General features: G+C 31.6%; 2 protein-coding genes across 3 annotated transcripts; one reads left to right on the top strand and one right to left on the bottom strand.

Annotated features, from left to right (window-relative positions):
• Positions 1–26,916: 26,916 nt before the first annotated feature.
• LOC139486279 (leucine-rich repeat-containing G-protein coupled receptor 4-like) lies at positions 26,917–46,497 on the bottom strand. 2 transcript variants are annotated; one of them, XM_071271087.1, is made up of 14 exons: positions 46,384–46,497; positions 41,054–41,239; positions 39,672–39,743; positions 38,563–38,634; positions 37,250–37,318; positions 36,099–36,170; positions 35,754–35,825; positions 33,669–33,740; positions 33,354–33,425; positions 31,139–31,210; positions 30,701–30,855; positions 29,605–29,772; positions 28,543–28,580; positions 26,917–27,477 (listed from the first exon to the last, which is right to left on the bottom strand). In XM_071271087.1, the coding sequence occupies exons 2-14, from the start codon at positions 41,212–41,214 to the stop codon at positions 27,466–27,468; spliced, it is 1,107 nt and encodes a 368-aa protein (XP_071127188.1). In that variant the 5' UTR covers positions 41,215–41,239; positions 46,384–46,497; the 3' UTR covers positions 26,917–27,465. The 2 variants fall into 2 exon arrangements, with proteins under 2 accessions (XP_071127188.1, XP_071127189.1); XM_071271088.1 differs by having other exon boundaries at positions 46,356–46,404.
• Positions 46,498–59,767: 13,270 nt separating this feature from the next.
• On the top strand, positions 59,768–61,302 carry LOC139484362 (uncharacterized). Its single transcript, XM_071268100.1, has 2 exons — positions 59,768–59,827; positions 60,547–61,302. The coding sequence occupies exons 1-2, from the start codon at positions 59,768–59,770 to the stop codon at positions 61,300–61,302; spliced, it is 816 nt and encodes a 271-aa protein (XP_071124201.1).
• Positions 61,303–72,089: the final 10,787 nt, after the last annotated feature.

Here is a 72,089-nt window from a genome sequence, read left to right as displayed (position 1 = left end):
TGTCATAGATTGAAAATAAACTGACAATTTCATGGCCAAAAAAGAAAAATATAAAGATAAACAGACAAATTATAGTACACAAGACACAACATAGAAAACTATAGACTAAAGACACGAACCCAACGAAAAACTGTGGGTGATTCAGGTGCTTCGGAAGGGTAAACAGATCCTGCTCCACATGTGGCTACCGTCTTGTTGCTGATGGTTATGAAAACCCGGTAAATAGTCTGATTCGGTAGGTCACATTCGTGAAAAGGGAAGGGGATTGTAGTTACGACACAAGGAACATATCCGATATCATCTGGGAAACGGTTATTCCATAACGGTCAACTAACTCCGTGATGTCATCCGTAAAATTTACGAAGGGATATTTCAACCTTACCATTTGGAACTAGCTTCCTTGTGAGCAACAACTCTCTATCAAGGAAATTATGATAAGATGGCTTCAAACCATTGATGGTGCACCCTTAGCAGTACAATTTGAAGTGACTGTTAATGATAAGCAGCATTATTAATTAATAAAGTTAGGTTTTAAAAATATTACCCAAGGGTATCACCAGCCCAGTAGTCAGCACTTCTGTGTTGACATGAATATCAATTATATGGTCATTTTATAAATTTCCTGTTTACAAAAGTATGAATGTTTTCGAAATACAAAGACTTTTGTTACCCAGGCATAGTTATCTTAAACGTATTTGGCAGCACTTCGGTGTTAACATGAATATCAATTATATGGTCATTTTATAAATTTCCTATTTACAAAAGTATGAATGTTTTCGAAATACAAAGACTTTTGTTACCCAGGCATAGTTATCTTAAACGTATTTGGCACAACTTTTTAGAATATTGGGTCCCTAATGCTCTTCAACTTTGTACTTGTTTGGCTTTATAACTATTTTGATCTGAGCATCACTGGTGAGTTTTATGTAGACGAAACGTGCGTCTGGCGTATAAAATTATAAGCTTGGTACCTTTGATAATTATTTACAGCACTTGGTCGATGTCACTGCTGGTGGACGTTTCGTCTACGAGGGTATCACCAGCCCAGTAGTCAGCACTTCGGTGTTGACACGAATATCAATTATACATGTATGGTTATTTTTATAAATATCCTGTTTACAAAAGTAGGATCTTTTTCGAAGTACTAAGGATTTTTTTTTATCTTTGTAACCGGAATTTGTCAGGAATAAAATCATATTTATCATATAGGTATGTACACTCTACATAGAGTTATAGAGTAAAAGAGTGTAATGGTGACCGACTTTGACTTTAATCTTTATTAACTAGAAATAGGAAGACGTGGTGTGAGTGCCAATGAGACAACTCTCAATCCAAATAACAATTTATAAAAGTAAACCATTATAAGTCAATGTACGGCCTTCAACACGGAGCCTTGGCTCACACCGAACAAAAAGCTATAACTAGGATTATTTATTTTCCTTGTGGAAGATCTGTACTTTTCTTATGTTACTCCGATTTTTTTTATCGATAAAAGCTCACTGACATGGTATATCGAATCTGATAGTGCACATAAACACCATAAATCAATGTAATAGTAAACAGTTATATCACATCACATTTCAGTTTACGGTTACCTCGAGATCTGAACATTTGAATGTTCATTCTTTGTAAAGACCCCAAATTTACACACAAATCCCGTCAACAATTGTTTAATCTCAGCTGTTAAAAAATGTTCTACATCTTACTTTATCAACATCATATAAAATCGAATTATACTGATAACATTTGAAAAACATTATGGCATTAAATTCATTTGCTTTAAATTAAATAAAACCACTTTTTCTTTTATGAAATCTGCAAGTCTGTTAATTATACTTGTGATATACTTAAACCCACTTGTTTTATTAAAAGTTATTAGTTAAGTATAATTATGTTCACTTTTATTTTGTTGATATGTCCTTTATTTGAGTTTAGTCATTTTAATTGATATTTTTTAGTGTGTCTTTCTATGTTGTGCTGTTATACTATTTTGCAGGGTAGAGTGAAGATTGGCGCCTATTTGTACGTTTGAACTCGCTGCACTTGGTTGCCCTTCTGCTATTTTTCGCCCCTCTTTTTTGCACATGTCCGAAGTCAGGAACCTGATGTTCAGTGGTTGTCGTTTGTTTATGTGGTTCATAAGTGTTTCTGGATTTACGTTTTTATACAGACTAGACAGTTGTGTTTACTGTTTGAATGGTTTCACTATACTAGTTGTCATTTATAGGGCCTTCTATAGCTTGCTGTTCGATGTGAGCCAAAGCTCCGTGTTAAAGGCCGTACTTCGACCTTTATCATGGTTAACTTTTACAAATTGTGACTTGGATAGAGATTTGTCTCATTGGCACTCCCACAACATTTTCTTATTTTGATTAGAAGAAGTGTGGTTAAACGATTAAATTAGATTGCAAATGTTTCCCTTGATGTCAACTATGAACTTTTCTGCAAAAAAAATAATCGTTTTCCTACAGGTTAAATTGCAGTCTTTCAAAGCCAGATTTGAAAACTGTTCCTATTTCATTTTACGAATAATGATGAATGGCCAAACGTTAAAAAGGCCCGTCAAATTCTGTTGACATGAACTATTCACGAGTCTCCTCACGGGTTTATTACTGATTATGTGATTACTTGGCCGTTTTTATAGTGATTTTTTTATTACAAATATTTCATGATTATTTGATTATTTAATATGAAACATTATCGCGTTAAATAGATTATCATTGGTCATCTCAACTCGAGTTCTTTTCTCACTTTAGCCGTCCTTTTGAATTTTCCTCGGAGTTAAAAATATTTTTGTAATTTTACTTTTTACTCCTATCAAAGATGTTGATACGTTGTATCAAGTGATTATGCATGAACTGCATACTATACTCTTATCTAACCCGAAGACATCTTAGAAATGTAAGAATTGCTCATATAAATTGTCTAACTCTGCTCTCGACCGAATGAGAATTGTTGAAATTTAAACATTTTTCTTAGGATACAGGATAGATAAGGATGTTACTGGAATAAAATAGGAAAATTCATTGAAAAATAAAAGCCGCAGTAAAGTAATACGTACCCCTTTTTAACAAGATAGGGTTAATTTCTTGTCATTGTTACAATATCACACCTTGTTCCACGTGCAGAAACCGCAATGATGCTTATAAAAACTACAAAAACTATCGGTTTAAATTTTAATTGGATGATCCCTCATTCGAGAAAAAAGGACGGGCAAACATTGGGGTAACAAGGCATTTCGCTACTTTAGAAATTTCAGGACCAAGGCACTACGGTACGTACCTATTGTTTCTATGCATTTGTTTTTCATTATGGTTTCAATGATTAAAAAAAAACAGGGACAATGCAAATAAAATCATCTTCAGCGATATTGATTGATTATGTTTGAAGATATACGCATTTATGTGTCAATCAAAAGGTATTTAATTTATAATTTATAATAATTTACGCATGTCATTTATTAGTTTATTATAGAAATTTTCGCACTGGAGATCTAAAGTGCACAGCTTGTGTTTGTAGATGATGTTTGATCAATCTTTAAGTTCAAATCTTTAAGACAAATGAATACATGTTAAGTTATTTCGCAACGCAGATCAAAAGTGCACATTTCGTGTTTGAAGATGATGAGCGTTTGATCTTTAAATGTCTAAAAGAAAGACAATGCCTGTAAATAGATTTTCGATTATTTACAAATGAATTGTCAAGCGACAAATAAAGTGCATGCTATAGTGAGTAAAATCTTGTATCGAATTTATTCTAAGACGGCCATGATACGGTTCTGAATAGCATTATTGAGAATATCTGAAAGCTGCAAAATAAACAATGTAGATATTTGTAATATGATTTGCCGTTTTGTGTCGATACTGTAATGTGGTTATCTGCATTAAAACATCTTTTTCATTTGCCTAATTGCCCTCATGCCGATTTCTGAAATGTGTTATTTTATTCTATAGATATAACTTAGCTCCTTTGAATGAGCATGAAGATCAATCTAATGCATTAATTGTAAACACAAATGTTGAAAAAATCTTTAATTACAAATATATCGTCAAATAATTTTGTTTGATATTACCCAAAAAGAAGTTTCAAAGAGGAGCGGAAGTTACCGTATGGACATTCAAACTCGTATTTCGAAACGAATAGGCATCAACTAAGCTAAAAAGCGAAAAAAACAAATAGACAAACAATAGTACACAAAACAAAACATAGAAAACAAAAGACTGGTAGTGCACTTATGGTAAAAGGGTTTAGGATTGTAGTTCCGACATAGGTAGAATATCCGTTATCATTTGTGAAACGGTTATTCCATAACGATCAACTAACTCGTGAAAGCGTCCAAAAACTTACGACGGGATGACTCCATCTCCAACATTTTCAACTTTGGTTTAGTACCTTACTTGTGAGCAGCAACAGTCTATCAAGGAAATCATGATAGGAAATACAAGCCCTGGATCATAGTATTATCTCAGAAATGGAAAGCTCACACATCTATTGATATGTCGTTAAGGTTTTTTTTTCAACTGACCCTCGTTAAATAATGTAAGTCAATATATGATATATATCTTATTTAAAATGTGTTAAGTTTTTTCAAAAAACGATTTATTGTTGTTCTAAAATGTCTTGCATTAAAGTTTAACTTTTTATTTTTGAAGTGATTTACGATTTGAGGTTCATGTAGACCCTTTGTCTAAAATTACTACATTTTCACCTTAAAATTCACTCATAGTATAAACAAACCAATGTATCTCGACTAGCATCAAAGTAGTGACTGCCCTAAATAAACAAAATCAAACATATTTTCTGTTTTAGACAATAAAATTATTCCCGGATTTTAAAGTGCGCTTCTTTCATTCCCCCCTGGTGGTGCCAAAATAAACGTTATTGTGGCAGTTAAATACAAAAAAAACTTACAATGCATTCAAAAATATACGTATCTAGGATTGATGGGGCTTAAAAGTTTCCAGATGCACAGCTTGTACTAAGAATAAATTTTAATTGAAAATACAGTCATTTTTGCCAAAGGGTTCACGTGAACCTTAAAATTTATTTTTGGTATTTTTGACATATAGCTCTTCAACTATTTTCGGTTCTTATACATCTTCAGTTTTCAAATATTTATCAGGTCTTACACTTAGTATATTTTTTCGTGATGAACATAACTATTTGGTTCATTATGTAGGAAATCACTGAAGCATGACTGGAGAAGTCGCCCCCTCCCCCAGCCTCCCCCCCCCTTATTGTCCCAGCTGACATGAGAATCTGTCCCATTTTAACCATTAACGTCATACAACAATTACATTTCCATTGTGGCATCATATATTTCAACTTTACTTTGAAACTGATTATTTTATTAGTTAGAGGCTTGGGATACCTGATGAGGAAAAGCCTTGGTAGTTAAACCTTAACCGAAACACCTTAAAAAACAACAAATATTTATGATAAAATATTGAATTGAACAAAATAGATTATGAAATAAAGTCAAATACTAAGAATATGTATTGGTAAATATAGGATTGGTTCTGGACTCGTTATATCTCATTCAAGATCATAGCATATAAAAGACACAAAAACTTGAAGGATCTACTTACATCCTCCAAGTTATAGGATAAACCAAGTTATAGGATAAATCACAACATAAAAGACAATAGTTATATCAAATCATAAACTGATTTAATTTAGAATACAATACATCAATACAAAGTTACCAGGTGTCGTATCCCGGTATGCAGAATTTTTAAATTCTATGCGTATGGATGCTTTGAACTTTACTTTGAAACTGATTATTTTATTAATTAGAGGCTTGGGATACCTGATGAGGAAAAGCCTTGGTAGTTAAACCTTAACCGAAACACCTTAAAAAACAACAAATATTTATGATAAAATATTGAATTGAACAAAATAGATTATGAAATAAAGTCAAATACTAAGAATATGTATTGGTATATATAGGATTGGTTCTGGACTCGTTATATCTCATTCAAGTTTATACGAGGCCTCCGTCTCAATCACGTTGTTCCAAACCTTCGTATTATCTTGTCTCTGGACATGCGTAATCTCCATATATGTATTTAGTACATACTTCTTAAAACATTATAAGAAATAAATGCATTAATAAATGCTATTATTGTATAACAAGGTATTTACAAATATGCCATTATTAAAGTCTGTGGAATTTGTTTCGGAATATATAATCTTCAAATTCATTACGTACAGACAATTTACATCCAAATTTATCATTCTTACAACCATTATCACAGGAAACTTACATTCGACATGGGTAACTATTATTCAGTTTCTAATAGCATTACAACTTTACTTCAAACAAAATAATACGAAGCGCATCGAATTTGATTATCTGTAGGGACAGACCACCTGAACATTGTAACAAATGTATAGTATTGTTTATAACTATAACGATCTTCATTACTTCAAATCAAAATAGTTAGACCAACCCCAATAATGGGGCATTGAAAGTTACGATCTAAGTATTAACCAATGAAAATTAATATTTTTAGGAAAGCTTTTCTAAAAATTTAACATATAAAATTGCTATAAACACTTATTTCTTCACAAACCTCGATAACGAGCTACAAATGCACAAATCTAAATTAAGTCTTGGCAAAAAGAAGATGAACAACAATTCTGAATCGGATACGGACATTGCTGACACAATTAATGAAGGCATTAAAGATGAAATACCGTGTGGGAAAATACCGAGTAACGTCAAAATCATACCAATGAACTTTAACTTTGATCAGTTAGTAAATGAGAGCTGCAGCAGTGGTACCATAACGGATGGGATCAATATTGACACATGTATTGACAATATGGACAGTGCATTAGCTAAAAGGCACCCAATACTGCCTCTACTTAGGGACATTAGAAGGTTCGATAGGGACACCTTACCTGTTTACGCAAATATAAATAATGCGACATTCTCACCAAGATTCGGATCAGATGACGCAAGCACCTTCTTTAAATTGAAGGTGCAGGAGTTCAACAGTAATGTAAAATCTAATTTCCGGGAATTCCTTACGGTAGCAGTTAAAGAATATGCTGACAACCTGACAGCTGAAGTTGAAAAATACTGGCTAGAGACATCAGCGGCAATAACCAACGGATCAAGCGTTGTCCGTTTGAACGACAGAGTGAGGAGCCTGAAGGATAAATGGGCCGATAATTATAGACAAAGTGCAACCAAGGATCCAAAAGAACTGTCAGATCTTGACAAGATTAAGAAAGAACTTGAGACACTTAAACAACAAACTGACAAAACTAAACCAGTAAGTGAAATGGACTTGATGAAAAAGGAAATTGATGACCCAAAGAATGTTCTGGGTAACAGATACGGTCGTGGGAACCGTGGAAGAGGCCGCAGAAATTTCCGTAATAATTATTACTAAGACAAGTACAATAATATTCTTACGTATTTCAGTGGAATTATGTGTTTACAGTGATAAAACAAAGTGTCTTTATAATACAAGATGGATATCAAATTTTATTCAACTATAAACGGATGTATTTTATTTGATTATTAAAACAGGTCTGACTACTTTGAATATTGTAGTTTTATCTTATTGATTAGAATTAATTATCACATATATATATATTCATTAGTTATTAAATCAAGGAAAATTTTGATTATTTTAGTTTAATTAATTTGCTTTAATTGCTACTCATCAATTGACAGCTATTACTTAAAAGATCGCTTAAAAAATTATACTTATAATTGCTATCATTTTATTTCGTATGGTTTTAGCAATGAGCATTATAATCGTACTATCTAGGTACAAATATTCTATAAACTATAGTTCGTTCGTATATGGATTATCTACAACATCTTCAAAAAAAATCACATAACTTTACAGGTATCATACACACGTAGCAGGATTGTTATCAATAAATTATACACATGACTACGCAAGGGCAAACAGTGCAATTTCATCAACAACCCTTATCTTTACATGAATAGATTATATCTGTCTCACAATTACCTCTATTTATTTTTAGAATGATAATATTAATATCGTAATTTAATAGTATTGTCTAAAGCATTACTTATTTATATAAAGGAATTTAATTAGCATTATATTTTATCTTACTAGTTTAATAACAATTAAGTGTTAAATCATTATCTAATAAAATACACACATATGACCAGAGTTAGATGGCTCGATGACGTAGTAACTGATCTACACTAATTACGGAACAACCAATCAGATTGAGAATACAAATGACGAACTTTGTTGCTTGTTACGAGTGACGTGGGAACATTGGAATATCTAATCAGAATCTAAGTCTTAGACTAATGTATGCACGTGGTAATTCTTGGTGTATATTTGCAGTACACATTGATTGCCGCAGAAGTGAACACACACGTCAACAGAGTTTACATATACAATGTATAATTTTTGAAATAGATTTAAACAAAATACAAATCAATTCATCTCTCAAATAGAGTAGAATTAATAAAATACATTTCATCTCTCAAATAGAGTTGAATTTCATATATATTCATTTCATCTCTCAATTAGAGTTGAAATAATTATACAAACAAACAAAATAGTTTTGTCACAAAAAAAAATTATACAAATAAATTACTATGAGTAATAGAAAAAGATCTCTCAGAAAAAGGGATAAAAAAAAACGATTAATAAAATACAAAAGTAAACTCCGTATACATAATAATAACAAAGGCCATCTTAAACGCACAAAACACTTTCATGAAAATGTAAAAAAAGCTTTAAACTATATAGAAGTGTTTTCACGTGAGAATCTCACAAACTATGAAATATTAGTTCTTGCAAAGGGATTAAAATTTATTCCCAGTCCAGATGTAAAATACATTAAACAAAATCTCTTACGAGATTTTGACGAACTAGGTAGAAAAATGCGATGCAAATATCACTTTAGTGATAAAACTAATGCGGACATCATCATCCTTTTAGAATCAAATCGGGATTTAAACCCTCTTTAGCAAACAACACAATAGAAAATTATCTATTTGCCACAAAGATGGAAATATGCAGACTTAAAATAAACAAAGTTAGAAATAATCTTTCTAAACATGAGAGAGCGGCACTCAAAACCTTACGTTCAAATAATAATATAATTATTAAGAAAGCTGACAAAAATTCATCTACTGTTGTTCTGGATAAAAATCTATATATTAAACAAACACTGAATTTCCTGAACAACAGTATATGCTATGAGCAAATTCATGAATTTAATACGAACAAAATATCCGAAACTATTCAAAAAATGATCAAACAACTACACAAGAAAGAATATATCGACGATATAACATATAAATACCTAGCCAATAATGCCAATATACGAGTGGGACGACTCTATATGTTGCCAAAAATTCACAAAATTAACCATGAAGATAGAGAAAAAATCAAAACTAACAAAGATTTCCTTAAAAATATAGATATTCCTGGGAGACCAATTGTATCATTATGCAATAGTCCAATTGAAAAAATTGGTCAATTTATGACCACTTCCTAAAACCGGTAGTTAGCCAATTATGGACTTATACACAGGACACGACCTCATTTATCAACAAAATAGAACAAATAAGGGCACCGGATGACATAATTATGTGCACTTTTGATATTACTAGTATGTACAATTCCTTAACTCACGATGAAATACTGCAAGCAGTTGACAGAGCATGGTACAACATATGTCGTAATAAACATGAAATACTTCTACCACCAAAAAAGGACTTCTTACGAATACTTCAATTCATTCTATGCAATAATGAATTTGAATTTAATAACTTGATATTCAGACAGACATGTGGAATCCCAATGGGAGCCCCAATGAGCCCATCCCTGGCTGATTTAAGAATGTTCGAGATTATAACGAATATTCTTGATATATTTCCTTTTAAAGATAACTTAGCACTGTTATCTATATACAGGGATTCATTCTTTTTAATTCTAGTCAAGATAATCTTACTGAATTATTTAACATTGCTTATAATATACACCCGTTGATAAAATTTACGCATGAAATATCACAATCTAGCATTCAATTCCTTGACGTCACAATTTTTAAAGGAAACAGATTCCTTAATCATAATATATTAGACGTAAAACTATACCGTAAACCTACTGATAACTTTCAGTATCTTGAACGAACGTCAGCTCACCCATCATCGGTGTTCAATGGATTTATTACTGCGGAAATATTGCGTTTTATGAGATCATCAAATAACAAAAAAGATACACTAAAAGAAATTGAAACTTTTAAAACAAAACTTTTCCAAAGGGGATACTCGGAAAAAGATATCAACCCCATTATAACAAATGCACTTCATAAGGAAAGAAAAGATTGTCTAAGGTACAAGCTTAAAAACAAAAGAGCAATGCCTCCATTAGTTTTAGCCACCAAATTTAATCCTTCCTTCAATGGACTAAATAAAGCAATTAAACAACATTGGCACCTAATTGAACAAAATGATAGCACAAAAACCATGTTTCCAAAACCTCCGATCATAGCATATAAAAGACACAAAAACTTGAAGGATCTACTTACATCCTCCAAGTTATAGGATAAACCAAGTTATAGGATAAATCACAACATAAAAGACAATAGTTATATCAAATCATAAACTGATTTAATTTAGAATACAATACATCAATACAAAGTTACCAGGTGTCGTATCCCGGTATGCAGAATTTCTAAATTCTATGCGTATGGATGCTTTGAACTTTACTTCGAAACTGATTATTTTATTAGTTAGAGGCTTGGGATACCTGATGAGGAAAAGCCTTGGTAGTTAAACCTTAACCGAAACACCTTAAAAAACAACAAATATTTATGATAAAATATTAAATTGAACAAAATAGATTATGAAATAAAGTCAAATACTAAGAATATGTATTGGTATATATAGGATTGGTTCTGGACTCGTTATATCTCATTCAAGTACTAGCAGTAACTAACACCTAGTTATAAGCCAAAACAATTAATGATAACAAATCTTGTATCAGAGACTGATTCATCTCAAACTCATCCCAGGGATTTAGTATTTTAACGTCATGAACAGTAAAAGAAAACACGACTTGTTCAATGCCAAACATGAAAGTATCGATAGCCAGAATGACAGTTTGGAGTTAACTTCTTTATTATATAAAAAGAACGTGGATCCTGTTTGAAAAGAATACAAATTTAGTTAAGTCAATATTTGTGCCAATGTAAAATATATTCAAAGATCTAGTTACAACATTTGTAAGATAACCTGTACTTTTAAGTTTTTTTAAAGGTTTTCAAACTTAATTTTGAGGAATTAGTATTTTTAGGATTTTATAATTTGGGAGATAAATATATATACCAAGTGAAATAACGAAGTATCGATCGGTGCATTTGATTACCGGTAAAAAAACTAAATTATTTTATAACAAAATATGCAAAGAATTAAGATAGTAGTTTATAAAACTCATCAAATCGCGTACGTTAATCAAAAAGTTTATGCAAAAGCAGCAACATATTTTTGTATTTAAGCACTCGAAACGTACGATGGGTGCATTCACGTCAATGTATACGTATATGAAGACTGTTCACAAATCATTTCAATTTGCAGAACGTTTTGATGAACATGTACTACGAGAACAGGTGCAATACGAATCTGCATTAAACATACACTGTAACATAGATAAGCAACAACAAATAAACTGGATCTTCACTAACTATGTTTTTCTTTGTTTTGTTGTGCCAATGGACCCCCGTTGTGTCCTCTCTTTTCTTATAAAGCCTTTCGAAAGTAAAGGAAAATAATCATTATTGACATAAATCAGGGCTCATTTTTTTAGGCTAAACAAATGTATACGAGTTTCCTTCATCATTAGTTTCAAGATTTTATATTTGAATAAATCACATTACAAATTAAAAACCAATTGTTCAAAAAAACAATTGAAGGTCTTTCCACCAGTAAAGATCTATTTTGATATTGAAATATTATCAATCAGTCTAAAATGTCAGTTCCTATGGCTTTAATGATGTATAAATATGAATTTAAAGCAAAGGTCAAAATCTAGAACGTCCTATTAGCCTATGGCATTGACCAACAATTCAAGTTCAAAAACCAAGGACCTCAAATTAAAAAAGACCCAGGTCTTTAATATGTTTAGCTGATGAGTGATATCACTTTTTGCATAATTCTAAATGTAAGAGGGGCGAAAACTCCCATTTATTGTGTACGCACCATTTCAACCAAAATTAGTAAGATACGACATGTCGCAACTAACAATTCAGCAAAAAATTATTTGTCGATATGTTATTCGATTTTTGAAAATAAGTGAAAATATGGCAAAATCAAAAATTTAGAATATGACCTTGACCTTTGAACTTGACCTTATTCATTATTTTTATTTAACCAATGACCTCAAATCTAAAGATCCTAGGTTTCTATCACTTATGGTTTAACAGCTAGAAATGCATATCACTTGAATCAAATGAAAAAGGGGGAATAACTATTATATGGAGTATCTGTATAGCTTCGGTTAAAATAGCCAACCTATTCCTGAAGATGCAACGAGCAATTTGGTAAAATAAATCTGTCGTTATCTTTTACGGTTGCGAAGGAATAGTGGCCACAAGAAAAACAGTGTTTGGGGAGATAACTCTTTCAACGTAAAGTATTCGGTTACGCGGTTGTCAGTTTTTAAAGCGTATAAAAGAGGGACGAAAGATACCAAAGGGACAGTCAAACTCATAAATCTAAAACAAACTGACAACGCCATGGCTAAAAATGAAAAAGACAAACAGAAAAAAACAATAGTAAACATGACACAACATAGAAAACTAAAGAATAAACAACACGAACCCCACCAAAAACTAGGGGTGATCTCAGGTGCTCCGGAAGGGTAAGCAGATCCTGCTCCACATGTGGCACCCGTCGTGTTGCTTATGTGATTACAAATCCGGTAAATAGTCTAATTCGGTAGGTTATATTCATGAAAGGGAAGGGGATTGTAGTTACGACGTAAGGAACATATCCGATATCATTTGTGAAACGGTTATTCCATAACGGTCAACCAACTCGTGATGGCGTCCGTAAAATTTACGAAGGGATGATTTCAACTTCACCATTTGGAACTCTTGGTTTAAGAGCTTCCTTGTGAGCAGCAAACCTCTATCAAGAAAATCATGATAGGAAATGCAAGCACGGGAATATCGTATCAATTGGGAAATATATACCCCTTATGCAGGTGCTGCTAGAATGTTGCTACTTAGAAATGGAAAGTTCACAATTGGAAAGCTGAAATCATCTCTTTTGTCGTAAAGTTTTGTTTTCAACCGACCCTCATTGTCAATTTCTAGATGTAAGTCAAGATATGAAGCCGACTTAATTGTATCTGTAGTATCCTTTATCTCTAGTTCGATTAGATAGATGCGTTCCACATATTCACCAAATTTTGAATTGTTTAGTGAAAGAACATCATCTATATAGCGGAAAGAAGAGTTAAAGGATATTGCTAACTTCTTCTTATCTTTCTTCCTAAGAAGTTCCTGCATGAAGTCAGCCTCATAATAATAAAGAAACAAGTCGGCGAGTAGAGAGGCACAGTTCGTTCCCATTGGAATGCCGACAGTCTGTTGAAAAACACGTCCTCCGAACGTAACAAATATGTTGTCAATCAAGAAATCAAGCATCTTGATAATATCAGTTTCAGAAAATTTTTTGTTTGAATCAGAGTGATTCTTTACAAAGTAGGATTTATCCCTCCCTAAGACAAGATACTTGTATCTACGTTGGCCATTCTTTTTTATGAAGCAAAGTAATACCAACTCTTTAAAAATGTGATACCCTATTGTGTGTTAAAATGAGGCATAATAAACAGATAATTCGTTTATGTTTTTAGAAGGAAACAACGATGAACCGCTCTAGCTCCCATTCAAATAGAAAAAGTGTATTTCATCAGAAGTGTCAAAAAACGTTGTATGTTTGCCCTAATACGGATATTTCCTAATAGCCCAACTGATGATTGCAAATTATGGTTGTTACTGAATGTTTTATGGTCAAACACTGCCATTAATTAACTACATAACCTTTGCTATTACATCATATGTATACATGATTCGCTCGTGTATGTAACAATGTTTTAGATTTTAACGAGAGAAATTTATGTATTACTAAAAAATTATTACACCAGGGTTTTCGATATCACAAACTAGTCAAAACATTTACTAAATTTTATCATCGGTATAAAGACATCATTTGTAAATATAGCTCAACATACAGACTTCTAATACGTTCAGGTATTTCACATCCAATTTTTTATGGAAATATTTTTTATAAAGCACAAAGGTGTCAGTATTCACCTCAGAAACTTCCAAAACCTTTGAATATACTTATCAAGAAGCGATATAATTAAGAAACTGTTGTCAAGTCGTTAAAGATTGCATATTTTGGCGTTAATATTGAGTCACTGATAAGGTCTTTGCATCGGAACTAAACACATTTATTCTAAAAACAGTTGTTGGCATGACACGGGTTATGTTCTTCTCATATATGTTATGATGGTATGATACTAAACCCCTAACGGGAAGGATTGTGCCTGATGTTCATATGATGAAATCATAATCTTTCAGTCAGTTTAATTGAAGTCTGGAGCTGGCATGTCAGTTAACTGCTAGTAGTCTGTTGTTACTTATGTATTATTGTCATTTTGTTTATTTTCTTTGATTACATCTTCTGACATCAGACTCGGACTTCTCTTGAACTGAATTTTAATGTGCGTATTATTATGCGTTTACTTTTCTACATTGGTTAGTGGTTAGGGGGAGGGTTGAGATCTCACAAACATGTTTAACACCGCCGCATTTTTGTGCCTGTCCCAAGTCAGGAGCCTCTGGCCTTTGTTAGTCTTGTATTATTTTAATTTTAGTTTCTTGTGTACAATTTGGAAATTAGTATGGCGTTCATTATCACTGGACCAGTATATATTTGTTTAGGGGCCAGCTGAAGGATGCCTTCGGGTGCGGGAATTTCTCGCTACATTGAAGACCTGTTGGTGACCCTCTGCTGTTGTTTTTTTTTATTTGGTCGGGTTGTTGTCTCTTTGACACATTCCACATTTCCATTCTCAATTTTATGATAAAGCCATGGGACTTTTTGCATTAGGTTTCAAGCCATTTTACCTTGAAAAAGACAACCGGAAGTGGCCTTGTGTAAACCGGAAGTAGCTATTTTTTGTACTGTATTAATATAAAAGTATATAAAACGAGATACTTTTGGAATCAGTGTCAAGTAAATTTTCAAATAATACCAGAAGAAACATTTTCAAACCGGAAGTAGGAAATTATCCCCTTTATTTAAATTTTTTTCATAGAAACCATATATTTATGGAATTCGCGTTCAATAAGCTATCATTTGACGCTGGAAATTACATTTTAAACCGTATTTTACTACTTTCATATCAAAATACATGTTTTTTGGTGGAAAGACCTTAATTGGTTTCTAATTCTTTATTTTATCGTAATCCCCATTGGAAGGCATCTGATAGACGTAGTGAGCGGAAAACCAATGTTATCGATAGCCAATGATAAACAAGGTACAGGTAAATGATCCAGTATTAATTCCAACATAAGTATTGCGGTTGTCCACACTGTTATGAAAATGATTCTAAATTCGTTGTACAGTAATCGAGTGGACTATCACGTTATATAGTGGGTTTGTAAATTACATATTGCGATTTGAGTTTTGCTCTAAACCCATGTAGAATTAAATGACCCCAAATATATCGTTTTTGCTAACTATCACACTATATAACTAATAATGTCACACTTGTATATTTTGGCGGCAGTTGTTTGCTTATAAGTTAACAGTCATATTGTGTAATATTGTACAGAAACTAGTGCGGATGAGTTTAACAGTCTTAAATCTTCGTCATTTGGAAGACTATTTAGCAAATAATATATGACTTGAACCATTTGTGAAACAAAATATACCTGGTTTTGTGTAGTTATCCGATAACAGATTTAATGTTCTTTATTAACAAAAAATAATTATAATACAATACCTCGTCAGAACAATACCTCGTATACAACTCTGTAGACTAAAGCAACATCATTTTTCAGAACCATATATATTAGAATATTGGTGCTTCTGACAAGGTATTGTATTATAATTCATTACCCAGATCGTTTTACCTCGTTAAAAAACATGCGAAAAGAAAGGTTGCTGTTTATTCACTCGAATATGGTTAACATGCTTACAAATTTCAATTTCTGAAGAAAAAAATATAACAATGACAGACATGAACCAACGACATCTACTGCACAACATGCTCCTGACAAAGAACAGAAACAAAAAGAATATTGCGAGGTAACACATATTTGTGAGCGCCCTCCCCTTTCCTAACCTCAGACAGTATTCCACATGTATAAAATGAGAATATTTTTTAAAAATAAATTTCATTTGTTTTGCTCAACAGATATACCTAAGGCACACGACCATTAATTACTGTTGCCCAGTCATTATTTTTCCTGATTATTTTGTGTACCGGGTGTCTTGTTGTTTGTTGTTTTTGTCATGACATTGTTATCCTGTTCACAAAACTTTGATTTTTTTTCATTTTGAAAAACTTTTTGGAATTTTTGGTCCTCAATGCTCTTCAATTTTGTTCCTGTTATTTTGATCTGAGCGTCACTGATGAGTCTTATTTAGACAAAAACGGCGTCTGACGTATTAAATTATAATCCTGGTACCTTTGATAACTATTCTGCCATAACGTTGTCAATTAGTTTTCGACTCATTCATTTACATATTCGTTTGTTATCTTTTGTATATCTTTTTGACCATATGATTATATATGAAGATGAACAATGAGTCATGTACTTAATTAGTGTATTTCTATTGATATTTCGTGTTCAAGATATGTTCCCTTTTCTTAAAAAAATGCCCAAATATTTGTAAAATGTATTTGTGCTTGCTCAATCCCCTCCCAAATTCCTTATTACATTTCATGTTATTTTTTAGTGTATTTTTATTGAAAATTTTTGCTGCCTATGTCATGTATGTATCCCTCTTTTTTTTTTTAGAAATAAGCCAGAATATTTTTGAAATTCAGTTTTATTGATCAGTCACCTCCTGAAATATTTATTACATTTCACTCAATCAATAAAATTATATTAGATGTTATCGATGAGGGTCTTATGTTGATATTATAATCGTGGATTCAATGACAAATGTGAACTTTTAATTTGTTTGGTGAATATATAGCAGTTATGATAAAAACATAATAAAGCCCCATCTTCTCTTCTGTGCTTTAGTCAAACTAAAATTAAAATACTTGCGTCTGGTAATTCATGTCTCAGTTGATTCAATACTCTATAGGTCGAATTTCCAATTATATTTTTGCATACATGGGCAGATCTGCTTACTATATTGTAGCACCTATATTGACTCCAGAATTTTCTATGATATTCGTGTTCTTCAATGTCACGTATTCTTTGTTTTTGTGTTTCTGCAAAGTACCAGCAGACAACCTAATTGTAGTCAGTAAAACAGAATTATATTTTTATCAATAGTTGACAATGTTTAAGAGCAATAAAACCCTAGCATGACTGTCAGTCTCTCTGGCGAATGTTATATTCATAATCATATATTGTTTGGTAAGTTTTTATGAACCTATATCCCGAACTGTGTAGACTAAAGCAACATCATTTTCCATAACCATATGAGAAATGTTTACGGCTACCTACTGCAGCATTACAGAGAGTCGACATATATCTATATAAAACGTGATATATTCCATGGAAAAAAAAGGAACTATCAAAGATGAAAAATAACCAAAAAGTACACGCTTTCAAATTGTACCACTTTTCCTTGTACTTCACTGTATGCATTTTGTTTACTTGTTCTGATCAAATTTGCTCAATTCCATTCTTGAATGATTCCATATATGTTTGGTTATATAAAATATGGAATAAACCATTCATTGCAAAACTATAGAAACCTGAATATAAATGCTTAGCGTATACACTCTCGTTATCGGCTTAACATGTTAACTGTTTTCAAGGTTTTTCGCAAGCTTTTGAAATTGCAGTTTTTATCAAATGATATTTGTTCATTATGATATGTTTATGCAAAACAAATACAATAAATGGAAACTCTTCAATTTTTTTATATCAGCAAAGAACATGTGTTGTGTATAACAAACCATAGGCATCAGCATGAATGTCAATATTTATCAACTTGATGAAGCTTATTACGTTGATGTTTATGATATGTAATGTCACAAGTTAGCTATCATTGAACAAATAGAAGTCTTGTCAATGGCCTTATCAAACGTGGATGCGGATTAAACTCGGACGTCTCTAGGAAAACTTGTGTGGCTGACTTATTGTCTCCTATTATCTGTAAAGCAGTACCAAGACAATAGTAAGCTGTGGATTTAAGAGTTCCATCTTGTCCTATGCAATTATCTTCGATTATTGTCAGTTGAAGATCTCGTAGTGAATTTCGACATTCTCGCACATTGTTTAGATGGTTATGGCATAGGAAAAACAAAAAAATGTGCGTACACTACAGGTGCTACTTCAAAATAAGATTCGTCTGTTGACAGTTCCTTAGGTATAAATGTATTAATCGAAAAAATGACGTAATCTACTAGTACATATTTCAACGAACGCACCTCTCCTTGCTTTTGTTTTAAGTTATATTTGACTTGAAGACGTTGCATGACAGACAATTCTTTTTCGTCACGGAATAGTTTTTCATGTGTACACTTCGATAATGCATATGAAATGATCATCAGAGATTTCGTATATTGGTTTTGCATGTAGAAAAACGAAGCAATCATCAACCACCCAGAGACTGCATCGTGGTTGATGTTCATTAATAGATAACACAGAGAAGTACGATGTTGTTTATATATTTTTTTGTTACTTATTACACTGCTAATGTACAATGACTGACATTTATTCCTGCACACTAGTGACATGAAATATGCATGAAAGTCTTTCAATGTTTTACAGGTACAAAATATTATATTATAACCGCTCTACTGACATTGTTGTGTTCAACTCGTTATGCTGAAACACGGACAAATACTTTTGACTTTAAAAATTTGTTGATGTCATAATTTAAGTAACTTTGATCGATTTGAACGTTGCACGGCATAACCAAATTATTTGATATTTGTTCAGAAAATAAAATGCATCGCCAGCCATAACTGAAAAGGATACGAAGTTTATCTATTAAATTATCCCTATCAATTCCTTCTATTTTGTTTTCAAACATGTTATTTTCTGGAATGAAATAATGTGGACAAACTTGATACTGCACACAGTAAATCAGCCGACTAAAACATCTCATAAAATATGGTATCAAATTGTCAGGTGTCCATACTGATGGTTGAAGTTCTTCTGATATCCAGAATATTATTGTCTTCATGTAATAAGAACACAATACATCTTTACATTCATTATCAGTATCTATTACAGCCTTTACTAAAATTTTCATGAGCGCATAACATAGTAATTGCGTATGACTAAACGTATAAATAAGAAATCTTTCTCCAACTGAGAAGGAAATTCGCCATTCCAAATCCTCATGTGGTGATCTTTTATCTCCAATTGGTACAAATAACAACCCATGGTTGATGATCATCTGCTTTATATATTTTTTCGGCCATGAATAATTTGACCTTGTATTCCATCGTGATGCAGGCTGGATCCAAGATTTACCATGAAGACAAATACATAGCTATGTCAACATGACCATTTACGTCGGATATACAAGGTCCATGTACAAGTTGAGCATCCTCGCTTGTTTTGAATAAGACATTTGATAGATAAAAATCCCTTTTAAATTGTTCCCAAATTTTAGTATACCAGAATAGGGACTACTTACAAGACGTAACATTGCAAAACCTGGTTTTGTATCATATGTCGTCAGTGACAAATACGGTTTTATAGGATTGACAACCTTAGATGTTGTGGTATCGCGAACCTCGATGAATTGTAATACCCACAAAATATCTAGATCACTACCAAGCATCTGTAGTCCTTCACCAAAACTGCCGCTGGCAATGTCCACTCTTGTTTTGTCCCTGGATACATTATCACAAGCTGCATTCATCAATCGTATGGTATTTACGTGATTTTCTGATCCGACAATGTTTTTGCACATATAATGGTAAAGGGATAATGACACCTCAGAAAAAAGAAATGTTCAATATTATCAAATTTAACCATGAAAGGAGTATGGATGCAAAACACAAACTATGTTAAAGGGAATCCTAAAACGTATGTACTGTCTGAAAACGAATTAGGAGTTACCTGTATTGTATTTTACGCTCCGACGGCATTCAGTTTAATGGCGACGCGTTAGGCAATTGATGCCGTCGGAAACTAAAATACAATATTGTTATCTCCATTCTAATGAAACCGACAGAAAACAACGTTAAAACATGTATTTAAAATCTGTCATATAAAAATGTCTGCGCTTGCACGTACGTTCCATAGCATCAATTGTCAATTGATACAGGAAAATAAGTGACTTTATCCAATCAAAATAAACAATACAAACGTTGGTACATTCGAATAATATATATTGTTGCTCTAAGGTACCTCAACCACATCACCAAACTGCACTCACTGAACACCAGGTATTAACTAACCTTTTACTCCCCTTAGAACATACATTGATGCTATCGGAAATGTTTATTTAAAATATTTTTGACATTGTTGTTTCTCTTTTTATGAATATCGTCATAACCAATTATTTTTGCCAACGGACACATAAAAGTTGGCAGGCTTTTTATTATACATTTATGTGTATACAAAATGAAATAACAAATGATAAAGCATTAATATTATCCGCTTCATTGATATTCTAGCTTCAGGAATAAATTCGTTCCTTAAAGGTAATAGCACGCACATTTAAAAACTCATCAACGTCTGCGGTATTTCAAGTGTTTCTATTTCTTGTTTCTTTTTGTTACGCTCGTCAATTGCATTAATATTGTATGCGTTTGTTTATAATTTTAATAGTCATGTATAAAATATATTCGGCTTTATATAGCAAAAAAATCTTCCCGTTTCAGTTTTAAGATACACATCGGTAAAACATTTACTCAACGAGAAGTTGATTTATTTTGCAAATGGATACACTTTTTATAATTTCTGGCGGTGTGTTTGTTCCGCTCTTTATGAGATTTATTTATTTACACTATATACGTTATACAGTATGGTATCTAAGATAATCTTCACCTCATTTTTACGCAATCAATTGCGAAACTAATTACATTTTACATTTTAAATAACTATCATTTTGCAATGACAGTCCTTATAAACCACGTATTACTAAATGGATAGTTAAAATTGTTTCAGATATTTATATGTCTATATATTTGCCATGTTTGTATTTATATATGTAACTCTCTATATAGGTATAAATTAACGACAAACCATACTACTTAGAATCATTTCAAGATTTGAGTGAACTAAAGCTATGATAGGAACCAAGTAAGAGTTACAATAGATGATAATATAAGGAAGTTGGACTGTTACCTGATAAAACAGAGGCGAAAGATAAAAAAGGATGTTCAAAATCATTAGTCGAGGACAAACTGACAACGGTAAGAACATTATAACATAACATATCCAGACACCTGGTTTATTCACGCATTTTTAATTTAACGCCATTTCGTCCTGACTGTGTATATACAATAATCTGCTGGATTTAAATAGAAACCCCATATATGAGTCAATTCAGTGGAAACAAATACCATGCATATGCAAAATGAGAACGCAATAGATGATGAATAAATCAAATATGTAATGCAATGGTGGTTAACCGGGTTAAAGGGCTATTTGGAATAAAACCTAAAAGGGAAGGTTTGTTACCTCAAGGTAGAAGTTTTGCCTTTTCTTCTCTATGGAAATCCACCCAGAAGAGTGGTATATGCTTGTAAACTTAAAAGCAATCACCAATCTGCTGTAATTTGGCATTGATTGTATTATTTCCATCCAAACCAGAGTTTACTGTGTATTAATAAATCACAAGCAACGATATTAATGCATTCTTTCATGCAGGACTACTACTACATGTAGGCAGGACCGTTCAATGTAAATATAATTTGACACTGCAGTGAACACTTAGTCAGACGTAGTGTGCTGTAATAATATGTCTGCATAATTCATTGCATGGTCGAGTATTGTTCAGACCTTTGGTTAAGTATGATTTAGACTGGAAAAATAGGTCGAGTGCAGGTCGAGAATGGGCTAAGACTGTTTCAGACTGGTCGAGTAATAGTTCATACTATTTTCAATGGCAAAGATAAGGGTCAAGTACGATTTAGTACAGTCGAGTATGGTTCAGACTGGTGTCGAGTAATGTCAAGTAAAAGTCAGACCAATTCAGACTGGTCGAGTGAAAATCAGTACAGTCGAGTATAGATATAGGCCATTTCAGACTTTTACTGCTTTGTAGTGTATCGACAATTAGTTTTACAAAACTGTTAGTTGAGACATTCCCTAACATGTATAGCTTGAAAGGGTGTATAGACATTTGAATGGAGCTTTCTCCCCTTTAATGTTTAAAAAAGACTGTCTTGTAATATAACTCATTAACAATATAAAGTAGAAACTTAGGGTCTATTGATTTAAGGTCTTTGATGTTCTAGAATTTGACCTTTGTTATACATTTATATTTATACACGGTAAAGTCAGGGGGTCTTTCACATGAGGTTGGGACACATATGATTTGAAAACGTTAGCCAGGGGTGACCTTATGTAAACCGGAAGTAGCCATTTGTTGCACTGATATTATTTTAAAGAGACTTGAGTTATGTTTATGAAATCGTTGTGAAGTATCCTATCAGATTACACCGGACGTTAAATTGTGTAAACCGGAGGTAGCAAATTGTCTTCAACGAAAAGGAGATAAAACCATATTTTTATGGAATCAGCTTAAAGTAAGCTATTATTTGACAACGGAAGTGATTTTTTTGTTTCACAGGAATTGTCTTACTCTGTACACGTTTCTTTTCTTAATTGTATTTTTTTCATAATCTTGTCATCAGTGGGATACTAAAGTGCTTTTGTCGTTCTGTTCTCCATTTGTCTCGTGGTATGCTCGTCTTTTTGTATGTCATTTGTCAGAATTGTATTAGGTTGAGTTTTCTGTGTTTCAGTCATATGAAACTACAAGTTAAAAAAAAATTGAATATGTTATAGATACTTGAATGGCTAAATTTTACTACAACCTACAATGTATAGAAAGTTATACAAGACCTTTGTCCAAATAAATGTGAAACCATTCACAGGAGAATATTCATACTTAAACGATAAACGATTAAACAAATAAGATAGATAGCAACCAAAGACGACTACTGAATAATATACGTCTGACGTGCACTTACGTTAAGAATGTGGCGGGGTTAAACATGTTTGTGAGCGCTCAACCCTCCCAGTAGTATGGTTTAGAACATTTTATGCACCCTAAATACATACGGCCATAGAGCCACAGATGGCGTCAAATGTTAAATTTCCCTAAAAATTAAATATGTATGTCATAAACATATTTCAACCACTGAAAAGACTGAAAAATGACATGACCAAAAAAAGGATGTTAATTTCCTATACACAAATCCATTTAAGGACATATCGTTGGCTTAATCAAATTATGATGAGATGCCTTACGAATATTTGACCAATGCAATTTGATGCATATTAATGTAACGATTAAGAGATGAAGAAAAGATCCCCTTAGATATTAAGTAGTCATAGGAGAATTGAATATCGTTCTACATTTTGTACAAAAAAATTTCATTGAATACACTTAATGTACGAAATTTGAAAAGATCGGTCTTTCAAACAAGAAAGAAAACAATAATTGAGACAATAGAAATTGATTCGACATCGAATTGATTTAAATTAAGTGGTAATCATAGGTATCAGCCTTTTTTTGACAAGATAAAATGTTCTAGAACTGGAATAAATCTCGGATTAATGATTAAACCAAGTAAATGTATTAGAATTATTAACGATAAAACACGTTTTTCTAGAAAGATTGTATTTAGCAAAACATTTCGAAAATTTTGGTCCTCAATGCTCTTCACCTTCGTACGTTGTTAGGCTTTGCTAACTTTTTTTATTCGAGCGTCGATAATGAGTCTTTTGTAGAAGGAACGCGCATCTAAAGTACAACATTTTATACTGGTATCGATGATGAGTGTTTCATTTTTGAGATCTTACTTCTGCATATATCTCTTAAATCATTTACTTGTGTAAAAATGCATGGCATAGGTACATAAATGTATTATACAACTTTGTCAAAATTAATTTAGTAATTCCTCCTTCATTGTAACGAGCCAAATGTTTAACGCCGTTGAATTAAATATGTATGGTATAATGGTGTCCGGTGTACATTTCGTTGTGTATGGTTTATGATGCAATGCACATAATGGCGTCTGTTAGATATGACATAGTGTATTTTGCTTGTGGAATTTTGTTTTGTTTTTATACTTGAGTTCGTTTTACAAACAGAGACATTGACATTTGCAATATCTTCAATCACGTGAAATTGTGGATACTTTTTGATTGTGCAACTCGTGCATCATTCACATGAAAAAGGGAAAAGGGGAATGGTGTATGGGTCATGGTGTGTGTTGTAAAGGTATATGTTGCATTGTGTACCTCTATAATAACACCATATTATTCAAGGACTGTAAACGAAATCTTGATAGACTGCTGGCCGAATCCAAATTCTGTCTAATTTTATCGTTTTAATCAACACAAATTTAACATGTGTGATGTTATGTTCAATATTTGATACTGATCGTTAATAAACCAATCAACAATCAATCTATTAATCAAATTAGTATTGCTTTCATGTATCTCTGATTGTAATTTCAAAGCACAAACAAATTATTTCGCTGTAGTTATTTTTTTTATATAGGGAATTCGAAATATTTTGTCCTTTATTTCGTAGGTTTTTGTTTTATGTTTTGATCGAAATGCCACCGAGTCTTTACCATGATCTTTGAATGTCTGTATTTGACAAGTATATTTGTTTTTGAATGTTGTTTTTAAGGTTTCACTTGCTTATTACTTTATCTTGTTCCATGACCTTTTCCACAGCATAACAATCCCATAATCATGTACGTTTTGACCATTGGACAAAATGAAAAGTTGTAAAAGTTACCGTTACAATGAGTTATCTTTTACGGCAAATGTTGACAGCGAAAAATAAAAGTGACCTCAATGGACAAGTGATCTAATTTGTTTATATGGAATGATCACTTGTCTGTAAACACTGGAGTTGTTAGTTCAAACCCCGCTTCAGCAATGTTGTATAGTGGAATTGGAAGTGATGAAATGTAATGGTGTTGTTATAATGCAACATTTTCTTGAGTAGTTAAATGGAAGAACGACTGAAATGATTAGTAAACGAGTTTCACGGCCACCATCATGAATTAATTGAATGATACATTGTTTCTAAACTAACGACATCCTATTTGTGGATGTTATAGAAGAGTAGTAGTCTGTATATCAAGCAGGATTATGTTTGAATTGACCAGTCGACGAACCTGCGATTCTTTTCATAAAAAAATCTTACGATTAAAATTGATCATAAGTTATACTGAAATGTGTATTTTTTAAACTGAAGATTTTTTACAAAAAGAGCCCCAAGATGTTCCTTTTGTAGGTTATGCTATTTTATCAGGTTTTTTTCACTTACGTTTAGCTAATCTTAATCAAACATACCCTGATTATAACTTGGTATGGAAGACGCGCGTTTCGTCTGTATAAGACCAATCAGCAATCAAGTTATCTAACACATATCTCGATGTGCCCATGATTGTCTCAATGTTTGTATTGTTTCATACGCTACAGTGTAATTGTCGGGTCAAATTATGACAGCAAATATTTGATATCTTTGCTAGATTTTGTTTATTGATATTACTCTATGGCTTTGATCTTCAATTCACAATTGTGGCGTGATCGTCAATTTGCAAAGAATTCCACTCAAACTGGTAATAGGAGCCGTCTTGGCCTTGCAGTAAAGTGATATTTTTTGCTCCGTGTTGAAGGCTTTACTGTAATTTTGAGATGAAGATCAGCAATAAAAGCGCTCTTCCTTTGATTTGTTTGTGTTTGGCTGTGTATTTACTGGTTTATGTCAAGGATGGAAACCCCTATCTTTTATTTTCCGTATTATATGATTTGAACATCGGTAAACTACGGTTGTAATTATTGCCTATTATTGAACTTGGAATGTTGGATTTCAACCTTGTCATTATAAGTTTCGGACTTTTAATATTTGGAAATTGGTTATCTTACATTTTTCTGCCAACAAATTACAAAACTATTACAAGACTTCTTAGTTTACAAAATATAGTGTTACGATAAATCGACAGTATAAATAGTTCAACTTTCATAGACTGCTAAAAATCGTGATTAACTATAACCATATATTCCTTATATTGAACTCAAACCCCACCTTCATACGAAAAACACATTTAAGCACAACAGTTGATGATTTAAAGCTTGTTATTTCGTTCCAACTTTTCCAATTTATTCACCAGAACTAAGCAGAGCGATATAGAGGAGCCACATGTAGAACAGGACATCAAGAAGACGACAGGAGCCACATGTAAAACAGGATCTGTTTTCTCATCTGGAGCCCCTGAGATTACCTACGGTTTTTGGAGGGGTTCGTTTTGCTTAGTTGTCAGTTTTCTATATTGTGTTGTGCAACCTGTTGTGCAACCTGTTGTTCGATATTTTTTCGTTTTTTTCTGTTTTTCCCAGGCATTATCGGCTCTTTCGCGACTTATGAGTTTAAATATCCTTTTGGTATCTGTCGCCTCTTTTGAAAAAAGAATCGACCTTTTAGAAATATATTAATGTCTTGTAGATTTGAATTAAAAAACAAAATAAAACATCAAATTCATCCCATTTTTTATTGCAAAAACAAAAAAAATATTCCCATGGCAATTGATGTTAACATGTACCCATGTATATCCCCATAATGTAAAATGAAATAAAATTAATTCAAATGATTAATTAATGTATGATATGTACACAAAAAAAATATGTAATTTTTTTTTTTTTTTTGCAGAAACCAAATGTTTATCCCCACAACCACAATTTAACATCAAATAGAATTAAACAAAATGATAATGTATTTGTACGCAACGATTATAGATAAATTAATATAGATTGGTGTATTTGAAAGCTACTAATGAACATTTTTAGCCTCAATCTTTCCATTTATAAAAGTAAAATAGTAGATAAATGTAATAAGAAAAAAAAACAGAATATTTTAAACTGGTTATCATTCAAAATAAATTTTTCAAAGAAAATAAAAGCAAAGTCTGCATTCATTCATACGCCATCATGTTAAAATATGAAGTCCATTATCCCTATTCTTTATTTCTTTGTACTAGTCAAATCAATATCACGGATGATAATTCCTTTTCCATGTCCTTGCATTTTTCAACCTTTTATCTGAAGAAAATTAAGTATTGGAAAATTATACTGAATTATTTTCTTGCCTCATTGTCAAAACTATGTTACGAAAACAAAATCACCTTCCGTAAACTGCCCAAATTTTACCAACAATTGTTTGAGAAAAATAATAGAGAATGGAAGTATGATATGTATTTTATACACAGATCACTATATCTTATTGCTAATATGACTGCTTAGGTTAATAATTAAACCTTTGCGTTCTGTGGAAGCATGTACTGGTTATTTAAATATGTAAAACTATGGACGTTATAAACTAAACTATATGTATAGACATCCACGGCTCTTAAATATTTGGCTTTTAGCGTTCCTGATGAAGGCCAATCCAGAAAAGCGCTTCGGACGCTTGAAATTATTTAACGTGTTGTTTTCATTTTTAAACTCATTAAATTGTTCCCTGGTCAAGTGAGGCTGTTGAAAGAACAGAGGTCCATAATAGTGTAACCTGAGCTACTTATGTATTTATATATCTGGAACTCATTGCTTAAATAAACATATATGTTATCGTAAGAAAAGAAAAAAGAACTTCAGTAAGAAGACATAAAAAGGTAAACAATTAAAAGTTATGTTTCTACACAAAACTTCCAAACCAAATCTTTGTATCTATGAAAGAATTTAGTTAATATTTTACATAAGTTGTGATTACGAAAGCCTTGACTTTCTTTTAATTTACAAGTTAATCATAAGTTACGCTCATTGAAATCTTAAACGTTTATACAGACAGGAGGTAAACAAAGTGTTCGGAAATATGAATATCATACGCTGTGGACAAACGAACATCACCGCCTAAAAATGAAAATCAGCAATAGGGAGAAATTGTTTGTCTTAAATTTTATTATGTAAGTTTTTGTTTGTGAAAGTTAAATATGTAAATGTGGACCAGAACAGATATTGCTGTTTATATTAGACATGTTTAAAGAAAATTTCCTTGATCAAGATTTCCGCGGTATGATAACAGACTTATTGATCATTTAACACATACATATTATCACTGTAAACATGGTAAAGTTAAGAGGTATGTATTGTATGTTTTAAACAACATACCTGATTTCTTGTCTGTGCTTTTGAATGTTTGCAGGATGCTATAAATACAATTACCAGAGTGAATTTAATGAATAATGAATATATACACATAATTTACTTGTCATTTTGGCTTTATATATAAACACAATTTATTAACAGTTTCACAACGTAACTGAAAAAAAAAATAAACATAACAAGGGTTCATATAAATTTGTAAAGATATTTTCCCTATCTTCCTTGAATTTGCTTTGACACATGGTGTTTTTATTAGCAATTTCAAATCAATAATGTAAACTGGCAATTCGGACAAAAAAGGACTTTATATATATTTCAGATATGAATATGTTTAATTTAATATTTCTATTTTATTAATAAAATGTTTCTATAAGCATTTTCCTAAGATAATTATCAACATTTAATCTATCTTGACGTGGTATTTTGAAAATAAACTGATGCATATAAAAATTATATAGAAATGAGCCAAAAATTAAAAAAAAATGTGAATGAATACAACATTATTAAATATTTTAGAAAACAAAGATCTGTTGACGTGCTGCATCCCAAATGACTCTCTCCTCTATCGACAAAGCTGTGTTGTTAAGTTATCAATTTTGTTAATAGTCAATTTACATCTGCCTAACTTCTTAATTCGATTATGTTTCAATTTCGGTATATCTACATACGCAGCCAGTCTATTGTAAATACATAATTTGCATGTACATTCAGAGAGATCAAAATGGCTTTTGTACAAGCTTTGTACGGTTTTTAATTTGTATTTAGTTCAAGATTTTTTAAAATCGGCATAATTTTTTATGTAATATGTAATCCCGAATATCAATATTTGTATTTATTTGGTATTGTTCATTCATTAAACCTTTAATCATTTTTTGTATTGTGTACAGTATCTTTCTTCGTAATGATAAGAAGTTTTTGTATGAAACATCGTTAACGTACACAGGTAAATACAAATCATTTTGTTGTAAGGTAAACATGGAGTACGGAAATAATTTTTACAAAATAAATAAATCTGTTTGAACACCATATTATCAGGTCATTTTCTCCTGAACTGAAAGTAACATGTACCTGGACAATGTCTTAATCTACACTGTGATAGTTCGGTGTCTTCGCCAACACAATGTTTTCCCCCATCAGATGGCGAAGGGTTATTGCAAATTCGAATCCTATATTTTGTGCCACTCCCGCATGTCACTGAACATGATGTTGTTGACCAAGATCCCCAATGACCATCAACTGAAATACAAATATCATAAAAAAGAATTAACAAACATTGGTAGGTTATATTTTTATTTGCGAAGAAAATTAGTTTAGTTCTTTTTAACAACATTTTTTTATGAATATTAAATTCCTAATTTTATCATGTTTTATCTGCCTATCTTAAATCGAAGGTTCATAACCATGTAAATTGCGTTTAAATCTATTTGATCAAAATTGATCCAAGTTATTTGGATACCGTGAATTTAACAATACATGCAATTTCGTGTCGTGTTTTATTTGAGTTTTTACAAATGTATGTTGTGTTTTATCAGTTTGTGTACTGTTGTTTTTCCTTTCGTCGTTTTTCATTTTTTTTTTTGCCATGATATTGTCAGTTTGTTTTCGACTTATGCGTTTACATGTTTCTTTGGTATCTTTCGCCTCTCTTCAATAGACACCCACAAAACACAAGTAATTTGATATCTATTTAGCATTATTGAGTATAATGATTTTTCATTTGCCACTATTGGGCAGATGTTATGTTTCTATTATATATCTGGTAGAGTATTCTGGTTAAACAAAGTGCCAACGGTTTGTTTCATTTTAGTAGTCACAACCGCCACGTCACCCAACATGTTTCGCCACAAACAACCGACACGTCACCCAACATGTTTCGCCATAGACAACCGATGACGATGCAAGAAAATTAATGTGTTAATAGCGACGTAATGAGGTCCAATTAGTGATGAACAGGCAACATAAGCTTTAAAACCAACCCGACTTGATTCCTCATTTACTGGTATCTTTTATTTTATAGTGTCTTGTTTGTGCACTTTCTCGTTTGGGTGGAATAACTTTATGTGTAATGTGATATATGTTTTCTCATAATTATTATCATCTTTTCGAGAAGCTTGACCTTTTATTCAAGTCTCTGATCCTTAATTCATTAAAACAAACGGCTTACCCGGAATTGTACAGTTAGATATGTCAAATTCAGTGATGTCCGTGACTGAATCAAAGTCTATGCATATTCCTACCAAATCATTGAGTTCAGTTTGAGAAGCTTTCCATTTGAAGAAGTCGGTCATATTGCAACATATTAAGTTGAAACTCAAATAGCTGAAAAATAAATACTATTGCATTCTAATAAAAACTACATCAAAAAGAAGCTACATCAAGGCTAATCAAATCAAACTTAACTACTTATTTGCACCGATGATATATACTTAAGTTGTTTCTTATATAAAAAAAAATATTTTAACGATAATATAAGAACAACTTATAAAATGACTTAAGGTAAACAATATTTATTTTCATTTCTTTTGTTTTTGTGCTTTTACTATTTTTATCATCATATGACATTGATTCTTATAGTATAAAAAGATCTGTTTACATGACGTACAGGGAGGTTATATTGGTAAGTTTTCTAAATATATTGGCTGGTATTGCTGTAAAGGCGTTGTCATTTAAGGTTCTGAAATGAAAACGTTTAAAAAGTTAGTTATGTCAAATTAAATTAAACGATATAATATCTGAGACCTTTCGAAGATTTCAATTTATAACAGCATTGAACCATCATTCAATATGGATGATCTAGAACATAATTTTTTTTCAGTTGATATTGGCATAGATTAACTAGCTTTCAGTAACAGCGAGTACTCTTATATCGGTGCATTGTTTGTTTTGTTCATTATGTTTGTTGTTTCTTTTTTTGTGGTTCGTACCAATCTCTTGAGTAATGTCATTTCTAACTGAGTTTTCAATTTGTTCTTATGTTGTACTTTTACACGACTATATAGCTGGTTAATGGGAGGTTAAAACGATCATACACATGGTGAACAGTATGGTTTTGCTCATTGTTGAAGACTAAATGGTGACCTACAGTTGTTTATATCAACGGCATGTGGGGTCTGTTGAGTAGTTGTATCATTGTCAATCACATCCCATCACATTGCATTTTATTCATTAAATACTACAGTATTGTTTAAGGTTGATTTTTTTACAGTGAATATTGTCATGAAAAGAGCAACACTGGAAAAACTTAGAAGAAACATTGATTTATTGATATATGTCTCACGTCTTGGAACACTTAGCTGTAGATATGCCGGAAATAAACTGGAAATTATACGAAGACACTCTGTACCTCACCGGCCCCCTCATTTAACGCGCTTGCTGTAAAGGTAACAATCGAAAGACCCCAAGTCGACTTGTTCATGTGTTTACTTTTGGTTATTATGCCGTTGGCAAGATGAATCAAGAAACAATTGAAAATTATTCGACAATCATTTAACCGAAATAATGGCATCCGGGACTTGCTACAGGCACGCTACAACGAAAACGTTCAAATTCAGAAGTCTCTCTATCATTTTCCGTCATTGGCAACATGGATTACCTGCTAACTATGTGTTGGATACTAATGTTATACAAGGCCCTTATAACGTCATGTCGCAGTGTATACCATGTGTTCAACTATTATTTATAGTCATTATTTTGTTTTCTCGCGGTGAAAATATCTTAGTGTCGTTTGTTTTCTTTTCATAATGATCTTCCTTCTAAACCTACCTTCACCTTTTCCTGTTTCAAACAAATTACTTATTTTTGATCTTGATGCAGAAACTGTTGTGCATACATCCGTTCACAAAAAAACTCTATCAGCAACCCCTGTTTCAACACAATCTTAGATCCCAATTTATGTTCCAGATTTTGGCAATGTCTGATAACAGAGTTTTCATTCCATAGAACTTACCCTCAGATATCGTTATTTTTTCAAAACAAACAAAATTTCAGATTCATGTATTAGTTCGAAAATTTTCCAAAATAATTTTCATATCTGTCGAAACATGCATATCGCATGGAAAAACTACTTTTTTAAACCTGTTTGGGATATTTAGGTACTGTTGTTCATGTTTAATTCTTCGCCCACAAATATTGTTTGTCAGTAAAACAGACAAAGGTTAGCTAAGATTGTCGTGATTTTAAAGGAACCATTAGATTCACATTCTTGTTTTTATGTTGTTGTTTTTTTAATTTCTTGCCTGGTCGTCTGTTTACAAGATACGATTTTTGATTTGTGTAACAGTTGGTGTATTGCATTCCAGAAAGTTATTTCAACAAAAAATAGCTCCTTGAATAGATTTACTGCGATGACTAATATTTGTTATTGCATGTCCAACAATGTATAGGTATTAATGATTTATTGACTGAACAGTTTTTATAACCTTTTTATTGGTTATAAAAACTTGGACTCGGTATTACTATGATCTCGATCGGTTCAACAACTTTACCAATGTTTCAGTGTGAGAGAACCCTATCTCTTAAACAGTAACAACCAAAGATCTACCATTCAAACTTAATTCTTCACATGGTTATATAAAAACAAAAAAACTAAGTTACACGAGACGTTTCAACCTTTAGCACAGTTCAAATAGTTTTTATTTCAATTGTTAACCTTTCCAGTCAGGCTGAAAGTCACATTCACCAGGAACGCTCACGAAAAAAAAATAATGATCAATGTGTCAATAGTCGAATTTTAGTTTTACCAACCAATATATGATGTCGACCATATATTTGGAGATCTATAATTTCAGTACTTATTTCTGTAAAAACAAAATACTTACATGTATGTTAATGACACAAGATCCTTAAACGTATCTGTTGCAATAGTTGAAATTTTGTTATTATCTAAATATCTGAAAATAGATTAGAGATTAATGAATCGTCAATAAAATACTATTCAAATCTATTGAACACGACATATGATATTAGACTTTCTAGTCTGACAGGAAGTCACATTCATGTGAATTCAAAAAACAAACCACAAATAAAAGTAAAAGGTTTTGACCAAACGAAACGATAAACAAATTTATGATGTTGACCAACTATTTTGAAAATGAAATATATAGGATAACCATTAGTAAAAAAATATCACTTACAGGTTTGTTAATGACATAAGATCCTTAAACGCATCTTTTGCTATAGTTGATATTTGGTTTCTTGATAATTGGCTGAAAATAGATAAGGCATTAATGAATCGTCAGTAAACACCATTTTGAAGCAAGGAGGTCGTTTTGTTTCTTTTTCCATTTTCAATAGCAAGTGAATAATGCTAAAAGTAACTGATGCAATATAATATTATTCATCTAGAAGATTATCTGCATGATAAATATGTAAACAGTTGCGTAATTTGACCCAGTCTAAGAAAATTTCGGACCATGGCAGGGGATTGTTTTATTTACATTTTTTATCTACAAATCCTATTGATCATATTATGGATATAATAATTTAACAATTACATTATAGCAAGGGACATTTTTTAAATATGGAATTATAGGGAGTGGGGGCAGTAAGAATTAAACAAAATTCATAATAAAGCCTTATGAAACGTGGATTTCCCTGCATGATAGCCTCCCTCATTTTGAGAGGGGATTCTAAAGGAGTACTGAACATCATTTTTAAAGCATTACAGACGCAGTGTCTTACACAAGTATGTTAGATATGTTTAAACATATTCATCATGTCAGTCTTCATCCAGTATGTAAAATATTTTTGTGAAAAACATAAAATATGAATGGGATCTCTCCTGTATGTACCTTATTATAATATGAGGTATGTAAAACACTGGGAATATGATATCCAAGATATTTGGTGCTAAGATTTGGAAGGAAAATATTGTTGTTTTATTGCTACAGTTTGATAAAAGGTCAAGTCCTGTATATTAGATATAAAATATACACTTGACAAAATGGAGAAAACAGCACTTCTTGTCACTGAAGAACAAAAGGAAACTATTTACAGTTAATTGGATATTACAATTGAAAGTAGATAGTGACAATGAGATAGAAAGAGTTACAACTATGTCCACACAAACTAGTGACATTGTAAATGAGGATATAGAAGATGGAATTGAAGAAAACCAATTCCTCATAGAACGAGACCAAGAATGTGAGGAATGTCCCTTTTGCTTTTGCAAACCTTGCATTACTAGTGAAAAAAAACAGACAAATGTGGTGGGAAAGTGATCCTCAAGATAGACATCAAAGAAATCATAGAAAGGAGAAGTACAAATATTTCTGGACAATGATGTTTCATCGAGAAGCTTGGGCGAATGACAGATATTTAATGTGAAAACAAGCTGCTCTTGAAAGGGACCCTAAATTCAAAAATGACACATGGCAAAAAAGAGATATTATGCCTAATTGTGTCCTAAAACTGGTAAGAGGGTGGCGTTCAAATCCTGAAAATATTACTTATATGGGCCATCTCTGGGGATAGTTACATAAATTTATAAAAGTGACATTTATTTAATAGGATATAACATTTTTTTAAACATTAGTTGGCACAACTGATTAAAAGACTATCTATATTCTGAAGCTTTGAAATGATTATATAATTGATTGATCCCCTGCAATATGTAAGTAGATTCTCAATTCACAAATGCATGCTTTATATTATATAAAGCCACATGTAGCAGACTACTTCCGTTGTAAACATAAACAGACACAGTTGTTATCATGGATATCTCCTCCTACCTGTCAATCACAGGAATTTGAATTTGAAAAATAGCTGTGCTTCAGGATTTTAATTTGAAATATCTTTATTGTGAGTTATTCTATTTTCTCACTTTTTGGCCTAAACTTACCATTATTTATGATCTGACAACTGTACAAGTTAAGTAAAAGTAAAGCAGATAGCAATTTTTGTATTAATTTTGAAAAATGCTTCTCACTTCTTAACTCTGCCCAATATTTGAATAAAATCATATTTTTATGAATTGTCTCCCTTTTATACCCGAGCCCCGGTCTTTAAGTTAAGAGCGAAAATAACGATAATGATAAAAAAAATAGTATATTCATTTTGGTGTATGCATATTAAAACGCTTTTCTTGATAAATACATGCATCTGGAATATAAAAAATAGAAAGCCACCAACTTATTAAAGCTCAACTTATTCAAGATGTCGATCATAGAATTTTAATACGGGATTTTCAGTCTTTTTTTTATTTTGAAATCAATACTTACAGGACTACCAATGACACAAGATCCTTAAACGTATCTGCTGAGATTATTGAAATTTGGTTACCGCTTAGACCCCTGAAAATAGAGTATGTAACATATAAATAAATTGTCAGTAAAACATTATTCAAATTTATTGAACACGACACGACGTCTTTTATTTAACCTTTCAAATACGACTAAAAGTCACATTCACCAGGAACGCTCACGAAAAGTCCAAACTATTGACACTCAATGTGTGTCAATAGTTTTGACCAACAGGGACGATAAACAAATCCATAATGTCTACATGTACCATATAAATGGAGAATAAAAATGTCAGTACTTCTTTAATCTAAATACAATACTTACATGTAATCCAATGACACAAGATCCTTAAACGTATCTGATGCTATAGTTGAAATTTTATTTCTATCTAATAATCTGAAAAAAAAGAGATAAATGAATCGTCAGTAAAATATTATTCAAATTTATTGAACACGACATGTGTTTTTTGCATAAGCCTGGACGTCATATTCATCAGGAATGCACCAAACAAAACAAAAATTGAAAGCAAAGGCCCATCGATAGTCTAAAAATATTTTGACCAAATGGGATGATTAACAAATTGATGATCATGATGATGTCGACCAAAATATTGGAGACTTTTATTTAAGACAACCATAAGTAAACAATAAAACTAACAGGATAATCAATGACTCAAAAATTAATTCTTAAACTTATCTGTTGCTATAATTTAAATTTGGTTTCCTAGTGAAAGTTTGAAACCAGATAAGGAAATAATGAATCGTAAGTAAAACAATGTTTAAATGTTTTGAATACGACAGTTGTGTTCGTTGTTTGCCTTTCTATTCGAACTTGATGTAACTATCTATCATAAAGGCATATAAATATTTTCAAATAACGTATGTCTTAAAAATATTTTGCAACACCTGATTTTTTAAAACGTTTTTAAAACTGTATACGAATATGAAGGAAAGGGTATTTTTGGCTTAATGTAATAAACTATTTTTTCTGCTATTGTTAACATTGTTAATAGTTTTGACACGAAGTTTTATAAATTCGGGCATGAAATGACGTAATCATGTTATTAAAAAAACCATTAAATTCCATGCTTTTGCTTTGATTTTAAGTGGTTTTTTTCTGCGTTTTAATATTTCAATGTCAATGTTGTTTATACCGGTGACAGCCTTGTCTATCTATTCTTGAATGGGGCAATGAGGACAGACAACAGACTCTTGGCATGCTTCCGGTAGGTATGCAATCAAGCCATTGCGTTTTGGCAATCTCGAATGTACTTGATTCATGCTGTGCTGACACCACTTCCTGATAGTTTCATAGATAGCGGTGTCTGCTCACATTAGTTATTGAAAATAATCTACCATAGCAATAAAACTCCTTAAATGTTATGTTATCGTGTACGATCAACTTATCCATGATGTCGATCATAGAATTCGAATACTTGAATTTCAGTCTTTTTTTCATTTAAAATCAATACTTACAGGGTTTTCAATAACACACACTTAAACGTATCTGCTGCGATTATTGAAATTTGGTTATTGCTTAGAACCCTGCAAAAAAAATAGTACTCCATATCTACACTACACAAGAACTATATAATTTATATAATCAGTCTGATAAAATCTTATTCTACTATCATTACTATAGAAAACCAGTCTTTAAATAAATATTGGGATGAGATGCTTCTAACCAGATTTATCAATTTATTCTTGGTAATAATACATCTGATACTACAAGATCTGCCGCATGACCAATGTCGGTTTCCGGAATCATGAATCAAGTGACACTTTATTCAATTGTTGTTTGCCAATTGATCCCTTTTTTAGGAATTTTTACATTTATCAGGAATGCTAACAAAATATAGAAAGCCAAAGATTTATAAATGCTTGTGAAGCTTTAAAACCAAAAGGGACGATCAATCAATTCCTGATATCGAACATAGTATTGGAAAACTGGAACGCCCGTCTTTTTTTATTTTATTATAAAACGAATTTTAACAAGGAATACAAGGAGACAACACCATTAAACGCAACTGGTGAAAAATATATTTGGTTTGGGGATCAAGACTTGAAAATGCCATGTTGGTAAAATCACATATAGAGAAATACATTTAGTTTGTGGATAAAGATCTGAAAATACCATGTACATAAAAACATTTAGTTTGTGAATTAAGATCTCAAAATACCATGTAGATAAAGACATTTAGATTGTGGATCAAGATCTGAAAATCCATGTCGATCGGACAATACCATATAGATAAAAACATTTGGTTTGTGGATCAAGATCTGAAAATCCATGTCGATAAATCCATTTGGTTTGTGGATCAGGATCTGAAAATACGATGTAGATAAAAACATTTAGTTTGTGGATCAAGATCTGAAAATACAATGTAGATAAAGACATTTAGATTGTGGATCAAGATCGGACAATACCATATGGATAAAGACATTGGGTTAGTGGATCAATATCTGCAAATACCATGTTGATAAAGACATTTGGTTTGTTGATCAAGGTCGGAAAATACCGTGTAGATACAGATATTGGGTTGGTGGATCAAGATTTCAAAATATCATATACTAGATAAATACATTTGGTTTGTGGATCAATATCTGAATATACCATGTAGATTAATATATTTGTAAAAGAATAAATGAATCATCAGTAAAAGACGATTCACTTTTTTTGGACTTGACACGTGTTTTGATTTAAACCAATCTGCCATGGGGTCACATACAACCAAGACGTTCAATATAAAAGCAAGATTTACATGGTTTTCAATGAAACAAGTACTTACATGGTTTTTATTGAAACAAGACCATTAAACACATTTGCTGTTAAAGATGAAATTTGGTTGAATCCTAAATCTCTGAAAAGAGTTAAAGAATTACCATGATTAAGATTTGTCATTAAAAACACTTTTCAAATTACCCGCGTTAATAGAACAAAGGGGTAGTACTTGACGTATTGACTGTTGTAGCGGAAATTTGATTTCCAGTTAAACTTTGAAAATGATAAAGATTTAATGAAATGTAAACACTATTAACATTTAGTGAACACGCCACTGGTCTTTGATTTAAAAAATAGAGAAATTCATATGTTGCTGAATACCAATTATGGAAGCGAAGCATTTTTTTTTTAACGTAGCAGAAATATGAGACAAATGGTAAACATTACAGTGTCTATTGACAAAAGAGGTCACGTGTGATTGATAACAAATATTAAATGATATAGCCAAACACAAATAAAAATAGCAATTTTTACATGTTATACGTCTGCAGCGTTTTTTCTAGATTTACTTCCGTCACGAACGATAAAAGCCAAATATTTGGAAGCCATAGATGGTTAAGTAACCATACGAACGACAAGTTTGATAACTAAAAGGGACCCAAACAATCTATCCAAATCAATATAAAATCAACTTTGCATGAATGTGTTGGAATCTTTGTTTCAAATGATTAAAAATTAGACACACGGACAAAGGAATGGTTTACATGCAAAAAAGGTAGATAATAATACAAGCAAAACTGCATACATCGACCAAAACGAACCTATGAAACATTCTAACAAAATCAATCTAAAATCAACTTTGCCTGAATTTGTTGGAACTTTTGATTCTAATGATTAATGAATTGATACATGGACAATTTAAGAATGGTTTACATGCAAAAATGGTTGATAATTGGTGTTTGCAAATTGAGGCACTTTTCTGTTTTTGTTTTAATTCGTAAGGAATTCAAGGAATTCTTAACAGTTGCTAAAGGTAGAAATCATAGGATGTATTCATGCTTGAAAGGAACTATGACCATAATCATGATTAGAGACTATCAACTCATTTATAATGCCGCACATTAAATTAGACAGCTTTAATTTTAGTAATTCATTTATTGAATAAACAGAACTTACAATAGTTCCAACGATGTAAGATTAATAAACGCATCTGCTGCTATGGTTACAATGTTGTTTTGTTTTAGATCTCTAGAAAGAGATAAAGAATTAATGTATTGTCATTAAAATATTATTCAAATGCATCAAACGCGTTTATTAAATTAGCTTTTCAATATGTCCTGCAATCTTATTCATCAGTAAGACTCAAGAGAATACAAAATGTAAAGTAAAAGTGTATCGATATGGAGAAATTGTGTAAGCGTCAAATATATGTACAACCTCAAATATATGTCCTTCACTTAGGTCTATATCCGTGACGTCATGACACTCAAATCTGTGGATTTTTTTTATTCAAAGCAGTGTCCTTTTCATAAGGTGTACACTTTCAGTAATGTGTCTTTACTGGGGACATGCTCAAATAAACTATGTCGGGGTGTATTAAGCGCCACCAGTGACTTTCTGGATTTATTGTTGATTTCTTTAGATAAAAATATGTACGAAATATGTTCCACTATACGAAAAGCAAGCATGAAAAATGCTTGTTTTATCTTTAAAATAGGGGCGAAATATACCACTACACTTAAACTCATAAGTCGTAAATATACTGAAAACGCCATGGCAAAAAAAAATAAGAAGACTAACAGACAAACAACAGTACACCAAACAATCAGAAAACACTCAAAACTGAGCAACAAGAACCCAACCAAAAACTGTTTTGCTGATAAACATGCTGAACACTTTTTGGGAGGCGGAATTTGCCACTTGGTCATTCCTTCCCAAGCAGCATTGCGGTTGCGCTCAGTCATTCGATTCATTTACCTTACTAGAAATAAAAGTTAGGCTACGCAACTGTCAATTCTACCCTTTCGGAGCACCTGATATCACCCCAAGATTTTAGTGGGGTTCGTATTGCTCAGTCTTTAGTTTTCTATGTGTTTTGTATACTGTTGTTTGTCTGTTTGACTTTTTCTTTTTTAGCCATGGCGTTTGTCAGTTTATTTACGACTTATTAGTTTGAATGTCCCTCTGGTATTGTTCGCCTCTCTTTTATAGCTTATCTAGAACTGTGATGTTAGAAAAAATTGGAAAACAAACAAAGTTTAAAAGGCCATGAATCATAAGAGCGACACTGAAATCACAAAACAAAAAAGAAGAATGACGAAAGACGAAAATTAACGATCAATATTATGTTTCACTGTTTTGTCATCAAGGCTCCTTTACTTATTTTTGACGAACAACAATAGAAGAGAGAGAGAGATAGAGAAAGAGAGAGAGAGAGAGAGAGAGAGAGAGAGAGAGAGAGAGAGAGAGAGAGAGAGAGAGAGAGAGAGAGAGAGAGAGAGAGAGAGAGAGAGAGAGAGAGAGAGAGAGAGAGGAGAGAGAGAGAGAACCACACTTACAATTGTGTTGTAGTATTAGGTATACCATCAGGTATATCTACTAGATTTTGTTGGTTGCATTTCACTTCTGTGCCTGGGCAATCACAGGAAAATTCTAAACACGGATTGGCACAAGCTGTTTGCAATGAGCCAATGATTACAATAATCGTTACGGTTAACATGATTCTAAAACTCGTCTCCTTTGTCCTTTTAAAAATAAACAATAAAAATATCAAATGAAATAAGTGCATAATGTGCAGCCATATCTGTAAATATTTACAAAATTTATCGGCTTCGTTGTTAAACATCTTTGACATAGATAGATAAGTATATAAGAAAATTACAGCACCTAAACCTTTCTTTCATATAAAAATTTAGTTATACTTAAAAACACTGGTCTATCATCACTATTTTTTTATAGTTTTTTGTCCATACTTACCAGTGTAGAATCATCTAATTTCCCTTCGACTGTTGATGTTTTGAAAACAATTTTATAAATGTAAGAAGATGTGGTATGATTGCCAATGAGACAACTCTCCACCAGAGGCCAAATGACATAGACGTTAAAAAAATGAGTCCCTCTACGGCCTACAAGAATAAGCAAATCAAATACCTTATAGTAAGATATAGAAGGGCCTGAACTGTAAATGTATTTTTGTATTGTTTTCAATAACGATATCGCTATTTTTAAATGCATTTTGTTCTTTATCACAGATTAACAGTCAATGTATCATTTATCACCAGAATAACTTTTTCTCTGAAGTACAAAAATGTTATAACAGTCCAAATATTCTTCAAAAGTTTAATATAAAAAAAAAGGTTCTGTATGATTTCAAATGACACAACTATCCGTCAGTGACCAAATGAAAAAGTTAACAACAATAAGCCATCTTATGACATTCAACAATGTTTAAAACCCATACGCATAGTAAGCTATTAAGAACCAAGAAATGTCGAATGTCGAATGTAAAACAAATCAAAAGAGAAAACTAATGTCCTGATTTATGTACAAAACCATTAACAAAAAATAATATGATACACATCAATAAACGACAACAACTGAATAACAGGCTTCTGACTTGGCAAAGGCAAATACAGAATATTGGGGGTTGGACTTGTTTGCTGGTACAAAAAAAACCTCCTCCTAACCTGATACCGTGTAACAGTACAGTATAAGAGCATATACATTAGCAACTGCAAACACAACTACTGCTGTTAAATTTACACAAAATCATGTTATGTTTCGGATCTATTAGACGTAATAACAAAACTATTTAAATTGGCGTGATCAGTGGCAGAAAGTCATAAAAGTACTCGAATACCAGTTCCAATCATACTGGTCCTTTTGCAATGTTTTGTATATGATAGTTTATCTCTGGGATTAAGACATTTCTAGCATTTATTATTTTTGCCAATTGAAAAAAAAACACCTAGAAAACCAAAGTAAATGACGAATTGTAATCAAGGGCAATACAAATGATAGGAATTATTTAACTGATTTGGTAAAATATTAAATGTTATGTTAATCTAGAATTGATTTCTTGGCAATTGTAATGTTAAGACTTAACGCCTGACTTCCTATTTGGGCATTTCATTTCTGGGTTATGAATTTCTAATAATTCGGGAAATTTTAATGCTTTCTCGACAATAAATGACACAACAGAACGATGATATGGTAGGAATTGTATACTTTTTCTTAATTGTGAGTATATAAATATAATAAGATGTTGTATGATTACCAATGAGACAACTATCAACCAAAGTTGAAGTGAAGTAGATGTAATCAATTACAGGCAACCAGACGGACTTCATCAAAGAAAAGAAAAACAAAATACTTTAGAGTCGGCAATAAAAGGCATCGAAATGAAAAATATTAAAAAATTTAATATTGAAAACTACCGGCCTCATTTTTAACAAAACAATTCATTAAGATCATATATAATTGTTCAGTGAGGGATTATCTTTTGTTTATTTACAGTCCAAATATATAAATTATAAAATGAGTTTAGCTATATTTTATTCCACACTGCCAAAACCAATGCCCCTCCTTACTTAACATACAGTATAACCTTATGCGTTACTGTTTGACGTGAACTTGACTGATCGGTGAATGATCGGTGACGGATGTTTGACTGATCGATGACTGATCGGTGATCGATGACCCATAGAATCCGTCAGATACGTCAAATAAGCTATATGGGAGTTACCGTGATAACGGTCAGCGATCGATCAGTAAATTGATTTTATGCACGGATCGGACGGATAATTAAAATTCTTATGTAAAACGAACTCCACAGTTTTTACAGTCGATAAATGCGGACCTCTAATAAGACACCTTTACTCATTAATTATGTACCACTAAAAAGCGTTATTTGTGATTAGTTATATAAAAGGCCTCAAGAAAATTTTCTTTGGTAGAAGTTAAAATAAAAGAAAGGATCAAAATACTTAAGCTTTAGTTTGTGTTAAATAAGAATGCAATCATTTCATTATTTTGAAATTTAATTTCAGTATTTTTGTTCACCAGGATTTGTTGTTTTTCATAAAATATTCTGCATTTCAGGGAAAAGATACTAAATTTTTGTTCGTGTTGCTTAGAAATGCAAATATTTCTTCTTTTAAATCAGAAATAATGCAACATCAGTCATAACTAATGCATTCAGATAAGTAATTTTGTATAATATATGAATTATTGAAGGATAAATATGCATAAACTTTTTTTTGTTAAATATAAAATTCAATTATTTCTTTATTTTAATGGAAATTACTGATCGCCTGTGGCTTTTTGTACTTTTTATGGTTCAGGATTGGTTATGTTTTATAAAATAAAAATAATATCTAAGAAAATATACTAAAATGTTGTTTGCATTGTTTAAAATTACAAATTTTCTTCTTTTGATAAACAATAATGTAACTAGTCATTTCAAAGTCCTCGAATACGATTTGTTTTGTAAGAATTTTGATAATGGAAGGAGAAAATTACTTAAACTTTTGTTTTGTGTGGAACAGTAATGCAATAATTTCTTTATTTTGATAGAAATATTGAACCGTCATTTCATTTTGGTACATTTTGTACATCTGGATCGGTTGTTTTTCATAAAATATGTTAAATGTCAGGAAAAAGATACTAAATTTGTGTTCGCGTTGCTTAAAAATGCAAGTATTTCTTCTTTTATATCAGATATAATGCAACGTTAACTGCAATCAGTCATTAAAAATGCATTTTGATAAGTAAGTTTGTTTAAAAAGTGAATAATTGAAGGACAAATATGCATAAACATTTGTTTTCATAGAAACGAATGCAATGATTTCTTTATTTTAATTAAAATTATTGACCGCAATTGGATTTTAGTACTTTTAATAGTTTAGGATTGATTGATTTCCATCAAAGTTAAAGAATATCAGAGAATATATACTTAAATATTGTTCGCATTATTTAAAATTACCAATTTTCTTCTTTTGATAAACAATAATGCAACATTATTCGTAACTAGTTATTTCAGTCTTGCAATAAGTTTTTTTTTTTGTAAGAATTTTGTTAATGTACGGAGAAATTACTCAAACTTTTGTTTTGTGTTGGTAAACAAACTTGTATATACGAATGCAAAAATTTCTTAATTTTGATAGGAATTATGAACCGTCATTTGATTTCGGTTCTTTTTGTACATCAGGATTGGTTGTTTTCATAAAATATGCGGAATTTGAGGGAAAAGATACTGAATTTTTGTTCGTTTGCCTAAAAATGCAAAAAAAATCTTCTGTTTTATCAGAATAAATACATCTTTTTCAATCATTTATAATTAATGCTTTTAAAAAAGTAATTTTGTATTAAATGTGAATAATTGGAGGATAAATATGCATAAACTATTTTTTTGTTAGATAAGAATGCAATAATTTCTTTATTCTGATAAAATTTATGAACCGTCATTTGATTTCGGTTCTTTTTGTACATCAGGTTTGGTTGTTTTTTAATAATAATGACATAAAATATGCTGAATTTGAGGGAAAAGATACTAAACTTTTGTTCACATTGCTTAAAAATGCATAAATTCTTCTTTTATATCAGAAATAATGCAACATATGTGGCAATCATTTATAAATAATGCTTTTAGATACGTAATTTTGTATTAAAAGTGAATAATTGAAGGATAAATATGCATAAACTTTGTTTTTGTTAGATAAGAATGCAATAATTTCTTTATTTTAATTGAAATGATTGATCGCCATTGGAATTTGGTACTTTTTATAGTTTAGGATTAATTGTTTTTCATAAACGTTAAAGAATATCAGAGAAAATATACTAAAATGTAGATCGCATTGTTTAAAATTACCAATGTTTCTTCTTTTGATGAAAAATGATGTTTTTTTTAACTAGTTATTTCAAAGGCCTCAAGATAAGATTTTCTTTATAAGAACTCGAAAACATTTGTTTTTGTTTTAAATAGAATGCATCATTACTTTAATTGAATGGAACTTTTTGGCGGCCATTTGATTTTTTAACATCATAATGGGTTATTTTCCACAAAATTAAATAAATATCAGAGGAAAGATACAACAAGTCATTCGCATTGTTTTAACATTACCAAATAACAAATATTTCTTCTTTGGATATAAAATGTAACAACCTTTTTTTGTAATTTGTTATTTCAGTAAACATGGTAAAGACACCAGATAAGTTTATTAAAAAGTTTAAGATAATAAGTATAACAAACTTAAAAATATTGAAAATAAGACACCAAAATTACAATAAATGATCACTTCATTTCATTATCAAGAGCATTTTCGTAAAATCACAATCGCGATAAACACCGTGACTGGGAGTGGTTCTGAACCGTCAGACTATGGTTCAATATACCATTTTCAAATTAAACACTATTTTCAAATTACTGACTTTTAACTCCAGAGTTTAAATGTTTTCGACAGGTTACCGTCTTTGTGGTAGGACATCCTGGTACTCGTTCAAGTAAAAGCAACATAAACAAGTGAAATCAAGCTTTCAATCTGTACAATTTTTGGGGGAAAATAACTGTTTTATGTTTTCTATACACGACAATATCATCGGAAAACAGTAAACTTCCCTCCAAATAATTTGCTCCGATTATATATTTGATTTTACTTCCTTTGTTTGCTCTTACTCGACTGAGTACCAGGATGTTCTACCACAGCGTAGGCTACCTGTCAAAATATTATATAATCTGGATTCATCACTCGATAATATAAACATGATCTAAATGTAAATAAAACTGTATATTATGTTTGAAGTTCTCACTTGTACATTTGTAGGTATAACACTTAATATAGCATAATTTAAATCTTAACTTACTTTTAGAATAATTTCAGAAACGTCTTACCTTGGCGAGATATAACTGAGTAATAATACCGTAAGCCGTGGTTTTCTTTATACAAATGTTGATATGTGCGTACGTGTCAAAACCAAGCCTATGCTGACTCAAACAATAGCATCTGTATCGTAAGAAGAACTTTCATTTAGAAAGAACATTTATATTTAGAAAAATAATGTAACAGATTGTAATTTTATAATTAAAAAAAGATGTTTTAAAATCGATTATTATATCAAATGTCCATTATTTTATGTCGTTGAGTAAAGAATAAGAGTACAAAATATATAATGAATATTAGAGAAAGCAACTGAGGCGATCATTGGTCATTATTTTCATTTTTTAAATCAAGTAGAAAATAATGATGATGTAGCGATACAATTTCCAAGTATAACTATTGCTTTTCATATGGAATTTATTCCAATACTAACTATGGACGATTACCTTTAAAATATTCCCTATACATGCTATAGTCCAGCGGATATCAGAATAATTGATCACTTTATGGTAAAAGCATGAAACTTGGCATAGTGAAAGATTAAGGGGTATAGACAAAATTCAGATATGGAGCCACGAAAAAAAATTCCAATATGGCCGCAAAATTCAAGATGGCCGACATAAGTATAACATAATTCACTTGATGAAGTCTTCCAATTTTAATGGGTTTAGAAGATGTCACAAACTTAAGGAAATACAATTAACATATGTCAATCATTTTTTTTTAAACCTTATAATACATAAATCATCAAAATGGCGTCCAAATTCAAAATGGCGCGTCAAAATGTCTAAGTTTGACAGTATACGTATGTATACACCATCAATGTGTGATAGAAAGTTACCAAATCCGTGAAACTGATCATTTGATATCGATAAAGGCCTACATTGTATTATTTACATACCTGGGTGCATAGATAATATTTAAAAAATGACGGCAAAATTCAAAATGGCGCCGTTTAACATGTCAAAATTTGACGTCTGTTTTTAAAAATGGTATAAAAATGATTAAAAACCAATGGATCATTGATTTCAATACAAGCACTTTTATACAAACATATTATTATTTAATGTAACAGGTGACATTAACTTTGAAATAAAAATGGCCGATACAACTCAAAATAGCGTCTTTGACGAGTTCTTATTTCACAGTTACAGGTAGTGACCTTAGAAAATTTCACAATTTTCCTGAAATGAAAAAAAAAAACCAACATATGCAGTATTGAATCAGTACAAAGAGTATTTCTTTTTTAGAAATGAGATAAGAAATTAAAAAAGAACTCGCAAGTAACTATTTAACATAACAACATCAAAAGAAAGCACAGTCTCAATCAGTTTCTCTTTCACAGTCCGGTAAGCAGTTGCATAATGCTGTGTATTTGAATGCTGCTTGCAAGAATTTACATGCATGACATTGAAGCTTCAGCAAGCACAGTCCAGAAAGGTATCCAAGTACCATCCAGTTTTTGCCAACCAAATAAATCTGGTGATGGCATACTTGAATTTGAAACTAAACAATTGCCCCCAAATAACACTACCTTGGTAAGCTGCACGTTTCGTATGTTCAATGAAGAAGTGCATCTCGTGTTGGAGAAATATTGTCAATTGTTCTTGTCTTCTGCATGAATAACTGTTTTTTAAATTCATTCACCATATTAGCTGTACTAGACCGATCATACAAAAGCACAACATATCGTTCTATTACTTTTAACACTTTTAAAATTTGCACTTCATTTGGATTCTCAATAACCTGCAGAAATGCTCCTGACAACTACTCATATACGGACCATGTGTCCCAAGCTGATTTCTTACCTTTCCCAGAAAAAGCTGAGACTGTGTCACAACCGGTAAATGATCGAATGGAAAAGTGGAAAGACTTTCAATTTCAATGGTCCTAGAGCAAGGCACAATCCATGAATTGAAATATATCGGAAGTTCTTCCCAGCGCCAAATCCTATCCACAGATGTTCAGCCATTTGAATTTCCCTTTTAATACAGCTGGGAATGAGGACATATCAATTGAAAGCTCTCCCTCAACTAATGGGATATCTGGTTCGCTGAATCTTAGTACAGCTGGTGGAAGATTTGAATAACTCTCTGGTAAAAGAGGCACTCTCTTTGACTGGCATTTCAACATAGGTTCAGATTGGTCAAATGTTTGAACAACGCCTTGAACATCCTCTGAAATATGTTGGAATAAAGATATACCTGTACCATGGAATGCATCTTTTAACGAGATACTGCTTGGATTGTGATCAATGTTGTCTACAACAGATGAAGTAAATACATTTTGTAGTAGATTGGTAGGGCAAACAATACCTTCTTGGACATAACGACGACAAGCATCATTGGCCATGGAAGTAGAAATGTCTAACACTCGATCGTAGGAGACAGACAGTCCAAGTTTGAAGAAAGTGTCTACTAGATTACGTTTTATAGTCTTACAGTGGATTATGACTCCCAAATAAGCCGAACTGCAGGTTCATGATCTTTCATGTGACGGTTGGATAGTTTCTTTGTACAACCATACAACCACTTTTGTTAATGTCTACTGAGAATATGAACGATCCTGAATGTTGGGTCCAAACTGAATCATACTGACCAAAGAAAGCAATGACTGGGGTACAGAGGCTTCCTGACATCCCTTTGGGAAGGTTCCTTTAAATTCTAAATTTGATGCGAAAATATCTTTACGAACAAACCTAGCTGCTTTTGATATGTTGACAAACTCATTATCAAAGTCTTCTAATCAGTCTCTCTTCAATGCAGGACTAATGTCATCAAAGCAAGAAAGTTTTCAAGGCCTTGTTTGTAAGCATCTAAGTTAGGGAAATTAGATACAATTCTGTGTACTATTAACTCGAGGTTAAACATTTGCACCTAGACATGTTATTCTTTCCGTATAAAGTTTACATAGATCTGACAACTTGTAAACAATTATGGTCTCATCGCATGACCTTGTTTCATTTATATAAGAGACTTGTTCTGAAAATGCAATACCATGGATTTGACTTTCCTTCTTAGATTCGACATTATAATTTTTCATTCTTATTCGAGATGGACGATTATATAAGGAAACTAAACATTTAGAGTGGTACTTTGCTTCATGTGCAATTAGATCGCCAGCAATTAACTTTACAAGTAACAATGTGTCATTTAATTTTACTGCACATTCTCTCACACGTGTATCTTGTCCAAACGTTGAGGACTCATGAAGGGCTTCTTGGCCATTTTCATTACAGAAAAAGCACACAGACGGGTTACTGGTGGACTGCACGGAAAAGCTATGTATAGTTTTCTTGTTAGATGTGGTTGCTTTATTATCTATTCTCTCATGTGAGGTTCGTTTTTCTGCTCTATTCAACGTTGTCCTGTTCAGTTTTAAGTTGCAAGATTTGTGCCAACATGCCTATTCCAGATCCCTCATCTAAGTTTTCAATGCACACTTTAATGCCTTCAGGCATTAATCGTAATTCATGAAACTTCATAATATTGTCAGCTAAAGATTGATAACCAGCACCAACATTGACACGTTTAGAATCAAATGGGCATATACGTTTAAATTTTTCATCTTTAATTTAATGGCATAGGATGCAGTTTGCCCATTCAATTTATTTTAGATAAACACGATATAGTTTCTGATAATAAGACTTTTGGCGGGCATTTGGAATTTGTCGGCCATTAAGAAATTACCTTTGTTTGTTCAATATTCAGAAAAGATTAATTATCATCATTACTAGCAATATTCAAAGTTTTGTGCTTTTATTTTCAAATGATCAATAATACCATTTTATTGGACTCTGCCTCATGACTGTTGGCGGCCATTTTGAATTTATCGGCCATTATTGAATTATTTTTGATTGTTCCATATCCATTAAAGATTAATAAGCACCATAACTAGCAATATGCAAAGTGTAATGCTTTTATTTTCAAATGATAAATTATACCATATTTTGGGACTCTGCCTCATGACTGTTGGCGGTCATTTTGAAATTGGCGGCCATTATGTGTTTTTTTTTTATTGTTCCATATTCAGAAAAGATTACTAATCATCATAACTAGCAATATGCAAAGTTTTGTGCTTTCATTTTCAAATGATAAATTATACTAAATTTTTCGACTCTGTTTCACGACTGTTGGCGGCCATTTTGAAATTGGCGGCCATTTTGAAATTGGCGGCCATTGTGGAATTTTTTGTGATGGCTCCATATCCAAAAATGTTTATAAGCATTATAACTAACACTGTGCAAAGTTTAATGCTTTTACCATAAAGTGATCAATTGTCCCAAAATATTGGACTTAGCTGCTGGACTACTATTCAAGATATGAATGCAAACATAAACCTTTTATCACACACAAAGCAATATTCAGTTAATACAATTTCATGATGATTCCAACAGAAATTAACGATATTTCATCATGATTTTTTTTCCCTCTGTGTTTATAGTTTGTTTTGCCATTTAAAGTTTTTGTTTCTACCTATTTCTATTTACATGTTTCAAGATACAACTGCATTGAAATAGGTAAGATGCATAATACAAGAGCGATAACTCTTTTTTTTTTTTAAATATATCTAACAGTAATGGTAGAGATAATGGCAACTTTGATAACAATCATTTAGACTGGGTAAAGGGAAACAATCATGTTTTCCCGACTAGGAACTGTGACACTTTGAACTGCCCTGTTACGAGACAAGATGTCATTGACGCTGTAAATAGGACTAAATTGAATAAAGCCGTCGGTTTTGACTATATTCCTGCGGAAAGTTTACGCAATAGCATATGTATAGACCTGTTATTTAAACTTATTTCGTTCTGCTTTCAAAATGGTAAAGTGCCTGATTTATTGTTAAATGGAATTATTAATCCTATTCCAAAAAATGATAGTGGTTGTAAATTCGATCCTATGTCATATAGAGGTATAACTATTTTATCCATCCCATGTAAAATTTTTGCTGACATTTTGAATAAGCGTTTGAATAAATGGCTTAATGAAAATGAAATTTTATGTTATGAACAGAACGGTTTTCGAAAAGGTAGAAACTGTACAGATCATGTTTATGTATTAGATAATATTGTCAAAAGTAGAAAAAAATGCAAAAAAGGATACATTTGTATGTTTTGTTGACGCAAAGAAAGCATTTGATACCGTTGATAGAGACTGTCTACTATTTAAATTGAGAAAAATTGGTATTAGCGGTATATTTTTAAATTGTATTACTTCTTTATACAGTAATGTCAATTGTGCAGTCAGAGTAAATAACTTTATGACATCCTTTTTTCCTGTTGCTCTTGGTGTAAAACAAGGCTGTGTTTTATCGCCGACTTTATTTTCTATCTATGTAAATGATTTAGTCTCAGATATTAAAGAAGCAAATTGTGGTATTCAAATAGATGACATAATGGTCTCTATGTTATTATATGCTGATGATATTGCATTGATTGCACCAGATGCAGAGAAACTGCAAAAGCAGTTGGACATTTTAAACAAGTGGTGTGAAAAGTGGAGATTAACTCTAAATAAAAACAAAACCAAAATTGTTCATTTTAGAAATATATCTATACTAAGAAGTAATTTTCAGTTCAAATGTAGTGAACTTTGTCTTGAATATGCAGCTTGTTATAAATATCTTGGTGTACTTTTGAATGAATTTTCAGATTATTCTATAATTGCCAAAGCATTGTATAAATCAGCTAATAGAGCTCTTTGTGTTATTAAAGCAAAATTTTGTAAAACTGGTGGTATGAATTTTGATGTATTTACTAAATTATATGACACTTTAGTCAAACCCATTTTTACATATGCTTCTGGTGTATGGGGCATTAATATACATAATTGTATAAATAATTTGCAAAACAATGCTTGTAAATTTTTCTTAGGCTTAAGCAAGAGAAGTAGCAACTTAGCTGCTAGAGGTGATATGGGTTTTTTATCAGGTGATGCACTACTAAAAGTTGAAGTTTTTAAACTATGGAATCGTCTTAAATGTGACAATACCAGTAATATATGTAAAAAGGTTCATACCTGGGCGATTAGAAGAAAATCGTCATGGGATTATAGAGTTTTACAGTTAGCTCGTAAATATAGTTTGATTATAAATGTAGAAGATGAAATTAATATGTGTAATGTATGGGACTCTATACAAAATTTTGAAAAAGAATCTTGGCACCATGAATAAGGAATGATAAAAATAATGCCAATGGTAATAAATTAAGATTTTATAGATTGTTTAAAACTTGTATTGGTACGGAGCCTTATGTAAAGGTAGTTAATAATAGATGCCACCGACGTATTTTGTCACTACAGAGCTGGTTCGTTACAACTTAAAGTTGAAACAGGTCGATATGCTAGACCACCAGAACCTCTACTAGACCGTTTATGTATTTTTTGTGATAGTTGCCAAATTGAAGATGAAAAACACTTTCTTTTTAATTGTTGTTTTTACTCTGATATTAGACATGAACTATATGCCAACGCCTGTCTTTTAAATGTGGATTTTGAGTATTTATGCGATATTGAAAAACTTCGTTATCTTATGTGTAATGATAATATGGTTCCTCTTTTAGCTAGTTCCCTTTATCATATGTTTTATCGACGAAAACATGTCATCTAGAAATTATATATGTTTTTTTTTATTATTTTTTTTTATTTACGAAATACTTTTTAAATGTAACAAAGCTGTCCTTTTATGTATGTATTAGATGTTTGTTTTAATGATAGTGTCTCATAAGTCGTTTTCGGCTGGCATCCTTTTACTTAAATGTTAGGTTCTTATGAATTTATGTGTATATATATATTGATATTGTAATGGATGGTGACACTTTAATAAAATAAATCTTATCTTATCTATACTTTAAGATGATCGTTTATCATTTGTGAAGATGATGAGGAATATTTAAAATCGATTTTTATCTTTTTTCATTGTCCAAAAATAAAGCTACTAGTATCTATCCTGTTTATTGTACATTTATTTCTTATTTATGTAAATAGAACGTATTTGTAGATTATGCGTTCATCAGACAGTAACCCAGCAATGAAGCGACTTATGTATTTTAGATAACATCTGGAATCAATTTATCGCCAGTTCTTGATAGAATAACAGACCCCAGTTCTAGATGCAACAACCGTTGTGTAACTCATAAAAAGTACAACTTTGGTGTACTACTGTTTCAGGTCAGGATGACGATTGAAACCTGCAGCACTAGTTGTCGTCGGTCCAAAGTCAGGAATTTGTTTTTCAGCGGTTCTCGTTCCTTGTTGAGGTTTATAATTGTTTCTCGTTTCTCGATTTTTGTGTGGATTATTCCTTTGGTGTTTCTGTTTAAATGGTTTTATATAGATATTTTTGGGGCACTTTATAGCTTGGTGTTCAGTGTGAGCCAAGACTCCGGTTTGGAGACCGTAATTTGATCTATAATGTTTTACTTTTTACAAATTGTGACTTTGATGGAGAATTGTCTCATTGGCACTAACACCACATCTTCTGATATTTATATAATCGTCTTGAACATACATGAACTATTTGACATTAGATGTTAAACAACCAACAATCAGTCAATCAGATAGAATAACAGACCCCGATCCAGTAGCACCAAGTATCGGGTTGCTCATTTAAAGTACAACTTTGGTGTAAAGTTTCATTCGATGATGCCACATTCAAGGAAAAAGGACGAGCAAAATTTACAGCAACATGCCTCTTTGGAAACAAGACATTTTGGCGCCATGCTCAAAAGAAATTTAGCACCGTATAGGATATTTTTGCATCAGGGTATTTTTTTTTTTTTTACCAAATTACAATTCGGCACTTACTTTTATATATACACTTGCTTATAATTTATGTTCACTATAAAAAAAAATAAAAGGAAAATTATATTCGCAATAAGAGAAACTACACCAAACCTGATTATGAATGAATATATAAACTTGCATGAATAAATCACAACAAGCAAAAAATGTTAATTTATGCATAAATAATTTGTATTTTGCAATAAAGATCTTAGAAGCACAGTTTGTGTTTGTAGATGATAATCAATTAATGATGATGAATTCATCTTTAAACTTAGAAAGAAAACAGAATACCTGTAATATAAAACCATGGATTTGGGGAATCCATCCATGAGACAAAATCAGTTCATGCACAGTAAATAAAAACAACAAACGTAATGTTTTTTTGCACAATGAAGATCTAAAGAGCACAACTTGACTGTGTTTGTAGATGATAAACGTTTGATCTCTACAATTTCAAAGGTAACAAAAGACATGTAAATAGATTTAAATTGTTAAAGTTTAATGTACAAACCATGTTGAAAAGAATCTAGCGTCAATTTATATTTATAATAGGAGATAGCCGCAAACACCATGATCTCTTTGTACAGCTTGTACCAAGAATATGACCACCTACTTGGCATTTTCAGAATATTAAAAAAATCAAAACCCTGTGTTAATGCAAACACATCCTTTTATGTGTTAGAACGTTCTTTATGAATATTAAAGCTGTATTTCTAAAACTCTAGGATGGTGCAAAAAGCCAGACAAATCATGACCTTTTTATGCAACTTGTTCCAAAAACAAGTCCAACCTACCTTTAATTTTCAGAATAGTTGAAAAAATATTATTTGCAGTGAGGCACAATTATCCTAAACATGATAAAAGTATGACTCGATTTAAAATAAGTCGTTTTATTTTGGACCATACAAAGAATCAAGTGAAGATGTATGTATTTAGAACGAAGCTGTTTTGTATTTATGATGTTTGTTAGTCTGTTTAAAAAAACAAGCTTTATAAAAGACTGGAATCAATAATAATAATAATAATAATAATAATGAAAATTTATAAAGCGCCCTATATAAAAAAAAAATTTACTCTAAGGCTCTGTACATTACGGAAGCCGATAAGGGCCATTCAAAAAAAAAATTATGTCGTAATTACGACATAGCATGTCGTAATTTCGACATAACATGTCGTTATTACGACATCGCTATGTCGTAATTTCGACATAACATGTCGTTATAACGACATCGCTATGTCGTAATTTCGACATATCATGTCGTAATAACGACATCCCTATGTCGTTAAAACGACATCGCTATATATAAAAGAATATGTATTATGATTGCCAAGAGACTAAATGACACAGAAATTAACAACTATGGGTCATCATAATGCCCCCAATAATAAGAAAAGCCCCCGATTAGTCAGCTATAAAATAGGGAGGAAAGATACCAAAGGGAGAGTCCCGAAATGCTGTGTGGCAGACAGTGTTATTAATTAATTATTAGCTCCCTTGGTAAAACTCCAAATTTCATATTTAATGTATTTCATTGTTAAATAATTTACATGAAGCTTAATACGTACATATTTGTTAATTGCATAGATTTTTCTATTTGAATTTAATGGTTAAAGATATTTATTTATATTGTAAAGTTTAATATTTGCATCGTCGCAAAATCTTTGGTTACCTTCTTTGAATAGATTCAGTGAGAAACTTATATATTTTATAGATCCGATGAAATTATACCGACGTTGTATGTTAGGCCTGACATTCATTCCAACTATATTTTATTGTTAGAAGTGTATGTTGGCAAAGACAAAACTGTTTGTGATCATTTAAATTGGAGTGGCAAAGTTAGTAAAATTACATACACATGATAATTAAAATAAATCATTGACAATAACATAAAACATAAAAAATACATCGTGTCAGATTCAAATACTGAAATAAAAAATGCCTACCATGAAATAAAAGGTCAATACGAAATACATGTTAACACAAAGAATTAAAAATTAACAATATAGGCTAAAAGCATGCAGAACAAGCAAAAACTCTAAAACGAAATACAAAGAGTAAAAAAGCCCGTAAAAGAGAAAAGAATTCAATCTAATTAAAAGCAATGCGATAAAAATGAGTTTTTAGCTGTATTTTAAAACACTCTAATGAAACGTATATGAATAAAGGAACTAAAAAAGTAGAAAAAAAGGTCCATGTTTTTGTTTTCGAAATATGAGCCATTGAAAATTTGGCGCAAACAATTATTTGCATTTATCAATCTTTGGCACTTTTTTTTTAATTATGAAAAAAAAACCGAAAGAATAGTAGATGATTTTGAAATATGGCTTTTTAAACTATTTGTAAATAAAATATGAAAGGAAAAGTAGGTGTTAGTGTGGAAATTATTTTAGTGGCACTACATTGATAAATCAGACGACTCCGAAAATTTGGGGGAAAAAATAAAACAAGCGAAGCGAACATCCTGAAAAGAAATCGGACTACGTAAAACATAGGTTTGTTTATGAAGATTGTTTTGCTTAAACGGTGTTGGTTTTTTTTTTTCGATGATCATTAAAGTGATCACATATCAATAGTTATCGTCGAATTACGTTTGTTGCATGGAAACCGAATGAGATCATACGCTGGTTGCTGTCTAACAAGATCCATCGATCAGAAATATTGGATTTATTATTTTGATTTAGTATATTTAGTAATGACAAAACTATAATTTCGAAATAAAAACAAAGACAAAATGAAATACACCCATATTGGTAATTTGTATGCTATATATAGTACGAAAGAGCTAACATATATGTCCATCTGCGTGCACCATCTCATAATATCTGAGAAGATTTGCAACTGATTAATTGGAATAAATCATTAATCGAAATGCATACTAAAGCACAAATTCTCAAAACATGGTGTACATATATCGAAAATTAAGATTCACTTTTAAGTTAACTTAAAATGAGCTATAATAAAACTGTCAATTGATTTTATGGTTTTAGTGTGCCATATGCTATTTATCAACTGAGGCACATGCGTGATAGATTGAGAAGTGTTAAACGTTACTTTTAGAACTAACGAGTATTTTAAGGCGGATATTTTTTTTTATCGCGGAAGCCAGAGTTCCCGGCGATAATCACCAACCATCGGCACGAAAACAGTATACCGTTATCGGGCAAGATTTGGGTTGAGCAGACATGCGACTTCAGGGGTTCAAACTTAACTCGATGTGACAGGTAAATTATAAATAGGTTTTAACTACTTAGACCACTCGGCCAAAGAGGGCATTGAACCGCAAAGTCAATTCTTACATTGCAATACACTCCATGTTAAAAAAACGTTAAAAACCAACACTTTGGTTAAGATTAAGATAAAGATATTAAAAACTAGTTCAGTCATATTGCTCCGTTTAGTTCAAATTTGTTCTCAAATCATATTTTACTAGAACTGAACTATTGCCATTTACCCTTTAACGCTTTTTGTTTCATTTGAATTGATTTATTAATACACATGCTGACATACCACCATGTTTGAATATATTAGACGAACAATTGTGTCGGATTTTCGGATACAATGCAAAGTGTCTATTTTGTTTATTTGTTTTCACTTATTCAATGCAGTATAATATAACAATTTTACCTAACCGTACTTTTACATGTAAAATTATATAGATTGACTTTTCATAGTTTGTTATTTTTAGAACTAACATCTGTTGCTCAAAGACAAAACTAATTCAAGCACGGTAAAGGTTTTTTTAGGACATGATTATGTTGCTATTATAAGTATATTTACATGCTATATTACTCTTTCTTCAGAGGTCAAAGACAAACGTGCTTATTTAGGGGTTGTTGAACACATTTATCAGCAGCATGCAACTTCTACGTTAACTTCATATGGACCAATCAAAAACATCATTTCTTTATTGGTCCAGTGACCCCACTTTTTCAGATTTAAAGCTAAATCTGTTGTTTCATGCTATCTCTGAATTACCTCTTAGATAGCAAACATGCTAAAAACTGTATTACTCATTTTGGTTCTGGCAATATCAATGATTCAATGTAAGCATGGTAAGTGTTTATTTCTAACGAAGTCGTAATAATAATTTTATTAGATTGATCTGGAAATGATTTAACTATACAATCATCAAAGAGATAGTGTTGTTCTGATTTATTTTTCAATTTCAATTCATCGTGTAAGAATCTAAAAGACTATTATTTTGACTCGTTATTTTGACTATCAACATATATTGCTTGTTAAAACAATTATGCATTAAACATGAACGTATACTATTTTACCTGTTAAAAAGATTTTTCAAACTTATTTCTTATAAAATAACAGGCAAACGAAACTTTGCATGTACCAAACGGGGTGAATACTGCTCAGACTCAGATACATGTCCTTCCTTAGGAGGCGAGGTTGAAAAACTATCTGTAAGGTGCAAGTGTTGAAATGCATATTGCCAATGTAGTGATAAGTAATATATTTGTTTTAATCATAATCATCGTAGCATTTCATACCGACCAACTCAACTATTGTCAAGGACTTTATTCTTGCCATTAATACAAATGTCAGAAGTTCCAAATATTTTATTGTTAGATTACTACAACATCTACCCTCAAATCAGAAATAAAAACTAGCATGCCCTCTCCTATTCGGGTTTATTGGAGGACTTGAAAAGAGGAATTAATAGATTGATATTTGTAAAGTTATAAATCATTAATGTGATATATCTACTGGTTGTCTGTGAGTTCCCAAGGGTTACATCTGACCCTTAACTCAACACTTCTAGACTGCAATAATAATGTTGATATTGTGGGTTTTTTCTGCAATTATTTATGCATTTGGTTATTTTTCTCAAATATAAAGCTCTCCAAAAATACAACTAGGTTAATGGTTTGTAAATCTTTTGTACCTAGTTTCATGGGGGGGGGGTATTAATTGATATAATGCCCATCAGAGGTAACCATTAATTTTATTAGATTTAGTTGATAGGATTGAGAGCACGTCATCAAATGTTTTACTGTCGTCAGAGCAGTGTTGTAGTTTTTTGTAGAACGACAGAAGTAACTGTATAAGAAGAAAAAGAAAAAACAGTAAAATTATGCTGTTCTAAAAATTAAATGTTTTTAATGTTGTAGATATTTTTTACTTATACCAATATATGATAATTTAACAGGTGTAAAAAACTGTGAAGTTGAGTGTAAGGATTCTTGAAGAATGTTCGAATCAGAAAGCGTAAATTCTGAGTGCTGCGGATCGAAATGTTGTCTGTAAGTTTCATTTATTAACACAAATAATATGATTTACGTACAAACAATATGTTAGTATGTATTATAATCCATAATATAAACTAATATATTGAAATGGGAAGTATTTACAGAATAATAATATAGCATGTACAGTCAATTTAACGGAAGAGTCAAACATTAAAATAAGTGGAACAAATTATAAATGTAAAATTTAGTTTAGATAATAGCATATCTCTTTGAACACGAAATAAGGCTGTAATTATAAGGGAGAAAGTCGCAGTATATCACGAATTCAAATATGTAATGAACAATTTGAAGGCATCAAATACAAAGTTATTATTGTAGCTCACTCAGTGGTTAGCCACAATAAGTATCCAAGATGACGTTTGATCTAGTTCTCAAGTTCTGTGTTGACCTTGCATTTCAGTTCGGGATACGTGTAAGAAAGGGAACAAGTAGCGATATTTTGAAGTTATTAAACGGTTCAAACATAGATTCCACAACTGCAACAAGTGTATTACGATATTTCTCCACTCGAGACAGTTAATTTTAATATTTAAAGCGCACGGCTTGCCGAACTTTTTAAGTAATAAAAATTTAATTGTTGAGAGTGGAGAAATGTCGTAATACACGAGTTACAGTGGTGGAATCTGTTTCTCTTATGATTTTTATCCTTCCTTTTCAAAGATTTGAGGAAAGTTGTGTAGTTTTGATGTGACTACATCATGCATGGCCGCCTTTTTTCATGACGTCACAATCAGAAAATTCAGAAGAAAACAAGCAAATTTAAGGTCACAGTTAAATTTCAACCAATCATTTGCTGAGAACAGATTTTTCACTTTTGAGGAGAAATATTTTTTTCACACCGGTAAGGAAATGTAAAAATAACACAAACATTAGAGAAAGATGAATAATCATAAGGAACACTTGAACAGATTAAGAATATAATCCAAAAAAATGTATGTATTGAGGAACGAGGTAACATAGTATTAACAAATCTATTTTGATATTTCAGCCCATTCGATGGTTAGCCCCAATATGTATTGGTGGCTTAAGACTCTGTTCTGAGCCTGGAGGACAACAGAAGTCAAATGTATTTGAAAATATCTAGTTAAAATAAAATGATAAAAAAAACATGTATAATTTTGTTGTTGTCAGTATGCCCCATGTTTTTCGAATAAATGGGCACATAAACTGGCTGGATTTAATAATCCTTGTACATCTGAATTAGTAACGTTTGTAAACGAAGGAGCACAGAGAAAATTGGGACATTTTATCACTAAGAAAGATCCTATTACACCAGACATTTTGCGAAAGATTGTTCATACTTATGGTCATCTTAATAGTAATCTTAAAGACTTAAGAACTGTTTGTATGTGTTTATTAAGCTATGCAGGTTTTTTAAGGTTTTCAGAACTAGTTAATTTGAGAGGTATCGATATAAAGATTTATTCTACACATGCAAATTTATATTTGGCGAAGAGTAAAACTGATATTTACAGAGAAGGGAGGGATGTGGTTATTTCTAGAACTAATCTTGTAACTTGTCCTGTCTGTATGCTAGAACGATATCTCAAATTAGCTAGTATTACATCAAATTCTGAAGAATTTATTTTTAGATCCGTTAATTTTTGTAAGTCTGATAATTCTTATAAACTTAGAAGTACAGGTCCGTTGTCATACACGAGAGCTCGGGAAATACTTCTTTCAAGTTTACAGAGTATAGGCTTAGATAGTAAAAGATTTGGACTGCATATTCTCCGTTCAGGAGGGGCATCGGCTGCTGCAGCGGCTGGGGTAGAGGGCAGATTGTTCAAAAAGCATGGTCGGTGGAAAAGTGACACGGCAAAAGACGGTTATGTTAAAGAGTCTTTGAAGGATAGACTGTCTGTAACAAATAATATTGGGATTTAATTATGTATCTTTTCTTTTCTTTTTTCTCTACCCTTTCTTTATTTTTCGAAGCTTTGCTGCACACTGTCAGGCGAGCTGATCCCATACAAAGGTGTTGAGTTTATTTTGTAAATAGTTTATGTTCGCTTGAAGTTTTGAATTAGAACATAAATATATTTATTAAAGTTATGTACACCGGTATGTAAACATTACCACGTGTATTTGTTTATAAAATTACACGTGTTTGAAAGTATATAATAGGTTAAATGTTTTTCATTGGTCGAGGTAGAACTGACCATAATATTTGAATAAGGTCATTTCAAATATTTCGTGCAATACTTTTGGCGGTTTTGTAAATTAAAGATATTGTCAGTCGAGGTTCGCTTTTGATGCAGTAAAGTTTCCCACCCTTCCACCCGACTTAATGTATTTTATTTATGTTATTTTTTATTAATGTGAAAAATAATGTGTGTAAGAACAGAATCTTTATTTGATTCATAATATGTATTTTCGTACATAATGAAAATTGTTTTTATTTTTGTAGATTGGTTTTTGTGTTTGTTACCTGCAGCGGCCTAGGCAGACAATAACACTGATGAACATTTTTTACGTTGTATTTGTCTTTAATAAAATTAAAGCTTTGCTGCACACTGTCAGGCTAGCTAATCCTATACCAAGGTGTTGAGTTTATTTTGTAAATAATTTATGTTCGCTTGAAGTTTTGAATTAGAACATAATACAAATTATATTTCCTTATGTCACTTCTTGTGTATTATGGATAGTACAAGTTAAATTCTGACGACTTTGTTGTATATGATGAATAAAACAAGTTAAATTCTGACGTCACTTCTTGTGTATGATGGATAAAACAATTTATATCGTGAAGCCTCATGTGTATGATGGATAGTAAAAGTTAACTTCTGACGTCACTTCCTGTGTATGATGGATAAAACAAGTCATTTCTTGTGTAAAAAAAGGTACTAGAGGGACAGTCATACTCATAGATAAAAAAAACCGACAACGCAATGGCTAAAGAAGAAAAAGACAAACAGACAAATAATATTACACAAGACACAATATAGAAAATTAGATACTTAACAACACAATCCCCACCCATTACTGATTCGGAAGGGTAAGCAGATCCTGGTCAACATGTGGCACCTGTCTTTTGCTCATTTTATTACAAACCTGATAAATAGTCTAATTCGTTAAAAGGGAAGGGGGTTTTAGTTACCACATAAGGAACATATCCATTATCATTTATAAAACGGGTATTACATAGCGGTAAATCAAATCGTGATGGCGTCCGTAAAATTTACGAAGGGATGATTTCAACTTAACCATACTTTTGAACTCTTGGTTTGTTAGCCTCCTTGTGAGCCTGAACTCTGGAATGGGGAATACTTATGCAAAGTGTAGAAAAGTCAAACGTCTTAATACAATGGAAAGATGAAAGAGCCGTAGATTGAATGTACTCTAAAAGATCTTTGGATTTTTTTAGTATCCACATCTGATTCGAGCCACCTCTAGAATAGCCAGTTTCACAATAACAGCCGGGCGTTGATTGCTGTTCAGATCGGTGAAAATAATTGAGAAAGAGGTTTCGCGGAGCACTTGAAAGACCCATCAATATACCTTTTTTTGTAAGGACCCTTATGTGCACGTTGTTCATGTATCCAATGCGGTGATGAAAGATCCAGTTGTCCATCTTAGGTTGAAATTCCAAAGGAGCATAGAACAGACCTATTATTATCCAGCATTTCCTCTTTGGTAAGTGTCTCGTGAGTATATGGTGAGTTTCCAAGTGAATTGTCAATACCTAATGCATTTATCAAGCATGTTATAATTTGGAAGTTTGGGTCCTCAATGCTCTTCTTGTTTGGCTTTATAACTTTTGTGATCTGAGCGTCACTAATGAGTCTTATTTAGACGAAACGCGCGTCTGACGTATTAAATTATAATCTTAGTAATAGTATGTAATGAGATTTACACACATGATAATGTTGTTAAGAGCTTTATCTGCGGGGACAACAACATATCATATTTTTCATTGAGGTTTTGCAACATTTTGGTCTTTAAAGTTAAACGTAGCATGTGTATTGACAGAACAATTCGGATTTTTTGTTCTGATTTGTATCAACAGGTTACCTCACAGTTGTTATCATGTTAATCCATTTGGAAAGAGTAGCTACGTTTTTTTTCCTCGCGTTTAGCCCATTGCCTGACATAATCATCGACTGAATCCGTAAGTATTTTGAAGTTGTATTTCCAATTGATGAATTGAGACTCAAGATATTTTGGACTTTTAGAAAACACATTAAGCAGGGTCACCAATAATTAACGAGTCCAGCCGGATTACGTGTGAACTAGCACAGATGCAATCAGGAGATATAGAATTGAAGTCCTCAATATTGATATCCTATAAAATGTGTTTGTAATTGAAAAGTTAAGTTGCAATTGATGTGGTATAGGTATTAGAAATTATTGGTACCTACTGATCTTTAAAATAAAGAGGTATTTTTTATTGAAACTAATTTATGAAGAAGCATATTGCCCATTTGAACGCAATATATACCTTTATTACCAAAAGGAAAGTAATAGAAAAAAGTAAAATAACAAAGATACTGAACTCCGCATACAAAATAGTAGTAAATATACCAGCGTTCACAACAACGTATGTATGTCTTTGGAAACTCATATAAATTATAAGTTACATGGTATGCTACTGCCCCCTTCTGATATAGGGTTAGTTAAATTCAAAGAGGGTGAGGCCGTTGGCCGAATCCTCTTTGGATTTTACTAATCCTCTATGGATTCGTAAGAGGTCAGTGGTGAACCGTATAACGAATATATTGCACGCAGGACTTTTCCTGCTGCGTTTTGTAGACAAAATAAACAATGAATACAACAACATTAAAAGATGACATCATCTTTACTTGTAGACGTGAAATTAGTTTACCCCTACTGATTCATAGGAGGTCACCAAGTGACGTCGTTTAACCAATCACAACGTGATAATTTACCACGGTGTGATAAAATATGATAGTTTTAAGGAACAATGAATAGAGTTTATCCTCCATAGATTATCAATATCAGTAACATATATGTGAATATTTTTTTAAGAGCCTAACATACAAATACAGTAAAGTTTAGGACGAAACAGGTTGTTTCTTTATAAAGAAAAGCAATAACCATTCTACTTAACCATTGACTGATCCTTTCACGCCAATGTCTTTTACAAAAAATCAAGCTTAAATGTATAACACGTATAAAGCCTAAGAGGGACGAAAGATACCAGAGACACAATCAAACTCATAAATCAAAAATAAACTGACAACGCCATGGCTAAAAATTAAAAGGACAAATAGACAAACAGAAAAACAAAATTACAACATAAAATGAGCATACATTTTTTTGTTAGCTCTTCCTAAATTGTATAGGGTACTGTACCATCATGGCTTTGTGTATCGAAGATGATAAGGTAGGTTTTAGACATTACATTTTTTGTAAGAATAACGAAATCATTGTATAAGTTACTAAACTTCGTACAGATATATAGCTCAAAAGAAAACCCTAAAAGGATAATATATTATATAGTTTTAATAAAAAAATTACCATACCGATGCGTCGTTATCCTTGATCTTGAATAAACAGCTAGTAAATACAATTAGACCGATTTTCCAAACTGCTAAACATAGGTTATGTATCGAAGAAACCGATATAATCATAATCATAACAAAAACACGAAAAACAATAAAAACATAACAGTCTACAAAACAAAACATAAGTCAGATCAATATGAACTCCACCAATGAAGTAATGATATGAGCTTCAAATGTGAAATCAATGGAGATACTCTTATAACATACGTTAATAAGTTATAGCAAAGAGTATGTATTTGTAATAAGCATTTATCTAACCGGAAGACATCACAAATGAGTAACCTTTGATCATGTCAATTGTTTACCCTGCTCTTGACCAACATTTTGTCATTTTGTCATTTAGGACAAAGAATAGATAAAATGCTATTAATAGAAAACACAAATAGATTAAAAATTTGAAAAGTACAAAGTACATCAATCAAAACTAAAGAAAGAACAAAACGATCCCTAGTTTATGTTAGCCTCTCTGAGTACTCTTACTTTTTCAGTGTCAAACAATCTCTGTGATAAATTGGTCATACCTATTTTGACTAACAACTCTGAAATATCCTTTGACTATTTCCGTGTTTACCATAGAGTAAAATATAAGTTGCCTAAAGAAATTGTGACATTGACCATCTTTACTTTATTGATAAAACACCCTTGGAAAAAAATCCATTTAACATTTTGTAAATACCTTCTTGGAACCAAGAAGACCTCATCAAAAATAGGTGTGATATTGGAACTAGGAAGACTTCCAGTAAAAAATTTAAGGTACAGCCCAATCTATTTTATATCTTCCTAGACTTAATATTAAAAGTTTAAACCTTTATTTGAAAGAGGCCTTCAAACTTACAAAATCCCTTGATTTAAAAAGTGTATATTCATGGTATACATATGCAAAAAACATCTTACCAGGCAATAACATTAAAACGAAGTGGCCAATTGTGGCACTCTTTTTTTGTTTATTTGTCTTTTCATTTCCTTTGTGGTTTTTTTAATGTTACCGAAACATAATTTTGTCTTGATTTCGTTTTGTTACAAAATTCTTTCTTATTTTCTTTTAGAACATAAAACGATCACTACAAACAAAGTGCGAATCGCACACATGATTGATTTGTTTTACAGATATCATGCGGTAACGTCTTCCTTTATTCTGCTTCCCATATTCATCGTCGTTCATAATACAGATACAGTTAAGTCGGCTTCATATCTTGACTTACATCTAGAAATTGACAATGAGGGTCGGTTGAAAACAAAACTTTACGACAAAAGAGATGATTTCAGCTTTCCAATTGTGAACTTTTCATTTCTAAGTAGCAACATTTCGGCAGCACCTGCATACGGGGTATATATCTCCCAATTGATACGATAATCCCGTGCTTGCATTTCCTATCATGATTTTCTTGATAGAAGTTTGCTGCTCACAAGGAAGCTATTAAACCAACAGTTCCAAATGGTGAAGTTGAAATCATCTCTTCGTAAATTTTACGGACGCCATCACGAGTTGGTTTACCGTTATGGAATAACCGTTTCACAAATGATATCGGATATGTTCCTTACGTCGTAACTACAATCCCCTTCCCTTTCATGAATGTGACCTACCGAATTAGACTATTTACCGGATTTGTAATCACATAAGCAACACGACGGGTGCCACATGTGGAGCAGGATCTGCTTACCCTTCCGGAGCACCTGAGATTACCCCTAGTTTTTGGTGGGGTTCGTGTTGTTTATTCTTTAGTTTTCTATGTTGTGTCATGTGTGCTATTGTTTTCCTGTTTGTCGTTTTCATTTTTAGCCATGGCGTTGTCGGTTTGTTTTAGATTTGTGAGTTTGACTATCCCTTTGGTATCTTTCGTCCCTCTTTTCATAAGCGATATGTTGCATTACACATGTTACATTCATTTTCAAGCAATAATATCAGACTTAAAATACATAAATCTAGACCATGTTCATGACGAAAAACTAAATTTATAAAAAAGAAATAATGTAATCTCCTAGTTCGTGATGCAAAGATTTGCACTTTGTAAACAGGGTGAATGTTATGTTTAAATGAGTCTTGTACTGCGGCATAATATATCATTTGTTAAAAACATTACTTTATTTTTAATTTCATATTAATTGTATTTGACACAAATTGTTTGAAAATTATGTTAGGAAGAATTAAAGCAACACCAGAGGTCAATTTTGATAATCAAAGACGATTGAGGATAAATCTTTTGAAAAAGAAATACATAAAAGCAACAAAAACAAGACTCACACCGAGCATTATCAACAAATTGAAGTAGTGCTAAAGGAGACAACCCAAAACATGAGAAAAATGCCTGTTACATAAGTGAAAAGTCATTAAAAAGGCGATTTTGTTTGTCTCAAAACACCGTTTTGATGAGTGACAAAATTATTGGTTTGAAAGGTAACTTTAGTAAAATGTTGTCATTTGATTTTTGGTTGTATCTTCTCACATGAAGAACAAAATTGGCTGAATTGACAGGTTTTTAATCAGTGATTGGACTTTCTTTTACCTGTAAGAAACCAGTATGCTTCCTTAATGTGTGCTATATTTTAAGAAAGAGGAGGGCTATTCCTTAAACTTTTGGACGGTTAAAAGTAACATAATGTTTTATTACAAGTAAATGATAGTTCAGTCAGTGAAATTAAGAACGGTTTCAACAATATAATGACTTCGACGATACTATAATGTTTTAACAAAAAAAACTACACCAAACCTGATTATAATTGAATAAAACATGCATGTATAAATCCAAGTATACTAAATTGTTAATTTCTGCATAATAAATAATTTGTATTCGCAATAAAGATCTTAGTATCAGAGCCTGTGTTTGAAAAGGATGATCGATTCATCTCTTTCCTTCTAAAGAATACAGAATACATGTAACTTTTTCGCAACGAAGATCTAAAGAGCACAGCTTGTGTTTGTAGATGGCTACAGTTTGATCTCTAAAATATTAAAATAGACAAAATATCTGTAAATAGATTACATTGTCTTTACGTTCAAGTTGTTAAGCTTGAACGTTCAAGCTATGTTGAGTAGCATTCAGTATTGTTAAATTAAAAAAACAGGCAACAAAAAAGAACAAAAAAAAAAGCTTTTATATTTGGCCAAAAAAATCAAAATTGCGATTTCCTTCCGTTGCATGGAAGTGGATTGAGATAAAACGCTTGTTGTTGTCTAATCAGATTCTTCGATGATCTTCGATGATGAATACTGAATTAAGAATTTTGATTTAGTAGTGACAAAAGAGTTTTTACCTGCATGTTTGTCCACCAGTAGGACTCATAATGGCTGAATAAATTTGCATCTAATTGTCCCAACAAATAAGACTCAATCTGTAATCGAAATTCATTTTAGAAATACGATTTCTGAAAACAGGCTAAACAGATATACAATGTAATCGAAGTTAAGATTCACTTTTGAGTTAACACAAAATGAACTAAATGAGTTTGTTTAAACTTGTCACAAATATAAAAACTGTGAATTATTTGTATGCCTGTACAGATGCATACGTGTTTTTCATATAAGTGTTTTACGCCACTTTCAGCACTAACATTTACTCATTGATGGTCAGTTCGTATCGATGAAGAAAGCTGGGGTGCCAAGCAAGAAAACTGTTTGTTAAAATTTGACTAAAACAGACATGAAACGTGCAGGGTTCGTACTTGATGCACATCGTCGGTGTTGACAGGTGACTGATAAATTAGTTAAAACTTCTTAGATCACTCCCCAACAGAGGGCCCTGAGGCACAAAGCCAAATTTTATATGTACAATATATTCTACGTTACGAATATTCATAGCAAAAATTTTTATTCAAATTTTGCTCTCTTGTTTTCGAATTTTTTTTTTACTCATATTTTACTAGAACGGAACTATTGCCACTAACCTTTTTACGCGTTTGAATGTATTTATGTAACCATGCAAATTATCTGGGTTTTTTATCAGTTTAATTAACCTATTCATTTCAGTATGGAATAACAGTTATATCTGATCATGCATTTAAATATAAAATGAAATAGATTGACCTTTTATATTTTGTAATTTTAAGAATTCCCAACTGTTACTTTACGACAAATATAATACATTGTAATGTATCATCGTAAATAGTTATTTAAGGAAATACATATATGTTATTAGAAGTTTTTTATACATATTTCATTATTATTAATTTTTTTTCAGAAGTGAAGGGAGCAATAACGTTTAACACATTGATCAGCATCATGCAACTTCCACTTAAATCTCGACCAATCAAAATCAACAACTCCCATAATACAACATCGTTTCTTCATTGGTCCAATGCCCTCGACTTATTCAAATTAACAGCCGTCATCGTCGTTGTTTCAGGCTATCTCTGAATAACCTCTCAGATGGCAAACATGCTAAATACTGGTCTACTAGTTTTGATTCTGGCAATATCAATGATTCAATGTAAGAATGGTAAGTGTTTATTTCTAATTAGTTTGTAATAATATTAAATTGATTAAACACATCTTTGACAAGGTGGACATATGTTAAATGAATTGTTTTTGGAAATCAAATAAAATTCTAGCATGATTTATCTATGTCAAGGATGTCAAAGATGTTGAAAAAATAAATGGAAGACATATTTAGGTGCACCACATACTACCAATTTGTAAGACTTTTTTTTATTAAAAATAAGATATAGTATGATAGGCAATGAGAGACCAAACGACAAAGAAATTAATAAAATTCTTTAGGTCAACTTCCGAAATTAGCAAAGCCCATACATGTTCTTTTACAGCCGTTGTTTCCATTTATGATATACTTGCAATTGTAAAGAATATGAGTTTTTTTTTCTGAAAGATTATAAGAATGCAAAGATGTAAATCATATTGTAGAGATAGTGCTGTATTGATTTTTTTAATATTCAGAATTAAAAAGACTATAGCATGTACAGGTAATCTGATTATTTAACATCTAAATGAAAATAACATTGCGGAATTTGATGAGACTGTCATCAAAGTTAGAGGTTTAGCGCTATAAAACCAGGTTTTATCCAAAACTTTCCAAATTTGAAAATGCCTGTGCCAAGTCAGGAATATGACAGTTCTTGTCCATTCGTTTTTTATGCGTTTTGTTATTTGATTTTGCCATGTGATTATGGACTTTCCGAATTGATTTTCCCCTAAGTTCAGTACTTTTGTGATTTTACTTTTTACCCAGAGTGCATTATATTTTGAAATATCTAATTGGTTTATTGAGATAAACTTTTTTTATTTTCATACATGTTTGGGGGAGAAAACACAGGAAAGTTACATTATTTAAATTTTCAACAGAAATAACAAGCACTGGATGATATTTAAAAGTAATCTTGACTATCAAGTTAGAACAGTTGATGCATAACGGAGGCTCGCGGGTATAAGATTTTCAGAAGATTTATTTTCATTACAAATCTTATTAATTACTTTTAGTAATTGTTACTTTATGATATGGTACAAAAATCATTCCAAAAAATCACTACGTTTTGGCTCCAGGTGACTTTTACAATGAAGATATCATTGAAAAAGCTCTTACTTATCCCTCTTTGTGCAAAAATGTCATTTTTGGGGCATTAAAATTGGAATATCTTTTTTAACTCATCGGAGACCTATATTTTTTTATTATTGTTTTCGAATAAGCTGTACATTAACTAAATAATTGTAAAATTTAACCCATTTATGTAATTTAGTTCTTTTTTTTTATTTCGATATTACCGCGATTTCTCCTATTAGTTCAACAACAAAAAAAGACATTAATACAAATGTATGCTTTTTTCGAAGGCAGATTGTGAGCGTAAATTTTTTGTTTCATTTTTCTATTAAGTATAAGATGAAGTTCATTTATAGAAAAATATAGCGAAATCTTATATTAAATAAAAAAAAATTGATTTAAACCCGCGAGCCCCCTTATAGAATTAAAGAAGAATACATAATGTGTTATCTGTTAAGATTTTTGTACAACATGTGAAGGGTTTGAGGAAAAATATACTTTCTTCATATCATGCTTATATCGAATTTCAAACTTATTTCTTATAAAATTACAGGCAAACGAAACTTTGCATGTACCAAACGAAGCGGATATTGTTCAGAATCGGATACATGTGCATCTTCAGGAGGCGAGGTGGAAAAGCTATCTGTTAGGTGCAAGTGTGGGAATGCATGTTGCAAATGTACTGGTGTGTAACGAATTTGTTCAGTCATTATCTTCGTCGTATTTTTCACCGACATAACTATTGTCAAGGTCTCGGCATTAATACAAATGTCAGACAAAAAGCTGTATACATGCGCTCAAAATCTATTCATTGTGAAGAAATGCAATGTCGCTAAAATTTTCAAAATCTCTTAGATGATTGTAAATTTAAACCAAACGCTCGACCATATCAATCAATGGTCTGACAGGAAATTACTGTCATATTCCGTACTTGAAAATAAAAACTTCAGACTAAAAAATACCAGACTGTTGATTTTATTATTAATTAACAAAGCCACTGTTCATCATAGCGTTCGTCCCCGATTATGACTTATTCTAAAGGATATCATCATTAATTCAATTTCCACTTAAAATGTGTTCCATACGGATAGGGATTTAACTTTCTATTTCTTATAACTGACGAAAAAACCACGGTGTATGGGTATTTGTATCATGAATAAGAGTAGTATCAACATATTGTATATCAATACAAACAAAAATAGTCATATATATATATACAAACTTCATTGAAACGTAAGTATTTCGTTTCTCCAATGTTTTAAGAAGAAGAGAACCAGGAACTAATTACCCAAAATGAACAATTGAATATATCTAAGTTGATGATGTAGGATTTTAGGCTTTCATTTAGAGTAACTTTATATGACTGAGGTTTTTGTTAAATCTCGTTATTTTCTTTTTCTGCCATTTCTGCCTGGTATCTATGATGAGTTTATTTGATATCTCTGTTTCTCCGAAATATGACTTTAGATTTGTTTCATCTCTAATCATTCTCTGCTGTGAGAAATATTTTCATCGTGTTTTATTTTATTCCTAGACACATGTCCTGATGGTTCTACTTGTATGAGTGAAGGTGAAACTTGCGATGGAACTAAAGATACAAACGGCTGTTGTGGTAACAGGTTTTGCTGTACACCAACTCCGATTACGACACCAACACCAT

This window comes from Mytilus edulis, chromosome 8 (genome assembly GCF_963676685.1).
Source record: "Mytilus edulis chromosome 8, xbMytEdul2.2, whole genome shotgun sequence".
Taxonomy (NCBI): Eukaryota; Metazoa; Mollusca; class Bivalvia; order Mytilida; family Mytilidae; genus Mytilus; species Mytilus edulis.
This window is presented reverse-complemented; position numbering and strand designations above follow the sequence as displayed.

Excerpts from the sequence above, each read along its gene's own strand:
- LOC139484362 (XM_071268100.1), top strand. The coding sequence starts at position 59,768 with ATGACGTTTGATCTAGTTCTCAAGTTCTGTGTTGACCTTGCATTTCAG. Across the intron at positions 59,828-60,546 it reads CATTTCAGTTCGGGATACGT|TATGCCCCATGTTTTTCGAA; the intron begins GTAAGAAAGGGA and ends TGTTGTTGTCAG.
- LOC139486279 (XM_071271087.1), bottom strand. The coding sequence starts at position 41,214 with ATGTTAACCGTAACGATTATTGTAATCATTGGCTCATTGCAAACAGCT. Across the intron at positions 38,635-39,671 it reads CTTACATCGTTGGAACTATT|AGATTTAGGATTCAACCAAA; the intron begins GTAAGTTCTGTT and ends AACTCTTTTCAG. Across the intron at positions 28,581-29,604 it reads TAGATTAAGACATTGTCCAG|CATCCTGCAAACATTCAAAA; the intron begins GTACATGTTACT and ends TTGTATTTATAG.